Here is a 72,089-nt window from a genome sequence, read left to right as displayed (position 1 = left end):
TCTCTTTATAATTTTGCCTTAAATCTCTAATTCTGTGGAATTTGTGTTAGTGTCAGAAATATAAAACTACACTCATCAAGAATAAATTTTCTCTTCGTTCAAAGCTAGCTTTAATTTTTCTGATATTTCTGCCTGGGTTTAGGCTTGTGATTATAACACCTTAGCACATGAATCGTGTTCTTTATCTTCAAAGAGCATCATAAACATTCAATAATTATTCCTTACCATGCTTCTGCAGGGTAGGTATTTTTGTTCCTATCCCATTTTACAGACCTAAAAACTGAGGGACAGAAGCCATGTAGGTATCCAATGATCCCAACAGGTTGCAAAATAACAACCTTTTGAATCTTAACCACATTTTCTCTTTCTTTTTTGGTTCTTTCTATGGACATGAAGGTATAAGAAAGAGATTGGGGAAAAATTTTAAACTCTATGATGTTTTCAAAGGAAAGAAAAAATATCACACCTTTTTAACAGCCATTCAGCTGCAGGTAAAGAATTTAACAGCTTGCAGAGTGCTAATTAGAGCCCATTATAACTTGATTGACCTGCATTGGCAGTCATACTCCTCATGTCCTTGCAAGATGGAGATTTTGCTTCTTTGCAGAGTTCTGATTCAGTAACTCAGTTGCCTGACTAGGGAAGCAGTGATAATTCAGAGGCAGCAATCAGAACTGGGCTGCTCAAATCAATATTTAAAATGGAATTTTCCCTTTGCGTATAATAAGCAACATTCCAGTGGCCCAAATGTTTTCACAGTTACTTGCATAGGGATAGAAAATTGAGGTTCATTATCTGTCTTAACTTCTTAATTAACAAAGTCAAAGAATATATCGAAGAAACGTTAATATCTGTATTTGGCCTTCGTGCCTTTTGCTATTTACTATTTGCAAAAGAAATCAAGTATGTATATTTACAAGGTAAATGCTTTGTACTCAAGTGGCAAAATTAGCTTTTCTGGATAAGTACATATTTGGGTGAAAAGTGTTTTCTTTCGATGCTTCATTCGATGATTTTCTTGGCGATCTAAGGGGACTTTCTGCTGTCTCTGATAATTACATTTAATGCTGTTCTATACACTTCTTCTCCACAATTTCCTCCACCCACACTTCTATTTCCTTACTGCACAGAAACTTGTTATGTGGAAAATCATTCCTATTTCATACACCCCCTTTCTTCTCACAAATAATTCTCCCAATTCCCTTCACTTTTTTAAAATTGTTCTTAAAAGATTTCCTTTTTTAAAAAACTTGAGATACAATGAACATGTAACATTATATTAGTTTCAGGTGTACCTAATTATATTTGTATATATTGTGAAATGATCACCACAATAATTCTAGTTAACATCTATCATATCCTCCATTTCTAACTTACTAAATCTTCTAGGTCTTCAGGCTAAGTAGTTGAATATTACTTATTTTGGAAATTAACACTGGAAAATACCAATGTCTTTTTGCTTCCTTTCTCTTTCATGACCTTATCCCCAGACCTATCTGCTCTAGTCTACTCTACATTTTGCTTTTATAAACTTTTTCCTTAAAGACAATTTTCTTCTAACACTTGTTGAGCACTTGTGTTGTGCCATCCCCACCACGTGATGACCTTAGGATGGTAGAGCCTCTGATTTTCTCATTCACCTCTATCTCTCCACTCTTCAGGGAAGTGCCTGGTATGTGCTAGAAGCTCAATAAATATTTGCTAAATGACTGAATGAGCAAATTATGCTTCTTGCTATCACCTTTAAGATTCTCATTTTAGCCTATCTACTTGCCACCCTCCACAAATATGATATAGATTCTATCTATAGATATTATGGAATTAATTGTCACTCAGTTGCATCAATTATTATCAGGCTCTTATGAACTCAAAAGCAGAAATTAATTGGGCCTTGAAGACAAAGGAAGGAAGAAACCCAAACAGGTAGTCAAGTACATGCCATCATGAGATCATTTGCATCATTATTCAACCAAAGTAACTTAAACATAGTGCTTCCCCTTTTTCATGTATTTCAAATTGATGGTATGACTCTTTCTCACCATCCATTCAGTGAAACCAGTTAATGTATAATTTATCTTATATTTATCTTTGTCCTGAGGTGAATTCATAGTGGACAGTAAAGATACAACATCAACTTATTTTTGAATAACTAAAAAAAAAAAAAAAGGCAAAAAAATATAAGCGTAGACAATTAAGACAGCATCAGTAGTAAAGTTACTACATAGAACAATTGCCATAATAATGCTCTTTACACTTGAGAGAGATATGTCACAAAATTGAGCTTCCTGGCAGCCCATCTGTAGAGTCACACTCAGATCCTTCTGGCTCAGTTTGTGACCTCTATTTCATACTATGTCACTGTGTTTCTGAGTCTGATCTATTAAATTCCAATTTCTTGTGTTCTTTTTTGGGGGGTTTGGTTTTGGGGCTTAATCCTCACTAGAACATTGTAGTTCAGTCCTAGGACATGGTGCTTTTGGATGGAAAACCCAAAATAGAATTAGATAATGCGTTCCTTCAAGGAGCTGTATACCTTCTCCTCTATCCAAAACAACCTCTTCAGTTATACTCCCCATCAGGGTATCAAATCAGATATCATCAAATCAGGTATCATTCCAGTAAAAATAATCCTCAGCTCTCTTCTATCTTGAGGGCATCTTTGGTGTTTTTTGATTAGCCTTTTATTTTATATTTTATTTTAAGTTTGAGGCATAGAAATGTGTTAGGGTATGAAATTTTGTAACAAATATTAGAGGACTTAGTTACATATCTAAATGAAGGTAACATTTCCCCAGTGATAGTATATGTGTACATGTACATATTTTCAAATTCGTTTTAAGTCTCATAGCATTTTTTAAATGCACAATTTGCATCTTTTAAAGGCAAATTTGGATTTTTAGAAGACAATCAAAAATCATTTTGAACCTTGGGTAATAATTATTTTGACCAAAACATCTCCAAAATGAAAATATTTTCTTTCACAAGTCAACACAAAAAATTGTTTCTTTCATAAGTCTGTTCAAAAAATCATTCCAAAAGAAAGTATGCACAAATTACATGATGTGAAAACTCACTATAAGTATATAGGCTCATAATCACCCTTGCATCCAGTCTATATATTAATTTATTACATAAATTACTCTATCTACATACTAATTTATTGTTATATTTGTTGCTTTGTAGAAGGTTTAATTTATTTATTTACTGTACATCTTGTAAATTTTAATAAAAAGTTTGAAGCTTAGGTATACATAGTTCATATAGTATGTTTATTACGGAACCAAACTTGAGTCCTCTCACTGACACACAGTAAAGCCAATCTACTGACACTGGGTTGTGATGAAGGAAAGTACAGCGTTTATTTCAAGGTACCCAACATGGGGCCAAGCAACGAGAATGGGCAACTCACCCTTAAAAGACCTAAGCTTCCTAATGGCTTTCAGAGAAGGGTTTTTAAAGGCAGTGTGAGGGAGAGGATTATGGGGTGCCTGATCAACTTGTGGACATTCTTCTGATTGGCCGGTGGTGAGGTAACGGAGTGACATTTCAGGAGTGAACGTCATCAACCTTCTGGTTCCAACTGGTCTGGGTTCTATGTGCTTGGTAATCAGCATGCAGTTAACTTTTTCCACTTGGTGGAGTTTTTAGTATCTGCAAAACAACTCAAGGATATGGTTCAGCATATTCTCTATAGCCCTTGAGGAGGGACCAAAGGTCCTTGACTTTGTTTTTTGGCTAAACTATTATGTTGTCTTGCTTGACTGTTTTCCTTTGTTTTGCATTTTCTCAGCTCTCTGATTAAATTTGCTCTTTGGAACCCAGGAAAGACCTCAAAGGCTAAAGCTTTTCTGCAAACAAGAGGCAGGGGACAGGGTGGGGGGGGAGGGGGGGAGGGGGTGATGAGGTGGAGCAGTCTATCTTCAGGAAGGCCTCATATGCTTCTGCTCCTTTACATGTTGAGAGTTAAATTAATGAATGCCAAAGTCTTTTTTAAATTATCAAGCAGTATGCAAAGGCTAGTTACTGATGCCATTAATATTTTGTATCTTCTACACAGATCCTAGTATAGGATGAGCTATAGCCTGCATATTCAATTTGTTGACTGACCAGGGAACAGTGTGATCAAGATTGTTTCAAAGTTTTTGGTATCGAGTAATGATTCCTCTATTGACAATTTACCTGTGTATCACTGTAAAAGGCAAGAAAAAATTCATTGCACTAAAAATGAACTCAGGACTCTCAATCCTCCACTATTCTGTCTAACCCATCATGCTGCATTCCATCGTATTTTAACACAAATATACTACTTCCCTTAAAAGATAAAAAGTCAATTTAAGGAAAACTCACACATACCAGAGTGTAAACTTGCACCAGTGAATGAGTTAAAGTTGTATTTGCATTGGTATGTAAAGCAAAAACATATGCTTTGATGTTAAGAAAGTTGCCCTAATGACTGGCAATTATGCATAACTATCCTTTGACAGTAAATCATCCACACGTTATGCTCATATTCTTTGGGCCAAATTCTTCCTTCATGAATCCCACATTTCATGACAGCCAGGCTGCAGAGAGCCAGAGTTGCAGAGTTAGGACAAGAGGAGGTCCTTCTTTCCAATTACTAAAGAATACAAAGGGGAGGAGAGTGTATTATTTTCCTGCCTTGCCCCAATTTAAAATAATACATTCCAAAAATTCAACATCAAGTACAAAGCAAGGAAATGATAACAGAATGGCATCCTGGGCTGATAGGGAATTATTTTTTTCCAAATTCTTAATATTGTGATATTTCTTTATAAAAAAGACATTGAATAAAAAGATATAGTTATTGAACCCTTTATTTCTGTTTAATTAGGCTCTTGTCCTTGTCTTCCAAAGCATACCAGCCTTGTATTTTCCATCAAACTTCTCCTCCTTTCTCCTTTCTTTTCCCATATGTTCAGCAATAAACTCCTATTTTTAGCTTGTCTATGTTGTATTTAAAGATTGCATCATCTTCCCTTCCTCTTGAATGGTCTGTCAAGCAGATTTCATACAAAATACCCAGAAAGAGAAAGATATATATATATATATATATAAAACTTACTTTAAAGTTCTTTTGATATCTAAGGTCATAGGGATAAAACTAAGGCTGTAAAGTGATAAATTCTACTAACCTCTACTGAAAGAGTTCATTCAGCTTCTAAAAGTGCTCAACTTGTTTCCAGTAAGTAATTTAATTTATATTCTGGTAGTATCTAACTGAATTTTTTAAAAAAAGAGAGAGAGATTGTAGAAAGCAGTAAAAGACACCTGTCTGGATGCATTTTATTTAATTGTTTCTTTCATTCAACATTTAATACAAATGTACTGTATAGTATGAATTAATTACCTCACTAGGGTTTTCCATATTATGTATACCCCTGGTCATTTTTGCTCTACATCTTTTTAGCTATACTTTAAAAAGAAATTGAAAAATTTTTGCCTTCCTTGCATTTGCATTAAATTCTCTTCCACCCAAACCTGAGTCTTCTAGAAATCTGACCATCTCTCTATTCTGCCCTACTCTCATTATAATTTTTGACACAATCTTCCATTTGTTTTCTAATTTTCATTTTCTTTCATTTATCCTATCTTCATGGCTGCTTCACTACCAGTTCCCAATGTTCAAATAATTAATCATTGGTATCAGTGTATTTTAAGTCACATCTAAGGTGGCAACTGAATTATCTCTCTTTTGCACAATTATTTTAATAGGATTTTATAATTCTTATCCACATGGTTAATTATTTCAGGTATCTCAAAGACTGGGTTTGAATTTTTAAATGAGTTCAAATTTGTAGTATTCTTGGCCAAAATTTTACTCTGGTAAGCCTATGTATCAGTTAGGGGGTCAACCAGAGATGCAAAACTAGTAAGAAATAGATTAGATAGGTACAGATAGGTAGGTAGACAGGTAGGTAGATAGATAGATAAATAGATAGATAGATAGCTAGATTTACTACAACAAATAGTCTTACAAAAATGTGGAGACTGGCTAAGCAGGCCTGCAGTCTCTAGGGCAGGCAATCAGGAAGGTAAGATCATGAGAAAGTTAGAACTCCACAAGGTGAAGTTTGGAATGCACGAACAGGCAGTCAAGAACGGAAGATTCCCAGAAGATGAAGTCTCAGGAGTGTGAGCTGAAGCTTGGAGTCCACACTCAGGGACTGACCACACTCAGGCCTCTTCTGAAGGACTTCACTTTATTTGAACATTGTGGTCCAGTGTTGAGGAAGCCATGAGAAATGAGATAAGTGTAGAAAACATATTATGAAATACTGTGTCAAAAATTATAATAATAGAAGGTAAGAATGAAAAAATCATAAAATTGTCAGGCCCACTCTTTTAGTTAATTTAAGGTCAATTGATTAAGGGCTTTTAATTACATCTACAGAGTTCCTTCATAGCAGCACATAGGTTAGTGTATAATTGAATAACTGCATGTGTATGTTGAAAAGTTTCTGCTGCTTCCTTTTTGTCCTCCACCTCTACTGAGAGAATATCCCTCTTAGCCCACCCTAACTGGAAACATATCAGAAAGGGAATTCTGGGACTGAAGTCCAGCTGAACCAAGTGGACACCTCACAAAGCCATCAGTCTCTAGGAAGAATGTCTGACCAGATGCTGCTTTGTAGCTCACTGAGAATATTTGGTGCTTTATCCCTAACAAGCAAGTGCTCATAAAGAATGCTGAAAAAATGACCATTGGTTGATGATAACTAATGTTTATTGAATAAGCACTTATTAACTTACTGTTAATACAATGTCTGGCACGCTTTAATATATTAACCCTCTCTCCCTAACAACGTTATCAGGTAAGATTCTGCTTGTATCCCCATTTTCAGATGAGGATACTGAAGCACAGATGGGCCAAGTAACTTGCCCAAAGTCACATAGCTTGTAAGTGACATGACCAGTTTTTGAACATAGAGAATCTAGCTCCAGAGCCCATAAACTTTACCATAAGTTTGAGCATCAAAAAAGCCCTGAATTTTTAAATTTTATTACAAAAATGTTAAATGTCCAAACTCAAATCAAATTCTTGAGACTGTAATGCTTATTCCACTTATTTCCTATATAATAAGACATCAGTTAGGATAAGAACTCATCTTTACTTTTCTACTAAATCCCTGTACTTTTTTTCTGTTTTCAGACTATGGACTGTTACGTTTTGTCACCTATCTGGGCACAGCGAGCCCGTTTAGTTAAGGAAATGCTTCCTCAAAGACCAGGACAAGCCTGTCACGCCTCCAGTCTCCAAGGACACCTACAGCTCTCACTCCCCTGAATCAGACCTGGTTTCCTGCAGGATGTAGAGCAGCACTTTATATTAAATACAGTTCATCCCAACAGAGCCAGATGCAAACATGGAATGAAGGATGAAGGAGGCATCAATAAACTGAAGGATTTTAGTGAAACCACTTACTGTAAGTGCGACAGACTTGGATGAGGTGGGTGACAGTGTAAAGTACTCTGAAAAATCACTGGCTCCCACCGTTTTATCTCATTCACACTGGAGTTATTCCTGGAAATGAAAGTACTTGGTGAGGCCAAGGATTTCCTTCCATAAGGCTAGTGGCTATTAAGGAATTGAAAAATGGGTGTGTCATTAGGCAGAGACTTAAAGGGGGGGATCAGTTCAATCACTGTATATCATGTTACCAGGATATACAAAGATTATGCTAATCCTTAGCACATCAATTAACAACCAACCTGTCTTTTTCTGTATTTTTTTTTCATGGAAGCAATATTCACAGTTGATTTCTGAGTTCTTAGACAGTAAAAAGCTTGCCATAAAATAAGAGATGTTAGGGGCTTCTTATGGAATAATGGAAAAATGGAAATTAATGTCAAAATGATGTCATGGCTTCAAAACATTGTTGGTACAAGTGCCTGACAGGCATCCTTGACACACACTATAATGACATAGTAAGAAAGCAAAAATAATGTGACAATGACTTTCTATAGGACTTATGAAGAATGACTGGATGGGGGCTGCACTCCATAGGCTGATCTCAGGTAGAAGATGCATTTCCTCTGTAAGACATCAATATTTATGAGATTTATTGATTATCTTGTCATGTTTAAAATATGTGCTTAACAGTATATTTAAGGGTCAATGGGAGTCACAGGGACACATAGGAGAGCAGCATCATCTACCAGCAGAACAGGAGGGAGACTGTGATATTCTTTGTCAGTTCTTACTGGTTTAAGCAAATCGTAGTTCTCTCTCTAAGAAAATAAATCATTAGAATTATAAAATAATTCTCAGAGAGAAAACACCAGGTCAACAAGATTTTACAGGCAAGGTTAAAAAATATTTTAAAAAGCCAACAATAGTATTAATATCATATAAACTCTTCCAATAATCTTCTTCTTTAAGAGCATTATTATTGTATTATTGGGGAATGTTCTGGCTTGTTGCCAATGTATTCATGGTAAGGGCATTTGATGGTTCACAATGTGTGAACCATCAAATCACATACTTTTAGAGCTGGAAGAAACTTTAGCAGTCATCTAGCTCAACTCCTCAGAGAGAAAGGGCTTACTCTAGATTATAGAGCTAATTAGTGGTAAACCTACTGCCGGTACTTCTAACAACAAGGATAGAGTCATTTCCTTCATGCCAGGTCAAATCAATTAAGACTGCGCTTGGCTGCAAGTATTGTATCATGTACCAAGAAAGCAAGAAATAGGCAGTTCTACACTGGTGTGCAGATCATCAATGCCTTTGAGGATCCAGGGTCCTTCTAGCTTTCCCATCATCTGTTTGTGTTTCAGGCAGAAAGAAGGAAAAAGGGAAATGGGTTGAACTAACAGATGTCAATTCTTTGTCAGATCTCAGTCATATGGCCTCCTCTAGTTTCAATCAACAATTTTAACTCTTACAGGTTCAGACAATGGGGACGAAGAGGACTGAAAATGGAGGTTGGAACAACCATCCAATAATGTCTGCCATACTACCTCCTATAAACTGAATTTTGTCTCCCAAAATTTATATGTTGAATTCTTAACCCCTTGGTGACAGTGCCTTTAAGGAAAGGATTAAGGATTAAGGTTAAATGAGATTATAAGGGTGGAGCCCTGATCAGATAGAACTAATGCCCTTATAAGAAGAGGAAGAGACACTTGAGCTCTCTCTCCACCATGTAGGGACACAGTGAGAGGTAGTTATTAGCAAGCCAGGCAGATGACCCTCACCAGAGACCAAAACCTATCAGAACCTTGATCTTGGACTTTCCAGCTTCCAGAAAGATGGGAAAATACATTTCTGTACTTTAAACCACACAGTCTATGGTACTTTGTTATGGCAGCCTAAGTGACCTACTACACCAGCATACACAAATATGGGCATTCACTCATTCATTTAACAAGAGTTCAGGACACCTACAATGTTGGAATCACTGAGATATGTGCAGGGATTGAGATGAACATGTCACAGTTCTGTCCAGTGGGTATGTGGCAGGACAAATAATCAACAACAGCAACTGTGTGGTAATTGTCCTCCTAAGTAATTGCAGATTATTATTGAAATACAAAGGGAGTAAACAAGAATTTCACCTAACAGCTCAGCAGCATGGCCTCAAGGCAGATTTCTAAGATAGGTTGGCCTCTAAACAACAGTCTAGTTACTTAACCTCTCTAAATTTGAACTGTGAAAATGAAGGTAAAAATCAACTGCATATATTTGTTGTATTAATTTAATGAAATAAACCTTGTAAATGAGATGATGAGATACACCAGAGTACCTGAAATTTGCTAAGCATTAAAAAAAATTATAATCACATCAACTATATCAGAGGTTACCTGACTTTTTCTATAAAGGGCCTGATGATAAATATGATAGTTGTAATCAACTCTGCCACAGTAGTATGAAGGCAGCCATGACAACACATAAACAAATTAGCATGCTGCATTCCAACAAAACTTTATTTACATAGACAGGTGATGGGCCAGATTTGATACATATTATCACAGATACCTAAATGCAAGTAATTTAAGGCATTATTTTAAAAGATGACTTTGTGTTTACCTTAGAAATGTGCCTTTGATCGTTAACAAAGTGAAAGACAATCTACTGAATGGGAGAAAAGTGTTTGCAAATCATATATCTTACAAGGGTTTAATATCCAAAATATATAAATAACTCATACAGCTTAATAGCAGAAAACAAACAATCCAATTAAAAAATTAACAGAAGATCTGAATAGACATTTTATCAAAGAAGGTATACAGATGATGAACAGGTACATGAAAAGATTCTCAAGATCACTAATCACCAAGGAATGCAAATCAAAACCACAGTGAGCTATCACCTCACATCTGTTAGGATGTGGAGAAAAGAGAACCCATGTGCACTGTTGGTAGGACTGTAAATTGGTGCAGCCACTATGGGAAAAAGTATGACATTTCCTCAAAAAATTAAAACTAGAACTGCCATGTTTCAGGAATTTCACTTCTGGGTATTTATCTAAAGAAAATAAAAACATGAATTTGAAAAGGTTACACTCCCATGTTTCTTGCATTATTATTTATGATAGCCAAGACATGGAAACAACCTAAATGTCCATCAATGGATGAATGAATAAAGAAAAGGTAGTAAACAATGGAATATTATTGAAACTTTAAAAAAAATAAATCTTACTATTTGTGACAACATGGATGGATCTTGAAGGCATTATGCTAAGTGAAATAAGGCAGATAGAAAAAGATAAATACCACATGATCTAACTTGTATATGGAGCCAAAACAAAAACAAAAAAATGAAAACAAAAATCAAGTTTATGGGTATAGAGGGCAGATTGATGGTTGTCTAAGGTGGGCTGGATAAGGGGTGGATGAAATGGGTGGAGGGGATCAAAAGTTACCAAAAAAAAAAAAAAAAGAAAGAAAGAAGAAAAGGTGCATTTACTTTAAAGTTAAGAAAACTGTACAGTCATATGGGAATTTGGATCACACACATGGGCCATGCCTACGGGCACTCAATCCCTCAAATGTTTCTCTTCTAGATTTATATCTCAGGATAAACAAGGGCTTAAAAGCAAACCACTATGTTAAGTGAGACTGGCTTTCTCCCAGTTACATTTCTGTGTTTTCACTTACAAAATAAAACCTAATCCCTGCCTCAAAAACTCAAGAACTAGAAGGGTGAGGGTGGAAAAGGGGGCCTAAAAAAAGGATAATTTTCATTTAAGTTTGTTTTAACTTAGTGCCAGGCACTAAATTAAGCACTCAGGAAACCAAGAAAAAGATGTAACTCCAGCCCTCAAGAAGCTTCCAACCCTCTGTGGGTTCAGAGCGCTGTCAGGATTGTTCTCTAGTAATACTGCAAATGTTTGATCTGGTTTCCTGAGAAATCATTGAAACTTTCCTCAAGAGTCCCTGGATAAAAGCCACGACTATTTCACTAACCCCTGTGATAACAAAGGATGGAGGAGGCTTTTAGTGGTGGGCCGTAATTTCATCATGATTCAAATGCTGCCTGTTCAGTTTTCAATCTCATAACTCCATAGTCCTTTCCCTTCAATTAGCAAAATCAATCACTGCAGGGCCGGGCCTGACCACTGGAAATTACCAACTTGTACAACCCATCTCTTTTTCCAGAGGGAGCCTTGATTCACTCTTCTCACAAATTTTACGTTTTTCTCCCCCAACCCATTCACCAAAGTTTGTTTTCATGAAAGAACTAAAGAACTGTGGACAAAGTAAAATTGTTGGAAGAGACCTGGAGGTAGAATATTATCTTGAGAGATAAGAAACCTAGGGATTCATCCTGCTTTCTTTTATATAGAAATAAAACACCAGCACTAAGCTTGTCTTTGCAAGCAGCGCAGATGCTCCCTTCTTTTTCCTTTTGATGTATATTTGTGTATGAAAGCTTCATTTTCTTTGTTCCAGTGATTGAGGGAGTTTGATCCTTTCAGTATAAAGCATCTACTTTCATTTCCTTTATTGAAATGGATATTTATGCCAAAGAGAATTGTCCATATTTATTTGTGGGTCCTCCTTTCTTTATTCCCATATCTCCTGGTTATATCTTCTTTTTTTTTTTTTCTTTCCTTTACCAGAAGTCCGCATGGCATTCTTCCATTGTGTTTATCCACTCGAGCTAATTGACAGTCACATAAGTGCAAGTAATGTGAGGTATTATTGAGAGAGATTTGTTTGCCTCTTTAATTAAGCAGTTGTTCACAGGTGCATACAGTTACATCAAAATTAATTGATAGCTTTACATCACACTTCTTGAGCCCACTGCTATTTGATGTTTGCAAACACAACTATTAGATTTGTCTTATCTTGTATATAGGGAGTCTTTCTCATTTTCTTCCAACTGAGGTTAGGACAGGTTGCCCTAAATACTAGAAAAATCTATTGAAGCAGCAAGGATAATTTGACTAAGAAGGGAACAAAGTGAAATATTTATTTCTGGAATATTTTATCACCACTGAGAAGTACAATAGAAGTCCTTTATGTTTCTGTATGCAGTGCCAGTTTCCTGAATGTCAAAAATTATTGCAACCCAAACCAAGTAGCTTCCTGTGAAGGCTCAGTGTTTATCTTTCATTAATACCGAGGAATTATACGCACTTACAGCAGGCAACTGGCATTTCCTGGGATTAAATTTTATTAGTAGTCATTTTTCACTCTTTTCTACATTTTATCTGAGTACCAACAAGGCACCGTCCCCTTCCCATTTCATGGTAGGGCCCCCCCAAGGAGAAATATAAACAGATATACTGCTATTATGTCTTCCACTTGCTCAAAGGAACAGGGGCTGGAATTGGGAGGTATCTCATTTTCACTGTCCCTTTTATAGGCAGCTTGGTAGAAGAATTAAAATGCAGCCTCTGAGTGAAAATTCCCAAATCTGAGCCCTAAATTATTTATTACCTGTGCGTTGTGAGCAAGTTACTTAACTTCTCTGTTCCTCCATTTATTTATGAGTTAATGGTGATAACTAAGTAAGTACTCATAGAAAGGTGACAGTAAAGTGTGTTCATGCAGTTAAGTCTTATAAGTTTGTTTTCTGTGTCTGTGAATCTATTTCTGTTTTGTAAGTAAGTTCATTTGTATCTGTTTTTGTTTTTTTTTAGATTCCACATACAAGAGATATGTGAGATTTGTCTTTCTCTGTCTGGCTTACTTCACTTAGTATGATAATCTCTAGGTCCATCCATGTTGCTGTAAATGCACAGCACCCATTTTTAACAATATTGTTGATTTGTAGTCATGTGTCTCATCGTACTATTTCCACTCCCCAACTGCTTTCCCACCTGTGGATTTCTTCAGTGGTGAAACAGGTAAAATAAAAAATTCACTCAGTATTTTGAGTGGGTGAGTCTCCATCCTGAAAGGTTTAATAGTCCCGGAGTCCCCATTTACTACCGAATTACTTGTCCTCCCTCTATTTGACAGAAATTTTAACACTTAAATAACAAAATCCAGAGAAGACCAAATTAAAATATGTATTTAACTCTTAGGAGAAATTCCACTAGCACACTTGAACTAGTGACAGACTGGATTATATTGCATTACCAGATTAACAGATCCTCACTTAGACAAGAGCAGAGTGTTGAGGGAATAGAATGTCAAATATGAATGATTAGATTAGGGATGAAGGGGACTTCGTTATTAATCCTTTAGGATGGTGAAGTGTTTAACTCTGACCACTTTGGCTAGGTGAATGCGTACTAGCAGATTTTATCCAGAGGGTAGTTACTTAGTGTGTGTGCATCCATAAACACATATAGACAAAGATCTGCATAAAATCACATTGGAGACGGAAACACTAAAGACGCTAAATCTGTCACCAGTTCTAAGGAATAAATTTAGGGTCTGGAGTGGAAGATGAAATCTAAAAGGTCAGGGGCTAGACAAACTCAGGAGTGGAGTTAGAGGCAAGGAATGGGTCAAGGACAAGGGCAGAACAAAACAAGAGGACATAGACCTTTGGCTGAGAACAAGCCTGGATGATGCACAGAGCTTTCTCTCGGTGGTGCTGTCTGCAGAATGTGTGGATGGGTCTGATCGAGTAAAAGGCACAGTATATTCATACATACACAACAGTAATATAAATATTTGCTTTTGTGAATTTTGCATTCAGCACAAGTTGAATTTTCCTTCTTAATTTTGACTCTAGATTTGTGAATTAATGGGACAGAATGAGAGACTTAAAGGCGTCGAAGATAGTAACATATATGTTACTGCATTTGTAAGCACAGAGTAAATAGGAAATGGAGCTTTCAATATGCCAAATTTGATGCTAATCAAGGGACAAGATAGTGGCCTATAGGGACCAGGGCATGACACCACTTGGATTAGTACCAGTTGGAACCAGAGACTAGTTAGTTGTGTACAGACCTTCTGTCCTTATCATTTAAGATCTACCCAAATATAGGATTGCCATCTCCTCCACACACAGGCACTAATCTTCCCAACTCCCACCCCATATTTTGATATGCTTTTTTTTTTTTTTTTTTCGGTACGCGGGCCTCTCACTGTTGTGGTCTCTCCCGTTGCGGAGCACAGGCTCCGGACGCGCAGGCTCAGCGACCATGGCTCACGGTCCTAGCCGCTACGCGGCATGTGGGATCTTCCCGGACCGGGGCACGAACCCGTGTCCCCTGCATCGGCAGGTGCATTGTCAACCACTGCACCACCAAGGAAGCCCTGATACGCTCTTCTTTACCTGTACTTATTACCTATAGCAATCCTTCCATTGTTAACTCTGCAAATCACCTGTATACTAAATATCTTTTTTTTTTTTTACATCTTCATTGGAGTATAATTGCTTTACAATGGTGTGTTAGTTTCTGCTTTACAACAAAGTGAATCAGTTATACATATACATATGTTCCCATATCTCTTCCCTCTTGCGTCTCCCTCCCTCCCACCCTCCCTATCCCACCCCTCTAGGTGGTCACAAAGCACCGAGCTGATCTCCCTGTGCTATGCGGCTGCTTCTCACTAGTTATCTATTTTATGTTTGGTAGTTTAGATATGTCCATGTCACTCTCTCACTTTGTCACAGCTTACCCTTCCCCCTCCCCATATCCTCAAGTCCATTCTCTAGTAGGTCTGTGTCTTTATTCCCGTCTTACCCCTAGGTTCTTCATGACATTTTTTTTTTCTTAGATTCCATATATATGTGTTAGCATACGGTATTTGACTTTCTCTTTCTGACTTACTTCACTCTGTATGACAGACTCTAGGTTTATCCACCTCATTACAAACAGCTCGATTTCATTTCTTTTTATGGCTGAGTAATATTCCATTGTATATATGTGCCACATCTTCTTTATCCATTCATCCGATGATGGACACTTAGGTTGCTTCCATGTCCTGGCTATTGTAAGTAGAGCTGCAATGAACATTTTGGTACATGACTCTTTTTGAATTATGGTTTTCTCAGGGTATATGCCCAGTCGTGGGACTGCTGGGTCATATGGTAGCTCTATTTGTAGCTTTTTAAGGAACCTCCATACTGTTCTCCATAGTGGCTGTACCAATTAAAATTCCCACCAGCAGTGCAAGAGGGTTCCCTTTTCTCCACACCCTCTCCAGCATTTGTTGTTTGTAGATTTTTTGAGGATGGCCATTCTGACTGGTGTGAAATGATATCTCATTGTAGTTTTGATTTGCATTTCTCTAATGATTAATGATGTTGAGCATTCTTTCATGTGTTTGTTGGAAAACTGTATATCTTCTTTGGAGAAATGTCTATTTAGGACTTCTGCCCATTTTTGGATTGGGTTGTTTGTTTTTTGGTTATTGAGCTACATGAGCTGCTTGTAAATTTTGGAGATGAATCCTTTGTCAGTTGCTTCATTTGCAAATATTTTCACCCATTCTGAGGGTTGTCTTTTGATCTTGTTTATGGTTTCCTTTGCTGTACAAAAGCTTGGAAGTTTCATTCGGTCCCATTTGTTTATTTTTGTTTTTATTTACATTTCTCTAAGAGGTGGGTCAAAAAGGATCTTCCTGTGATTTATGTCATAGAGTGTTCTGCCTGTGCTTTCCTCTAAGAGTTTGATAGTTTCTGGCCTTACATTTAGGTCTTTAATTCCATTTTGAGCTTATTTTTTGTATGGTGTTACGGAGTGTTCTAATCTCATACTTTTACATGTACCTGTCCAGTTTTCCCAGAACCACTTACTGAAGAGGCTGTCCTTTCTCCACTGTACATACCTGCCTCCTTTATCAAAGATAAGGTGACCACATGTGTGTGGGTTTATCTCTGGGCTTTCTATCCTGTTCCATTGATCTATCTTTCTGTTTTTGGGCCAGTACCACACTTTCTTGATTATTGTAGCTTTGTAGTATACTCTGAAGTCAGGGAGCCTGATTCCACCAGCTCTGTTTCTCGTTCTCAAGATTGCTTTGGCTATTCGGGGTCTTTTTTGTTTCCATACAAATTGTGAAATTTTTTGTTCTAGTTCTGTAAGAAATGCCAGTGATAATTTGATAGGGATTGCTTTGAATCTGTAGATTGCTTTGGGTAGTAGAGTCATTTTCACAATGTTGATTCTTCCAATCCAAGAACATGGTATATCTCTCCATCTATTTGTATCATCTTTAATTTCTTTCATCAGTGTCTTATAATTTTCTGCATACAGATCTTTTGTCTCCTTAGGTGGGTTTATTCCTAGATATTTTATTCTTTTTGTTGCAATGGTAAATGGAAGTTTTTCTTAATTTCATTTTCAGATTTTTCATCATTAGCATATAGGAATGCCAGAGATTTCTGTGCATTAATTTTGTATCCTGCTACTTTACCAAATTCATTGATTAACTCTTGTAGTTTTCTGGTAGCATCTTTAGGATTCTCTATGTATAGTATCATGTCATCTGAAAACAGTGACAGCTTTACTTCTTCTTTTCCAATTTGGATTCCTTTTATTTCCTTTTCTTCTCTGATTGCTGTGGCTAAAACTTCCAAAACTATGTTGGAATAAGAGTGGTGAGAGTGGGCAACCTTGTCTTTTTCCTGATCTTAGTGGAAATGGTTTCAGTTTTTCAACATTGAGAACGATGTTGGCTGTGGGTTTGTCATATATGGCCTTTATCATGTTGAGGAAAGTTCCCTCTATGCCTACTTTCTGCAGGGTTTTTATAATAAATGGGTGTTGAATTTTGTCAAAAGCTTTCTCTGCATCTATTGAGATGATCATATGGTTTTTCTCCTTCAATTTGCTAATATGGTGTATCATGTTGATTGATTTGCATATATTGAAGAATCCTTGCATTCCTGGAATAAACCCCACTCGATCATGACGTATGATCCTTTTAATGTGCTGTTGGATTCTGTTTGCTAGTATTTTGTTGAGGATTTTTGCATCTATGTTCATCAGTGATATTGGTCTGTAGTTTCCTTTCTTTGTGACATCCTTGTATGGTTTTGGTATCAGGGTGATGGTGGCCTCGTAGAATGAGTTTGGGAGTGTTCCTCCCTCTGCTATATTTTGGAAGAGTTTGAGAAAGATAGGTGTTAGCTCTTCTCTAAATGTTTGATAGAATTTGCCTGTGAAGCCATCTGGTCCTGGGCTTTTGTTTGTTGGAATATTTTTTTTTGTGTGTGTGTGGTATGTGGGCCTCTCACTGTTTTGGCCTCTCCCGTTGCAAAGTACAGGCTCCAGACGCGCAGACTCAACATCCATGGCTCATGGGCCTAGCCACTCCACGGCATGTGGGATCCTCCTGGACTGGGGCACAAACCCGTATCCCCTGCACCGGCAGGTGGACTCTCAACCACTGTGCCACCAGGGAAGCTCTGGAAGATTTTTAATCACAGTTTCAATTTCAGTGCTTGTGATTGGTCTGTTCATATTTTCTATTTCTTCCTGATTCAGTCTTCGCAGGTTTTGCATTTCTAAGAATTTGTCCATTTCTCCCAGGTTGTCCATTTTATTGGCATAAAGTTGCTTGTAGTAATCTCTCACAGTCTTTTGTATTTCTGCAGTATCAATTGTTACTTCTCCTTTTTCATTTCTAATTCTATTGATTTGAGTTTTCTCCCTTTTTTTCTTGATGAATCTGGCTAATGGTTTATCAACTGTGTTTATCTTCTCAAAGAACCAGCTTTAGTTTTATTGATCTTTGTTATCGTTTCCTTCATTTCTTTTTCATTTATTTCTGATCTGATTTTTATGATTTCTTTCCTTCTGCTAACTTTGGGGTTTTTTTTGTTCTTCTTTCTCTAATTGCTTTAGGTGCAAGGTTAGGTTGTTTATTAGAGATGTTTCCTGTTTCTTACGGTAGGATTGTATTGCTATGCTTTCCTCTTAGAACTGTTTTTGCTGCATCCCATAGGTTTTGGGTCATCGTGTCTCCAGTTTCATTTGTTTCTAGGTATTTTTTGATTTCCTCTTTGATTTCTTCATTGATCACTTCGTTATTAAGTAGTGTATTGTTTAGCCTCCATATGTTTGTATTTTTTACAGATCTTTTCCTGTTATTGATATCTAGTCTCATAGCATTGTGCTTGGAAAAGATACTTGATACAATTTCAATTTTCTTAAATTTAGCAAGGCTTGATTTGTGACCCAAGATATGATCTATCCTGGAGAATGTTCCATGAGCACTTGAGAAGAATGTGTATTCTGTTGTTTTTGGATGGAATGTCCTATAAATATCAATTTAAGTCCATCTTGTTTAGTGTATCATTTAAAGCTTGTGTTTCCTTATTTATTTTCATATTGGATGATCTGTCCATTGGTGAAAGTGGGGTGTTAAATTCCCTTACTATGAATGTGTTACTGTCGATTTCCCCTTTTATGGCTGTTACTATTTGCCTTATGTATTGAGGTGCTTCTATATTGGGTGCATAAATATTTACAATTGTTATATCTTCTTCTTGGATCGATCCCTTGATCATTATGTAGTGTCCTTCTTTGTCTCTTGTAATAGTCTTTATTTTAAAGTCTATTTTGTCTGATATGAGAATTGCTACTCCAGCTTTCTTCTGATTTCCATTTGCATGGAATATCTTTTTCCATCCCCTCACTTTCAGTCTGTATGTGTCCTTAGGTCTGAAGTGGGTCTCTTGTAGACAGCATATATATAGGTCTTGTTTTTGTATCCATTCAGCCAGTCTGTGTCTGTTGGTGGGAGCATTAAACCATTTACATTTAAGGTAATTATTGATATGTATGTTCTTATTCCCATTTTCTTAATTGTTTTGGGTTTGTTATTGTAGGTCTTTTCCTTCTCTTGTGTTTCTACCCAAGAGAAGTTCCTTTAGCATTTGTTGTAAAGCTGGTTTAGTGGTGCTGAACTCTCTCAGCATTTGCTTTTCTGTAAAGGTTTTAATTTCTCCATGAAATCTGAATGAGATTTTTGCTGGTAGAGTAATCTTGGTTGTAGGTTTTTCTCCTTTATCACTTTAAATATGTCCTGCCAGTCACTTCTGGCTTGCAGAGTTTCTGCTGAGACATCAGCTGTTAACCTTATGGGGATTCTCTTGTGTGTTATTTGTTGTTTTTCCCTTGCTGCTTTTAATATGTTTTCTTTGTATTTAATTTTTGACAGTTTGATTAATATGTGTCTTGGCATGTTTCTCCTTGAATTTATCCTGTATGGGACTCTCTGTGCTTCTTGGACTTGATTAACTATTTCCTTTCCCATATTAGGGAAGTTTTCAACTATAATCTCTTCAAATATTTTCTCAGTCCCTTTCTTTTTCTCTTCTTCTTCTGGGAGCCTTATAATTCGAATGTTGGTGCGTTTAATGTTGTCCCAGATGTCTCTGAGACTGTCCTCAGTTCTTTTCATTCTTTTTTCTTTATTCTGCTCTGCAGTAGTTATTTCCACTATTTTATCTTCCAGGTCACTTATCCGTTCTTCTGCCTCAGTTATTCTGCTGTTGATCCCTTCTAGAGTATTTTTAATTTCATTTATTGTGTTGTTCATCATTGCTTGTTTCATCTGTAGTTCTTCTAGGTCCTTGTTAAATGTTTCTTGCATTTCCTCTATTCTATTTCCAAGATTTTGATCATCTTTACTATCATTATTCTGAATTCTTTTTCAGGTATACTGCCTATTTCCTCTTCATTTGTTAGGTCTGGTGGGTTTTTATCTTGCTCCTTCATCTGCTGTGTGTTTTTCTGTCTTCTCATTTTGCTTATCTTACTGTGTTTGGGGTCTCCTTCTTGCAGTCTGCAGGTTCGTAGTTCTCGTTGTTTTTGGTGTCTTTCCCCAGTGGCTAAAGTTGGTTCAGTGGGTTGTGTAAGCTTCCTGGTGGAGGGGACTAGTGCCTGTGTTCCGGTAAATGAGGCTGGATCTTGTCTTTCTGGTGGGCAGGTCCACGTCTGGTGGTATGTTTTGGGGGTGTCTGTGGCCTTATTATGATTTTATGCAGCCTCTCTGCTAACGGGTGTGGTTGTGTTCCTATCTTGCTAATTGTTTGGCATGGGGTGTCCAGCACTGTAGCTTGCTGGTCGTTGAGTGAAGCTGGGTGATAGTGTTGAGATAGAGATCTCTGGGAGATTTTTGCCGTTTGATATTACGTGGAGCTCGGAGGTCTCTTGTGAACTAGTGTCCTGAAGTTGGCTCTCCCACCTCAGAGGCACAGCACTGACTCCTGGCTGCAGCACCAAGAGCTTTTCATCCATACGGCTCAGAATAAAAGGGAGAAAAAGTAGAAAGAAAGAAAGAGGATAAAATAGAGTAAGGTAAAATAAAATAATTAAAATTAAAAATAATTCTTAAGAAAAAAAACCAAAACAAAGAAACAAAAAACGGACAGACAGAACCTTAGGACAAATGGTGAAAGCAAAGCTATACAGACAAAATCTCACACAGAAGCATACACATACTCACAAAAAGAGGAAAAGGGGAAAAAATAATAAATCTTGCTCTCAAAGTCCACCTCTTCAATTTGGGAGGATTTGTTGTCTATTCATGTATTCCACAGATGCAGAGTACATCAGGTTGATTGTGGAGATTTAATCCGCTGCTCCTGAGGCTGCTGGGAGAGATTTCCCTTTGTCTTCTTTGTTCGCACAGCTCCCGGGGCTCAGCTTTGGATTTGGCCCCGCCTCTGCGTGTAGGTTGCTTGAGGGCGTCTGTTTTTTCGCTCAGACAGGACGGGGTTAAAGGAGCAGCTGATTCAGGAGCTCTGGCTCACTCAGGCCGGGGGTGGGGGGAGCAGTACGGAGTGCGGGGCGAGCCTGAGGTGGCAGAGGCCAGCATGACGTTGCACCAGCCTGAGGTGCGCCGTGTGTTCTCCCAGAGAAGTTGTCCCTGGATCACGGGACCCTGGCAGTGGAGGGCTGCACAGGCTCCCAGGAGGGAAGGTGTGGATAGTGACCTGTGCTCGCACACAGGCTTCTTGGTGGCGACAGCCGCAGCCTTACTGTCTCATGCCCGTCTCTGTGGTCCGCGCTGTTAGCTGTGGCTCGCACCCGTCTCTGGAGCTCCTTTAAGCAGCGGTCTTTATACCCTCTCCTTGCACACCAGGAAACAAAGAGGGAAGAAAGTCTCTTGCCTCTTCGGCAGCTCCAGACTTTTCCCCGACTCCCTCCTGGCTAGCCGTGGTGCACTAACCCCTGCTAGCTGTGTTCACGCCACCAACCCCAGTCCTCTCCCTGCGCTCCGACCGAAGCCCGAGCCTCAGCTCCCAGCCCTGCCCGCCCCAGCGGGTGAGCAGACAACCCTCTCGGGCTGGTGAGTGCCAGCCGGCACCGCTCCTTTGTGCGGGAATCTCCCCGCTTTGCCCTTCTCACCCCTGTGGCTGTGCTCTCCTCTGTGGCCCCGAAGCTTCTCCCCTCCGCCCCCCACAGTCTCTGTCCACGAAGGGGCTTTCTAGTGTGTGGAAACCTTTCCTCCTTCACAGCTCCCTCCCACTGGTGCTGGTCCCGTCCCTGTCCCTATTCTTTCGTCTCTGTTTATTCTGTTTTCTTTTGCCCTACCCAGGTACGTGGGGATTTTCTTGTCTTTTGGGAGGTCTGAGGTATTCTGCCAGCGTTCAGTAGATGTTCTGTAGGGGTTTTTCCACGTGTAGATGTATTTCTGATGTATCTGTGGGGAGGAAGGTGAACTCCGCATCTTACTCTTCCACCATCTTCCCCCTCTCCTAAATATCTTTTTTTAAAACACCTTTTCATCTTCTTGCACATGAAACTTGCCCATGTCATGGACCACTGTATGCATTTACAGACCTCTCATTTTCCTTGTATGGATTTCCCATGCACTCAGCAGTGAGCAGTGGTCTTCAAGCACTGAGACAATTAACTCATCCTGTTGCCTTCCACTCAGCCTGCTTGGCCTCATCTTGAACAATTTCAGTTTCCTGCATAACAAAGCTAAGGCTATAGCCTCAGTGTTTCTTGACCTCCTAAAGATCTTCAGTTCCACTCCTTGTCAATAATCCAATCCTGTGATCATGTTTAGGAATTTGACCACAGAGGAATGTCTTCGTTTCTGAAATCTTTTTTTTTTTTCAAATATGTTAACGTTTTATTTATTAACCATTCTTTTAAAGTGAAGTATAGTTAATTTAAAATGTTAGTTTCAGGTATACAGCAAAGAGATTCAGTTATACATACATGTATGTATATATATTTTCAGATTCATCTCGTTATAGGTTATTACATGATACTGAATATAGTTCCTTGTGTTATACAGTGGGTCTTTGTATTTTTTTAATTTTATTTATTTAATTTTTATACAGCAGGTTCTTATTAGTTATCTATTTTATACATATTAGTGTTTATATATCAATCCCAATCTCCCAATTCATCCCATCTCCCCACCCCGCAACCCCTCTTCCCCCTCTGTGGTGTCCATGTTTGTTCTCTGCATCTGTGTCTCTATCTCTGCCTTGCAAACCAGTTCATCTGTACCATTTTCCTAGATCTCACATATGTGCGTTAACATACAATATTTGTTTTTCTCTTTCTGACTTACTTCACTCTGTATGACAGTCTCTAGGTCCATCCATGTCTCTACAAATGACCCAATTTCACTCCTTTTTATGGCTGAGTAATATTCCACTGTATATATGTGACACATCTTCTTTATCCATTTGTCTGTCGATGGGCATGTAGGTTGCTTCCATGACCTGGCTACTGTAAACAGTGCTTCAATGATCATTGGGATGCATGTGAACATGTCTGTTTTTTGTTGTTGGTTGGTTTTTTTTGTTTTAATTTTATTTTTTATATATATATATATTTTTTTTTTTTTTTTTCCAGTACGTGGGCCTCTCACTGTTGTGGCCTCTCCCATTGCGGAGCACAGGCTCCAGACGTGCAGGCTCAGTGGCCGTGGCTCATGGGCACAGCCACTCCACGGCATGTGGGATCTTCCCGGACTGGGGCACAAACCCATGTCCCCTGCATCGGCAGGCAGACTCTCAACCACTGCACCACCAGGGAAGCCCTATAATAGATATATTTTAAAATTTTATTTATTTATTTATTTCTCTCTACAATGTCAGATTTTAATGGTTTTTTCTTTTTAACATTTTTATTGGAGTATAACTGCTTTATGATGGTGTGTTAGTTTCTGCTTTATAACAAAGTGAATCACTTATACATATACATGTATCCCCATATCTCCTCCCTCTTGCGTCTCCCTTCCACCTCTTTAGGTGGTTGGAAGCATGGAGTTGATCTTCTGTTCTATGCGGCTGCTTCCTACTAGCTATCTATTTTACATTTGGTAGTGTATATATGTCCATACCACTCTCTCACTTCATCCCAGCTTACCCTTCCCCCTCCGCAAGTCCTCAAGTCCATTCTCTACCTCTGTGTCTTTATTCCTGTCCTGCCCCTAGGTTCTTCAGACCATTTTTTTTTTTTTAGATTCCATGCATATGTGTTAGCATAGGGTATTTATTTTTCTCTTTCTGACTTACTTTACTCTGTATGACAGTCTCTAGGTCCATCCAACTCACTACAAATAACTCAATTTCATTTCTTTTTATGGCTGAGTAATATTCCATTGTATATATGTACCACATCTTCTTTATCCATTCATCTGTTGATGGACACTTAGGTTGCTTCCATGTCCTGGCTATTGTAAATAGGGCTGCAATGAACATTGTGGTACATGATTCTTTTTGAATTATGGTCTTCTCAGGGTATATGCCCAGTAGTGGGATTGCTGGGTCATATGGTAATTCTATTTTTAGTTTTTTAAGGAACCTCCATACTGTTCTCCATAGTGGATGTATCAATTTACATTCCCACCAAGAGTGCAAGAGGGTTCCCTTTTCTCCACACCCTCTCCAGCATTTGTTGTTTGTAGACTTTCTGATGATGCCCATTCTAATCAGCGTGAGGTGATAACTCATTGTAGTTTTGATTTACTTTTCTCTAATAATTAGTGATGTTGAGCAGCTTTTCATGTGCTTCTTGGCCATCTGTATGTCTTCTTTGGAGAAATGTCTATTTAGGTCTTCTTCCCATTTTTTGATTGGGTTGTTTCTTTTTTTTAATATTGAGCTGAATGAGGTGTTTATGTATTTTGGAGATTAAGCTTTTGTCAGTTGCTTTATTTCCAAATATTTTCTCCCATTCTGAGGGTTGTCTTTTTGTCTTGTTTATAGTTTCTTTGCTGTGCAAAAGCTTTTAAGTTTCATTAGGTCCCATTTGCTATTTTTGTTTTTATTTCCATTACTCTAGGAGGTGCATCAAAAAAGATCTTGCTGTGATTTATGTCAGAGTGTTCTGCCTATGTTTTCCTCTAAGAGTTTTAGAGTGTCCAGTCTTATATTTAGATCTTTAACCTATTTTGAGTGTATTTTTGTGTATGGTGTTAGGAAGTTTTCTAATTTCATTCTTTTACATGTACCTGTCCAGTTTTCCCAGCACTATTTACTGAAGGGACTGTCTCTTCTCCATTTTATATCCTTGCCTCCTTTGTCATAGATTAGTTGACCAAAGGTGTGTGGGTTTATCTATGGGTTTTCTATCCTGTTCCATTGGTCTATATTTCTGTTTTTGTGCGAGTAACATATTATCTCGATTACTGTAGCTTTGTAGTATAGTCTGAGGTCAGGGAGTCTGATTCCTCCAGCTCCACTTTTTTCCCCTCAAGACTTCTTTGGCTACTTGGGGTCTTTTTTGTCTCCCTATGAATTTTAAGATTTTTTGTTCCTGTTCTGTAAAAAGAATGTCATTGGTAATTTGATAGGGATTGCATTGAATCTGTAGATTGCTTTGGGTAGTATAGTCATTTTCACAATACTGATTCTTCCAATCCAAGGAGGTGGTATATCTCTCCATCTGTTTGTGTCATCTTTGATTTCTTTCATCTGTGTCTCGTAGTTTTCTGAGTACAGGTCTTTACCTCCTTAGGTAAGTTTATTCCTAGGTATTTTATTCTTTTTGTTGCAATGGTGAATGGGATTGTTTCCCTAATTTCTCTTTCTGATCTTTCCTTGTTAGTGTATAGGAATGTAAGAGATTTCTGTGCATTAATTTTATATCCTGAAACTTTACCAAATTCATTGATTAGCTCTAGTAGTTTTCTGGTGGCCTCTTTAGGATTATCTATGTATAGTATCATGTCATTTGCAAACAGTAACACTTTTACTTCTTCTTTTCCAAATTGTATTTTTCAAATTTCTTTTTCTTCTCTGATTGCAGTGGCTAGGATTTCCAAAACTATGTTGAATAATAGTGATGAGCATGGACATCCTTGTCTTGTTCCTGATCTTAAAGGAGACGCTTTCAGTTTTTTACCATTGAGAATGATGTTTGTTGTGGGTTTGTCGTATATGGTCTTTATTATGTTGAGGTATGTTCCCTCTCTGCCCACTTTCTGGAGAGTTTTTATCAGAAATTGATGTTGAATTTTGTCAGAAGCTTTTTCTGCATCTATTGATATGATCATATTGTTTTTCTTCTTCAATTTGTTAATATGGTGTACCACATTTATTGATTTGTGTATATTGAAGAATGCTTGCATCCCTGGGATAAATCCCACTTGATCATGGTGTATGATCTTTTTAATGTGTTGTTGAATTCTGTTTGTTAGTATTCTGTTGAGGATTTTGCATCTATATTCATCAGTGATATTGGCCTGTAGTTTTCTTTCTTGTTGACATTTTTGTCTGGTTTTGGTAGTAGGGTGATGGTGGCTTCATAGAATGAATTTGGGAGTGTTCCTTCCTCTGCAATTTTTTGGAAGAGTTTGAGAAGGATGGGTGTTAGCTCTTCTCTGAGTGTTTGATAGAATTCACCTGTGAAGCCATCTGGTCCTGGACTTTTGTTTGCTGAAAGATTTTTAATCACAGTTTCAATTTCATTACTTGTGATTTGTCTGTTCATATTTTCTGTTTCTTCCTGGTTCAGTATTGGAAGGTTATACCTTTCTATGAATTTGCCCATTTCTTCCATGTTGTCTATTTTGTTGGCATAGAGTTGCTTGTAGTAGTCTCTCATGACACTTTGTATTTCCATGGTATCCGTTGTAACTTCTCCTTTTCCATTTCTAATTTTAATGATTTGTGTCCTCTCCTTCTTTTTCTGGGTGAGTCTGGCTAAAGGTTTATCAATTTTGTTTTTCTTCTCAAAGAACCAGCTTTTAGTTTTATTGATCTTTGCTATTGTTTTCTTTGTTTCTATTTCATTTATTTCTGCTCTGATCTTTATGATTTCTTTCCTTCTACTAACTTTGGGTTTTGTTTGTTCTTCTTTCTCTAGTTCCTTTAGGTGCAAGTTTAGATTGTTTATTTGATATTTTTTTTTGTTTGTTTCTTAAGGTAGGATTGTATTGCAATAAACTTCCCTCTTAGAACTACTTCTGCTGCATCCCGTAAGATTTGAATCATCATGTTTTCAGTGTCATTTTTCTCCAGGTATTTTTTGATTTCCTTTTTGATTTCTTCAGTGATCTCTTGGTTATTTAGTAATGTATATTTTAGCCTCCATGTGTTTGTGTTTTTTTATGTTTTTTTCCCTGTAATTTATTTCTAATATCATAGTGTTTTGGTTGGAAAAGATGCTTGATATAATTTCAATTTTCTTAAATTTACTAAGGCTTGATTTGTGACCCAAGGTGTGATCTATCCTGGAGAATGTGCTATGTGTACTTGAGAAGAAAGTGTAATCTGCTGTTTTCAGATGGAATGTCCTCTAAATATCAATTAAATCTATCTGGTCTATTGAGTCATTTAAAGCTTGTGTTTCCTTATTAATTTTCTTTCTGGATGATCTGCCCATTGGTGTAAATGAGGTGTTAAAGTTCCCCACTATTATTTTGTTACTGTCGATTTCCTCTTTTAGTTCTGTTAACATTTGCCTTATGTATTGAGGTGCTCCTATGATGCCAGGCGCATGAATATATAACAGTTTTTAATTGTTATATATTCTTGGATTGATCCCTTGATCATTGTATAGTGCTCTTTCTTGTCTCTTGTAATATTCTTTATTTTAAAGTCTATTTAATCTGATATGAGTATTGTTACTCCAGCTTTCTTTTGATTTCCATTTGCATGGAATATCTTTCTCCATCCCCTCACTTTTGGTCTCTATGTGTCCCTAGGTCTGAAGTGGGTCTCTTATAGACAGCATATATATGGGTCTTGTTTTTGTATCCATTCAGTGAACCTATGTCTTTTGGTTGCTGCATGTAATCCATTCATATTTAAGGTAATTATCACTATATATGTTCTTATTAATATTTTCTTAATTGTTTTGGGTTTGTTTTTGTAGGTCTTTTTCTTCTCCTGTGTTTCCCACTTAGAAAGGTTCCTTTAACATTTGTTGTAGAGCTGGTTTGGTGGTGCTGAATTCTCTTAGCTTTTGCTTGTCTGTAAAGCTATTGATTTCTCCATCAAATCTGAATGAGATCCTTGCTGGGTAGAGTAATCTTGGTTGTAGGTTCTTCCCTTTCATCACTTTATTTACTTTTAAAATATAAATTTATTTATTTAATTTATTTATTTTGGCTGTGTTGGGTCTTCGTTGCTGTGTGTGGGCTTCCTCTAGTTGTAGTGTGTGAGGGCTACTCTTCGTTGCAGTGTGCGGGCTTCTCATTGTGGTGGCTTCTCATGTTGCAGAGCTCAGGCTTTAGACCTGCTGTGTTCAGTAGTTGTGGCATGTGGGCTCAGTAATTGTGGCTCATGGGGTCTAGGCACCCAGGGTTCAGTAGTGTGGCACATGGGCTTCATTACTCCATGGCATGTAGGATCTTCCTGGACGACGGATCAAACCCACATCCCCTGCATTGACCTGCAGATTCTTAACCACTGAGCCACTAGGGAAGTCCCCCTTTAATCACTTTAAATATATTGGCTACTCCTGTCTGGCTTGTAGAGTTTCTGCTGAGAAATCAGCTGTTAACCTTATCGGAGTTCCCTTGTATGTTATTTGTCATTTCCCTTGTTGCTTTGTCTTTAATTTTTGTCAGTTTGATTACTATGTGTCTCAGTGTGCTTCTCCTTGGGTTTATCCTGTCTGGGACTGTCTGTGCTTCCTGGACTTGGGTGGCTATTTCCTTTCCCATAGGGAAGTTTTCGACTATAATCTCTTCAAATATTTTCTCGGGTCCCTTCTCTCTCTCTTCTCCTTCTGGGACCTCTATAATGCAAATGTTGGTGCATTTAATGTTGTCCCAGAGGTCTCTTAGGCAGTCTTCATTTCTTTTCATTCTTTTTTCTTTATTCTGTTCTGCGGCAGTGAATTCCACCATTCTGTCTTCCAGGTCACTTATCCATTCTTCTGCCTCAGTTATTCTACTATTGATTCCTTCTAGTGTATTTTTCATTTCAGTTATTGTACTGTTTATCTCTGTTTACTTGTTCTTTAATTCTTCTAGGTGTTTCTTCTTTAATTCTTCTAACTTTTTGTTAAATATTTTTTGTATCTTCTTGATCTTAACCTCCATTTTTTTTCTGAGGTCCTGGATCATCTTCACTATAATTGTTCTGAATTCTTTTTCTGGAAGGTTGCCTATCTCCACTTCATTTAGTTGTTTTTCTGGGGTTTTATCTTGTTCCTTCATCTGGTACATAGTCCTCTGTCTTTTCATTTTGTCTGTCTTTCTGCAAATGTGCTTTTTGTCCCACAGGCTGTAGGACTGTAGTTCTTCTTGCTTCTGCTGTCTGCCTTCTGGTGGATGAAGCTATCTAAGACATTTGTGTAAGCTTCCTGACAGGAGTCAGTGGTGGTTTGTTGAGCTGGGTGTTGATTTGGTGGGAAGAGCTCAGTAAAACTTTAATCTGCCTGTCTGCTGATGGGTGGGGCTGAGTTCCCTCCCTTTTGGTTGTTTGATCTGAGGTGACCCAGCACTGAAGCCTGCAGGCTCTTTAGTGGGGCTAATGGCAGAAGGGATCAAGCCAAGAAGTACTTCCCAAAACTCTGCTGCCAGTGTCCTTGTCCCCATGGTGAGCCACAGCCACCCCTGCCTCTGCAGGAGACCCTCCAACACTAGCATGTAGGTTTGCTTCAGTCTCCTGTGGGGTCACTACTCCTTCCCCCTGTGTCCTGATGGGCACATTACTTTGTGTGTGCCCTCCAAGAGTTGAGTCTTTATTTCCCCTAGTCCTGTTGAAGTCCTGTAATCAAATCCCACTAGTTTTTAAAGTCTGATTCTCTGGGAATTCCTCCTCCCATTTCCAGACCCCCAGGTTAGGAAGCCTGACATGGGGCTCAGTACTTTCACTCCATGGGTGGACTTCTGTGGTATAATTGTTCTCCAGTTCATGAGTCACCCACCCAGCAGTTATGGGATTTGGTTTTATTGTGATTGCACCCCCCTTTCTCACTGTGGTTTCTCCTTTGTCTTTGGATGTGGGATATCTTTTTTGGTGATTTCCAGTGTCTTCCTATTGATGATTTTTCAGCAGTTAGCTGTGATTTCAGTGCTCTCACAAGAGGGAGTGAGCACATGTCCTTCTACTCCCCATTTCTGAAATCTTGACCTCTTTTGTTTATTTCACATACAGTTATGAAAATATTTTGCTTAAAATTTACATAACCTAAATATTATCAGATTACTAAAACATATGAAACAAAATAGGACAAAAATGGAGATTAGGAAAGGGAATCAAAAAGGAAATGAGATGAAAATAAAATAAAGCCGGTAGCAAGATTAGTATACAAGAATATATACCAAAAATTCTGGTTGCTAGAGGTGAGCTGATTCCCAAAATAAAGAAGGAAATTTGATCATAGTCCCTGTAAGGGAAACACAGCATTATTCAATCTCCTTTGTGTGTGATAAAAGTGGAAATGTCCTCAATATCCCTAGGGTTAGCCCTGCTAATGATTGTTGTTTCTTATTACATTTTTTATTATGTCCCCTAATGATGTCAGTGCCTTTCTCCTGAGAAAATGCAGTAAAAGCAATCATTATGATCCCAAAACAATGTTTTATAAATATGTAACTGGACTGACCCCAGAATAAAATTTAGTATACCTAGAATAAACTGTGGATCATATATCTTTCATGAATATTATTTCTTGAAATGAATCATTGAGAAGATTTGGACACTAGAGAGTTCAAGATTAATATTGTTTGAAAAAAAAAGAGGAAATATGAGAACTCTGTGTTACAATTTTAAAGTGGCGTTATATGCTTGACACTTGACTAACAGGGGAGAGGACTGAAATATATTTTTGAAAACTAGCTGTACCACCTTTGCTTGGAGGTTGGCCAAAGAAGTGAATGTGAGAAGAGTTGAGATTTTCTCAAAAACGTTTTCTGTCTCTGCTTCAACAAATAGACATATAGCCCAGACGATTTTCAAGGTGGTAGTTACTAATTCTCCCTCCACTAACACCCTCCCATCATGTCCATAAAACATCTCACACAAAGTATCTATAAAACATATCTCATTTTAAACAATGTAATTCCTGGTGAACCTTCGAGATACATTAATTGGCAAAATGTATCCATAGATAACTGAATGATTTGACCTGTTACATAGAAGTGTTGGCTATAAGTCAATTACTGCTGGAGGACATCTGCCAAAACTTATGATTTGAGTTTTGAATAGTTGATCTTATGCCACTATTTCTGACAATAATTAAAAGGCAGGATCAATTATATGCTGAGATCATTTCTAGTACATGACAATCAAATCATCATCAATGTAGAAGAGAATACTTTCCCCCCTATTCTCAATACCAGGATGGCATGTAGAAATCTTATCCCAAACCAGATTCAAGTCACTGAAATACAAAGAATAAGATCTAAAGCCCGTTGTTTTACCTCATTTGAAATGATTTTTCTTGTCTCTCAAGAGACCATGCCTACAGACTTTGTCACTTGAAGGATATTAAGATGGCAATTCTGTGTGAGCAATAAACCATTAACAGTTCCTTTACCATGAGCTGCTATGGCTTCACTTGTTCACTAACTCCAAGCTGCAAACATTTTGAGGTCACCCCAGTCCCCTACATTCCAAGCTACAAAGTTTCTCAGTGCTACCACCATAGTATAATATCAGTGCTTTGCAAAGCATCTGGCACACAGTTGGTGTTCAATCTTGCTTTGCTGATTTAAAAAAAAAAAAGGGCTCTGTGATAAATCATGGATTACTGAGTCTGAAGTTTCTTCTTACAGAGACTATTATCTTGAGAAACTCAGCTTTTTATTTTATCAAAGAGAATACGGGAACAAAGTTTAGAATGAACAATGTAAACTTTTTTTTAATTTCAGAAGAATAGTAAATGATAGTCCTTTAACATATAGGACAGATTATGCATTAGGTCCATCTCCATGGGATCCTAGCCACAGGGTGAAAAGGGCAGATAAATTGTCCAGGATGATACCTATCAGTGAATATGAATCTTTAATAATTCTAAAGCTAAGATTTTTACCAAGAAACTTTAACTTAAAATTTTAAGTTAGATGCCATATATAAAGAATGTGCTCAGTTAACAAACAACCTGAGTCTAAAACATAAAGGAATAACATTTATATTATTAAGCCAAGAAAAATAGAGATTTTGTTTCTGAGAATTCAGTACATATTTACCTTCCTCAACCATATTCACTGGAGTTTTTAGAAACCTGAGAATCTGCATCATTCTTTATCTAAATGAATAAGACTAAAATAAAGCTTTTCATACAACTTATTTTTTTTAATGCAATGGCTCTTTTTATGAATTATGAATTTGTTTTCACTTCTCTAACCAAGCTTCTAACTGAGGAACTGTATTTCCCTGGGGTAATGCAAGGACTTTCTAAGAGTGAAAATGCAGATAGTTCTAAGGGAATCAATTTCTAGGTCCTCAACTTCCATGCATACTTTTTGCTACAATTGATTTGCCTGAAAAATGCCTATGAAGTGGAAGTGTCCATGGAGAGATGAATGGATAAAGAAGATGTGGTATACACGTACAACAGAATATTATTCAACCATAAAAAAGAATGAAATAATGCCATTTGCAGCAACAAGGATGGACCTAGAGATTATCATACTAGGTGAATTAAGTCAGACAGAGAAAGACAAATATCATATGATATAACTTATATGTGGAATCTAAAAAACAATAAAAATGAACTTATTTACAAAACAGAAACTGACTCACAGACATAGAGAACAAACTTATGGTTACAAAAGGGGAAGTGGTGGGAGGGATAAATTGGGACTATGGGATTAACAGTTGCACACTACCAAATATAAAGAAAAAAATGCCTATGAAGGAGGGCAAGTTCTTCTTTTCTATCTCCCCTTTCACAGTTCCCCTCAGCTTGCTTTGTGAAGGTAAGCATATCTTTCACTGGCCTTGAACCTCACTAAAAATTTTAATAATTTTATCTTTGAACTTGTGTTTTGAAAGTGAAGTCTGATGGAATGGTGAAATATGAAAATGAGTCGAGGAGATACACACACAATATGTGTGTCTACCATTCCTGTGATCTTTTTTTTTTTTATCGTTTTTGTTGTGCCATGAGCTCTGGTGGACCCAGGATGCCTGGGAATTTAGCAAGACTCAAAACAACTACAGGGTAAGTGTGTTACAGGACAGCTGAGTAAATGGGGGCCATTGATGACTCTAGGAGGACACGGTTTCCATTTGAATCAGGACTTGTTTCATAAGAAGAAAGAAGGTGATAAAGGGACATTCTAACAAAAGCAAATGACTAAGGAACCCTATTATATCTGTTCTTATTTGTGTTACTTCTCTATAGTGACCAACCATTTAAGCTTAAAATGATGACATTGAAGAAAAGGGAAAGATAGGACACCCCAGAGTTCACTTTTCATTTCCATCTTTCCTTCCTCCCCAGTACACTAAAGGTAGAACATGTGTGCATATCAAAACAAAGCAACAAAACAAAAACAGTTGAGTTAGTTTTGTATAGTTTTTCCACTATTCTTGTAAGAACAAAATATATATGTACTTATGAGCTACAAAGTACAAATTGTATAATTTATGTGATTCAGCTTACAAGTGAAATATTTTTGTGTTTGCATATAAAACTGTCTTTACAGGCTTCCCTGGTGGCGCAGTGGTTGAGAGTCCGCCTGCCGATGCAGGGGACACGGGTTCGTGCCCCAGTCCGGGAAGATCCCACATGCCGCGGAGCGACTGGGCCCGTGAGCCACCGCCGCTGAGCCTGTGCGTCCGGAGCCTGTGCTCCGCGGCAGGAGAGGTCACAGCAGTGAGAGGCCCGCGTACCGCAAACAAACAAAAGAAACAAAATACTGTCTTTACATAATATAAAGATGAATGGTAAAATTCATGCTAATATTTGACATTTTTAATTTGTCTTTACTTAGAATGACATTAAATAGCAAATAAAAAAACTTCATGATAAGTCAAAAGAAAGACTGGAATAATTTTTTTAAAAGCTATATATTTTAATAAATTTAACATCAATTTTTTTCCTGCTTTCTGAATAAAGGGCTCACATTTTTATTTTGCACTAGGCCCAACAAATTATTTAGCTGGTCCTAAACATAAGGACAACAAAACCTCGCTTTCATCTACTTCTTTATGTAGATAAATAAGCAAAGTTCATCATGCTTTTACTCATAAATATGAAAGATTAGAATGAAATTAATTCTAACATTATCACATACTAAATATAATAGTCATCCACGGATATGAGAAATAGCACCACTGGCTCTTTAAGAGTTGCATTTTCAATAAAAATGTGCCTTGTTGTATTTAATAATTACCTATAAAATACATAATTTATAGTATTTTAGGATTACTCCAAAGGTAACAATAATTCAATCCAGAATTAAGAAGTAATATTAATTCTAATTTATAGACAATTTTTTTTTTTTTTTTTTTTTTGCGGTACGCTGGCCTCTCACTATTGTGTCCTCTCCCGTTGCGGAGCACAGGCTCCGGGCGCGCAGGCTCAGCGGCGGTGGCTCACGGGCCCAGCCGCTCTGCGGCATGTGGGATCTTCCTGGACCGGGGCACGAACCTGTGTCCCCTGCATCGGCAGGCGGACTCTCAACCACTGCACCACCAGGGAAGCCCTAATTTATAGACAATTTTGTTGTAGAGAAGCACAATAAGGAGATCAACAAATGACTTTCAGTGTTAAAATACTTAAAATACTCCACATTACGGGAAAGTTAACATTACAGAAAAGTTAGCTGAAAACTACAAACATTTCCAATTCCCCAGTTTCTGTGGGTCGGGTACCAGGTATGGCTTAGCTCGGTGGTGCTGGCTCCGTGTCTTCCCAAAGCTGCAATCAATGTGTCAACAATTTCATCACCTGCTAAGGGTTCTGCTTGGGGAAGATGCACATCTAAGGTCACTTGTGGGAGTTGGCAGGACTGGGTTCCTCTAGGGCTGTTGCACATAGCGCTTCAGTCACTGGTTGTTTTTTGAAAGGAGGTCTTCCTCGCTTCCTCGTTGCTTGGGGCTCTCTGAGGAGCATCTGCTTTCATGAGAATAAACAAGTGAGAGGCAAGAGAGAAACTACAGTTTTTTTAAGAAAGTTATTTTATTGAAGTATAGTTGATTTATAATATTGTGTTAATTTCAACTGTACAGCAAAGTGATTCAGTTTTATATATATATATATATATATATATATATATATATATATATATATATATATATATATATTCTTTCCCATTATGGAAACCATAGTCTTTTTGTGACCTAATCTCAGAAGTGACAGCCCATCACCTTTGCTGCATTCTGTTCATCAGAAGTGAGTTGCTAGCTCCTCCCACACTCAAGGGAAGAGGATTACACAAGCATCTGACTGTCAGGAGGCGGGGATGATTGGGGGTATCTTAGAGGCTGCCCTCCACAACTGGAAAGGGGAAGGAATTTTTAAATACTCAAATAAATATAACATCAAGTTCAAACCTTTCTATTTCCATTTCATTTTTCTTTATTTCTAACCCTGCCAAGTAAGAGTTATTCTAATGGTGTGAGAGACAACAACAAAACAAACCGACAAAAACTATTGAACTCTTCCTGAAATGGAGAAATTCTCACTTATAAAGCAGTTCTGTAAACAAATGTAGCTCTGAAGAAATTTTATGATATGATATATTATAAAATTTATAACTGTTCTTAAAAATACATGAAATATAATATTTCTTTATGAAAAAGATATAACCCTCTTTTGCATATATAAGTATATATACATAAGTTTCTAGTATGTATACTATATGCATATGCATATATGTGTATTTTGTATATTATACCTATTATATATTAGTGGGTTCAACTGTGGCCCCCAATTCAGAATCTGTGCATGTGACCTTACTAGGGAAAAGGGTCTTTGCAGTTGTAATTAGTTAAGAATCCTGAGATGGGGTTATCCAAGATTTATGGTGGGCCCTAAATCCAATGACAGGTGTCCTTAAAAAGAAAGGCAGAGGAAAATTTGAGACACAGAGACACAGAAAAAAGGTCATGTGAAAACAGAGGCAGAGATTGGAGTGATATGTCTACAAGCCAAAGATCACCAGAGATTGCTGTCAGCCACCAGAAGCTAGGAAAGAGGCTCCCTCAGAGTCTCCGGAAGGAACCAACACTGATGACATTTTGGTATTGGAGTTTTGGCTTCCAGAACTATGGTGAGAGAATGAATACACTTCTGTTGCTGTAATCCACCCAGATTATGGTAATTTGTTACAGCAGGTTAAGGAAACTAGTATATGTATGTATGTATACATACATACATACATATATATATACACACACATATATATGAAAGAGAAAGTGGTATAGATAGATATATGGAGATTAAATTGTTTCTGCCATCTGTGTATAGATGCCCCATCATAAAACTAAGACACAGAATGTCCCATGCTCATTATTTCACTATGAAGGTCATTTCATGACCTGTAGCTCAATTCCAGATCTATTCTTTCCAATTCCATCGCCTTTTCTTCCTTCCTCCCTTTTCCACTTCTCTCCCTCTTCTCCTGTCACTGTCTTGCTCCCCAGCTGACACACGTCCCCACCCCATCAGCTCTACACAGTCCTGGGTGGCCTCTTGATTCTGAATTTCTGCCGTGAAACATGTAGGGGCTCACAGCTCTAGGGCCTCTGCGTTTCCAGTAGGGTTTCTGTTCACTATGGGATTTGCTTTCCCCCTTTTTTGACTGACTTTTACTGTATCTGCCATCAAGTGGTAGGATCCGATACTACACTGTGACATGGAGAAGTCACATTGGCTATATGGATGACACACATACGTAGACTCCGTGTTAGATGTTGCCAGTGACCAATAAGTGATCAGTAGAATGGAAGCTGAGATTGACATATATACACTAATATATACAAAATAGATAACTAATAAGAACCTGCTGTATAAAAAATAAGTTAAATTAAAATAAAAAAGAAAAGAATGCAAGCTGAAATGCTGAAAGAATGATGACAAATTACCACATTTGGGCTGTTTCTTAAAAAGAATATTGCAGAGTGTTTGTGTTAATATCTCTATTTTTTAAAAGGTAATTAGCATAAAGATTTCTATGATTTCATTTCAATTTCATGGGTCTAGTATACTTTAGCTAGTGATTAATCTAAATCAAAATTTTAATTTTTTAAAAGCTGCAGTTCCAGTAGAAAACACTGAAAGGTATTTACCTTTGTGAATAGAAGTGCAAGCATAAGTACAATTCATATTTTTTATTATTCTTTTTTTTAGATACTAGCTAGCTTTTTATCCTTAGATAACATATAAAATGATAAACACATTTTTAGAAAGAATTCAAAGAAGAGTTAGTACAAAACCATACTGTACTTTTATCTAAAAAAGAAATATCTATTTTGTGAGATTAAAGGGACAATTTTATTAACTCAAAGTTTTAAAAAATTTCTTGAAGGCTTGTCAATTGATTTCAACTGATTTCTCAAAGCATTATATCTATGCATATGATTTTTAAGGGAAATAAATCATCTAATCCTTCCCTCATTGTATACATACACTTATATTTTGCTAGTAAAAGGTCTGTTTGATTACACTTCAAGAAGTATAGCAGGGCATTCAGTCATTTAATATATATTATGATACCATAACCTACCACTTAACCTTATTTCTAATTACGATTTAAACTAGGCACACCTACTTCACTTCATCCCTTTCTTATAGACCTCCAGTCTTCTGCAGGAAAGGTGAGGGCTTAGAGAGGTGCTGAGACTCAGCACATGTGAAAATAATACTGGATTAAGAATCACAAGGCTTTACTTCAAAATACCACTTACCAGCTCTAAAACATTTTTAGAGCTTTAGTCTTGTCATCTGTAGAATGGGAATGACACTTGCCTGATTACTGCACTCCTACTCACTGTCAGGTGAATCTCCCCTTGCGTCAAGCTTCGTGCTAGCAGTGCATTGGTGAACAGGACAGATGTGGTTTCTTCATCCACCCAATCACACTAACTGGGAATCCAATAAATTAAACTTGTGGTTACTGTGTTGTGGTGAGAAAGAAATGAGATAACAGTATGAATGCACTTTACAACCTGTGAAGCACTGCACTAAGGGGGAATGCTCAGTACTGGGGAATTGATCAAGGAAAAGAAAATCCTAGCTGAGTACAAGGAAGGGAACCAGTTACAACTGGTGGTGGGAGGGACGGGGGATTCCTTAAATGTTCTGAATTAAATTTATTGAATTGTTTTCTGTCAACAACTTATTGAATTGTTCCCTCTGATAAGGATTATGTTATCAATGTCTGTACCCAAGATTGTTGGGATTATCTCTGACTTCTTTAAATAAGAAGGTCTTCTGTAACAGGATAAAGGAAAAATGAAGGAGAAGAAAGATTGGAAAATGATCTGCTTTATCATCACAACTGAATTCAAAAGAGAGTCAGAAGGAATGTGAGTCACATCACTGTTTTCTCAGGATTTATTCAATTTTATTTTTTTATTGAAGTATAGTTGATTTACAATGTTGTGTCAATCTCTGCTGTAGAGCAAAGTGACTCAGTTATCCTCATATAGACTTTTAAAAAAATATTCTTTTCCATTATGGTTTATCACAGGATATTGAATATAGTTCCCTGTGTTAAACCTCGTTGTTTATCCATCCTATATGTAATAGTTTACATCTGCTAATCCTAAACTCCCAATCCTTCCCTCCCCCACCCCTTCCCCCTTGGCAACCACAAGTCTGTTGGAAAACAGTGTGGAGGTTCCTTAGAAAACTATTTATTTATTTTTTCTTGGCCCTTTGTCAGCCGCCTCTCAGAGTCTGGTACTTCTGCATTTAATTTCTCGGCAATATCTCCTGAGGAGTGAGGAACCCTTTAAAACTTCTCCCCAAAGGTCGGTCGCTCTTTTCCTTTACCCTATCTTTTTTCTTCTCTTGCTGTGAAATAAAATTCCCAGAGCTATCTGAATGTACTGGGCAAAGAAATCATCAGTAAAATAGAAAGAATAATGATGAATTATATTAACAAGATCTTCCCATTTTTGTAATACTTTCCCATTTTTATCATAATAATGAATTATCTTGTCTGGCCAATAATACTATGTTTGACCAACATCTGAAAATCTTTAATATTTAATAGATCTTTTGGGAAGAATTCTTTCTGGAAGTTTAGATTACAGCTGCCTTTTTGTTGGCCAATGGGTTTCTTAAATTTTTAAAATTTTTTACTTTTTAAATAAATATAATTTTTAAAGATTACTTTCCATTTACTGTTGTTACAAAATATTGGCTATATTCCCGGTGTTGTACAATACATGCTCGAGCTTATCTTACACCAACAGTTTGTATCTCCCAGCCAGTGGGTTTTTCTGAGGCTTAATTTTTTTTCTGTAAAATGAGAGGCTTGATGACTTTCAAAAGGCTGTTGTGAAGAATAAATGGTAAAAAGTACATAAAGGCATCTTGTGAATAATAAAGTGCTGTGTAACTATCACTCTGCAGACACGCTCTCCTCTGCCTGTTAGAACCCTTGCCCACTCTTATCCTTTCTTCACCTAGACAACACCAGTGGGCTGCTCTGAAGCCTGTGGTCAAGTGCTTTGTAAAGGATCTGTAGTTAGAGCTATAATTTATGCCTTACTTTGCTGAAAGGATTGAAGTAATCAGAAGGGAACTTCCTTACACTTCACCACATTGACCACCTATGGTATGGGCATCTGCAACTCCACACCCTGCTTCTTGCTGATCACCACAGACCCAACCACCTCTGCTTCTATCTAGAGCCAGCCCTGCATGCTGTGCCTACATCCCACCTCTCTTCCGTCTGAATAACTCTCTAGGAATCCTCCCTCTGCATCATTAGTGTTTCATTCTCTACTTGATCATTACCATCAGCAAGTAAATATTCTGCTGTCATTTCTCTCATTTTAAAAATATATTATCTCTTGATCTTTCCTGCCCTCAGCATCCACCCTATTTCATTGCTCCTCTTGAGGACAAAGCCTTTGGAAAAAGTTGTCTGTTTTTATTTGCTCCAATTTCTCTCCTTGCATTCTCTCTTAAACTCACTCCGATCTGACTTTCATCTAGCGATGCTGCTTGCTTAGAAGCCATGTTGCTAACTCGCTGGTCAGTTCTCAGCTTTCATCTCCCTGAACTGTTAGTGGCATTTGACATAATTGATCACTCCCTCTTCCTTGATACTCTTCCCTCCATTGGCTTTCTCTACACACAACTGGTTTTCCTTCCATCTGCTGGCCTCTTGCCTTCCTCTCCTTTGCAGGACTTTCAAGGATGAAGCAAAGGTATTCGGACCCATCTCTTCTCCATCTACACACACTCTTTTGGTATGTCCAGTTTCATGGCTTTAGATACCACCCAGATACCAAAGACTTCCACATTTCTGTTTCCATTTCATCACTCTCTCCAGACTGATAAATCCAACTGTCTCCTCGACATTTCCACTAGTCCATATAATAGATAGTTCAGACTCCACAGATCCAACTCGGAACCTTGTTTGCCTCCTTCCCCAAATCTATTCCTTCAGCAGGTGATGGTAATTCCATTCTTCTAGGTATTTAGGCCCAAAACCTTGGAGTTATCCTTACCTCCATTTTCTCACTCACACTTTACTTTCAGTGAATCAGGAAATCCTATCGAGTTTGTCTTTAAAATATTTCTAGAGTTTAGTCACTTTTCACACCTCCACTGCCACCTGATTTGAGGCACCATCATTTCTTGCCTGATAAGCTGTAGTAGTCTCCTATCTGGTCTCATTTCTTTTATTCTTGATCTCCTAATGAATTCGTGAATTCCTGATACAGAAGACAGAGTGATCCTGTAAAACATAAGTCGGATCACATCAGTCCCATGCTCACAACCCTATTTCTTACAAAGGCCATGTTCCTTACAATGGCCGATGAGACCTGGCATCCCAGCTCCTCTTTGAACCTTCTCTGTTCCAATCACACTGGCTTCCTTGCAGTTCTTGGTTATGCCAGGCAGCATCCCAATTTAGGAGCATTTTACTGGTTGTTCCCTCCATCTGGTTTACTTTTCCTCCAGATAATATTAACTTTTTCTCACCTCCTTCAGTCTTTGCTCACATATCCCCTTGTTAATGACGCCTACTCTGACAACCACTTTTACGACTGTCTGCCCCACCCTCTTTACCTCCAGTTGCTTTTTTTCCCTTTTTTAAAAGCATTTTCACCTTATGATATGCAATATAAATTATGTATTCATTATGTTTATTGTTTATGGACTATTTCCACCTATTAGAATATAAACATCATGTGAGGCAGAATCTTTGTTTTGTTCACTGCTGTATATTAAAGATCCCAGAACAGTGTTTGACATATAGTAAGCACACAATAAATATTTTTGAATGAAAGGAAGGAAGGATTTGTTGTAACAATGCATCCTGTGTATTAAATGGACTTTAACAGTTGTCCTCGGTCACTCAGTTATAAATTCCTTTAAGGATAGGAGTTTTTCAGCTCTGTATCCCCATGGGTAAATGATGGACTAAAACAAGAAAGGAGGGAAGATGGATGTTGATTGCTAATTACATAACTGCTCTTAACTTCATTCACAATTTGGATGCTTCTAAAAGATTTAGGAGATTATATGAATAGAACCCTGAAGGAATGAAATTCACACATAGTCAAATAACACTATAAGACACATTTGTTAAGGCAAAAGTAACACAGCATTGAAAATACTTGGACATTTTTCATGTTTATATGACACTAGATTTATGTTTAAAATTTTTTCATCAATAGTAATAAGAAAATTCAGTAGCGATAGATGAAATTTTACACAAGATACTCATTAGTTTTTACAGATATCATCTCATAATGACCTTGGAAAATTTGGTTTCCATTGTTACTAGACAAAATTTTATAATGCAAAAGTATTACACTATATGTCAAGTTAGCTTTCGATTAAGGTTAATATTACTGAAATAACTACATCTGCTTTCCTCTCACTGTGATGTTTATCACCTAATAAAAATGCTAAAGTTACCAAGGAAAGATGTTTAATTTGTTCTCACTGCTCAGTTGTATGTTGCATCCTATTTTGTAGTAAATGGCATAATGTCCCAAGTGAGCTGCCATACTGTCAGATACATTATTTATACATAACATTACTGGTTAATCAATGAACAACAAATGTAGTAGCCCTTTCTTTTCTTCTTTGTTTTTAAAGTGATAGCAAGAGGAATTATGTAGTAAAACATTCAATTTTCTGATATTAAATAATCTTTGATGACTAAAAAAGTGAACTCTACAAATATGAACATAATAATTAAACCACATGCCCTAGTGCATTCCAATGAAGAAGAACAATTAACTAGTCAAATCTAAATATGGATTGCTTCTTTTTCTAGAAAAACATGAAGAAATCTCCTTTCAGTATAGCTTGCAAACTATTAAATAAATAAGACTTTTCCCTAAAGAAATGTATAAAATTCATCTTAGAAAAAATAAATTAAAAGGGCATTAATGGTCCATTTAGAATCATAAATTCTGTGTCAAACTGAGTGATATGACAACAAACAAAAGACTAATTATACATAGATAAAACGCCTCCTTTAAAATCTTATTGATAGTTTGGCAATGAATCAAAATGTGTTTAACTTCAATTCCTATATGGACAAAACTTTAGCTCTTTCTGTAGTTCCTTTCACACTTATATTTTGTGAGAAATAAGGCAGCACAATTGGTATAAATTGCCTGGTGTTTAGACATTCTTCTCTTCTACCAGAAATAGTATTATGAAGCTAAAAGTTTTTAGTGGGGAAGGTTATTATAGATTGTTTAGCCCTTTTAAATAAAAATTTTACGTAATTAAATTTTATTTATTTAATTAAATTAAATTAAATTTTATTCATCCTTCTAGGATGAATAAGAAATGAAGGGTAAAAACTTAATTTCATCATATAAAAATAACTGTACAATGTCATGTTCTCATGAGTAGAGAAAATGACATTGTATTGTTTGAGCTATATAGAAATAAACATATAAACAGATATCTGGCTCGATCCTCACAGGACAGGTAACCTCTTAATCTAATAAGGGTCTAGAAGTGTCCAGTTTCCAAGAGGAAACTATATGCTGCACTAACATACCTGGAAAAAGAAAAGACAAAGAAATACTTATCACTGATAACCAGCATTTATTGAGCCCCACTATGTGCAGGACATTGAAGTCATGTATGTATATACTCTTACAAGTAGATTTCCAATCAACTGATTTAATTAGCTATAATTCCCAAATGCATAAACATTTTTTTCCTATGAGATGATAATAGCATTTAGAAGTCCATATTTAAAAGAAAAAAGAAGAGGAAGAAAAAAAAGAAATATGGTTTGTTTTTACTTCAGCTCATTCTGTTGTGTTTTTATTAACAGAAATTTTAGATCGATACCAAATATTCTGCTCAGTTCCAGTGATTGAATATGAATACATTATGTGCATACAAAAATAGTGATAATCTAAGTTGATACAATAGTTCGTTTTGCATTAGTGTCCTAGATGGGACAACGTTAAGAAGCAATTTAAATGAAATTCATTTAAATGTCAGCTCTCATGCTTGCAATTTTTCTATAATTGGTTATTTAATTAAAATAATTCTCATAGTCATTAATTTAGACTAAAACTTGCTGTGCACTGACATGTTTTAATTACATGGTATTAACAAAATTGATATGCTTTAAAAAAGCATGGTTAAATTTTAAACAAGAATAAATTAGAAATCTCATAGATCATCCTACTTAGTGTATTTATGAGAAAGTCGGTCATTTTAAATGTTTATTGCAAACAAAGTCCCACCATTATTTTGCACATGGTGCAGTTTATACCCCATATCTTTTAGAAAGATTTGGTGCACATAAAGGGCTCCCATTCGTGAATATCTTTACCAATGTGTAAAGTAAACTAGATAGTAATAGAAAACCACAAGATGACCCAGGGATAGAGAAAGAGTTAATGCTTATGTGATACAGAAGCTCAGGGGACTTTACATAAAGAATATAATTTCATACATAAGAAGATAACGTCAAGCTTATACTAAAAGGTTAAAAAAATTAAATGATTTTGTTGTATCATTCTGTGAATCCTCCTTGCAGAGACAAAAGAAATAGGTATATTAATTCAGTCTTATTTTTTTCCAAAATTAGTTTTCACATTACATTTGTGAGGTTACATTTGTGATCAGTCTCATTCTCATTTCAATCTTTGTCAGAGGACTAGATAAATATTTTACCCTTTTCAAACCACAATTACAATCTTTGTCAGGAGCATGAGAAATCAGAATTTTAGTGTTTTCTATGAATTAGAGGACTTCTATATTGCTTTGACCTTTTTAATATTCTGTAATTTAATTGGAAGGAAAGTCTACTTTTACCCAGGATTGCCAGACTTCCTATTTAATAAACTTACTGACACAAAACATCATTTTAAATAGCTGCTTCTTCTTTGTTCCCTGAGTGGAAGATTCTGGACTGATTAAGCATTGTTTTTGCCAACTAATATTTTTCCATTTTATTTTGGTTAGCAGAGATTTAAAAATTCTTGTGTGGCCAGCTGGGTTCCCTTACTTAGTTTGGGTTTTGCATGTATGACCATGGCAGAATCATGTTTCCAATCCAATTTCTTTCACCTTGCTCAACATTTGTCTAAGACCAGCATTCATCTAAGCCCACAGTATGATACCCAGTGGATAATATAAAAGGGGAGACATCTGCTTATACCTTACCTCTGCCTATGTTTTTATGTTTTTAAATGCTGGGCCCAACCAGCGTACATCTCTTATTTTAGATCATCTTCACAATCTGGTTGAACATGGCATTGGTTGTCCTGCAGACAAAGGAAGAAAAGAAAATAGTAATTACTCACCAATTTTGGCTTTTGTAACTTAAGTTCTATTTAGATTATCTAAGTAGGTGAAAGCTAGTTTACAGAACTCATTCTGATTCCCCTCTTCATTATCACCTTCTTGTTTCCTGTATGTTTCTTTCTCATTCTAAAAATCATAAGACTCTGTATTATGAATGGGTAGATAAGAAGAGAAAAGAAAAGGATGGCCCTGGTCTTCATTACAGACAGTTTTACAGTGAGAGAAGTTGGAGTAAATATATTTTTTTCTTCAAACTAGAACACTTCCTTTAAATCATGAGGCCATGGTTTGGCTGGTTGCAGGTGACGAACAGGAACAAAAATATTGACATAGAGTATTAGGATCATTCAGAAGATCATGCCATCATTATAGGCTCTGAGTTTCAGGATCATGCTAGGCAGCATTATAATATGAATGAGAAATAATAAAGAGTGGATGAAAACTCAACAGTGTATCTGCATGGATATTTTAGGGGAAAAAAATGAATAGACTTTTTTCTCAAGTCCAGGAATTCACACACAAAACACACATACAATTTAGCCAGATGTTCAAAAGTATTTGTTGAAAGGATAATAAAATATGTAACATCCTTATCCATTTTTTAGTGGTGAAAAAGTGCCCTAAATTAAAAGAAAATTAATGCTTAATCTTCGTTCCATATTACCCTATGCAATAGGTGTACTCTTATTGATAAAGTGACACTTTAGTAAATTGAATCTTACTGTAACATAATCATAGTCGTCTGTACACTTGGTACAATGTGAATAATTTCTCTCAATTTATGTTTTGTAATAAAAGATTTTAATATATTTGATTTACATAAAGTGCATCAGATGATTTAATTTAGTGATAATTTATATTAAATAGGGTTGAGTTTTAATATGGATTAGCAATGGATGGTCATCTTACCCATATACCCAAGGGCCTGCAATTTTTATCTTCCCATTCAGTGTTCTTTTACCTACTTTCCCTCTTCCTTTCAATAAATGGTGCAACAAAGACAGAGAAGGACGGTGATAATGATCAGGATAATGTAATTAACTCTAGTAGCTTTACCTAACAAATTCTTCATATCCTCACCATATTGAAGGAGTGCCAAACTCAGAACCAGTACATCAACAAGATTCAGTGATGTGTGTTAAATAGTTTAAATTCAATATCCCACATAAGTAATTTTTAAAAAATAATTGTAGATAACCATGAAACATAGAGAGCTTCTGGAGATGGACTCAAGTGAGAAAAATCTAATGGAAAAATGGGCCAAAAATTAGAACAGATAATTCTCAGAAAATACTTGCAAGTTATAATAAATAAACATATAAAATATACTCAATGTCACTAGCAATCTAAGAAATTAAAATCAAAATATTGAAATGATAGTTTCTAATCCATCAGACTAGCAAAAACTAAAAATATAAATAATACCCAGTTTGGGTGAGGATATGGGGAAATAGGCTATCTCATACACTTTACTGGTACTATAGATCAAAGTTTTTAACTGAGGATGTACTTTGATTTTGCAATTTGACTTTTATAGATCTATTCAACAGAAGAATATTCACCTCTGTGCACAAACATACATGTACAGGTCTGGCCATTGCAGCATTTTTGGCAAATTTATAGCCTTGCAAATAGAAGAAATTATCTTTGGGAGCCTATTGCATTTATATAGCATTGTGAGAAAAGGAACATACTGAGAAGATTAAATAATTAAATCTGGATTTTTAGTTTAGAAGTATTAAGAAATGTGATATATAGGATTTTTTTTTTTAGATTGCTTTAAAAAATTCCTTGCTTACTAAAGTTTCATTTGCTAACTTCCAGGTGGCAAAAACTATGGTGTTTAAAATGGTTTCTGGGACATCTGGAATTTTTGCTGTAAGTTCTACAAATGTAGTTTTACTTGTGTGAGTAAGGACCTTCTGGATTCCTCAGATGTGACTAGTAAAAACAGTTGTCAATCTCATCAAGCAAACTTCTCCATACCAGTCAAACGATAACATTTCCTTCTCTTCCCCTGAGAGGATTGAAAGAAATTAGTCAGAAACGAATCTATTTATTCATTCAAGAAGGATATATTACACACATACACTATGTCTGGTTGCTCAGGTACATCCTACAGATGAAGACATAGTCCTATCCTTAAGACATTCACAGTTTAGACACAAATAACCATATGTATAACTGGCATGACCAGTACCATCCCTTAGGTATAAAAAGGATCCCATCTTTTTTTTTCAAGTTAAAATCTACCCAGATACCTATTTAGCAAAATATTCAAAATGTTTAGTGTGCCTTGGGGCCTCCAACCCTATCCATAAAGAGTACAAGAACAAGAAAGGGCTCCTCAGGCCAAAGGTACCAGTTCTGTTTCTAATTGCCTCCTAAAGAAGGAACTGGAGAACCTTGTCAATTCCCTGGTGTGGCCCCTATTTTTGACTGGCATTCTGTCTTTCTCTAAGACATGGTATTGCTGTCAAACATGGATGGCTCAGCCCAGCTTGGAGTCATCTCCATCAGTTGCTGTGGTGATACCATGGTGGCGATGCAGCAGAGGTGGAGAGAGACATTGATACTGATTAGGATGAGATAATATAATTAACTCTAGTGGCTTTACCTAACAAGTTCTTGGTATCCTCACCTTTTTGAAGGAGTACCAAACTCAGGACATTACGCTACAAGATTCAGGGATGCATGTTAAATAGTTTAAATTCAGCATCCCGCATAAGTATTTTTTTAAAAATAATTGTGGATAACGATAAAACATAGAGAGCTTCTGGAGATGGTTTTAAACTATCTAATCCCTGTGCCCAGGTTGTACACAGATGTTCATTGAGGGAAGAAGCTCTGACCCCCCCCACCCCCCAGCCCACGTATTATGATGGGCTGAAGGGTTTTCTTACTATGGCTCTCAATAGCTATCCTCAACTCCTGAAATTACTGCTCCTTTAGATTCTTTTGCATGGCCACCTCTCCCAGGCACCAGTCTGTCCTCTTTCTCTTTGACTCAGATCCTCACTGATTTCCTGTCATACAGTGATTGACTTTTTTTCCCCCCTGGGGAACTACATGACCAGAGTACATATGTAACAGTGGAAAAAAAGTGGAAATATGCAGCTCAGCCATCATCTCTGGACTGGATAATCCATGCTAGGTCCTGGATGGAGAAACTGCCTCTGGATAGAGGTTGCTGATGAAGATTAGGGAGGGTAGAAAACTGCAATCTCAAAGCTTTGGGAAGGGTTCTATTTTTGTAACAATTGGAGACTTAAATTCACATTTGGTGCTCATGATTCCTTTGCTGGGGAAACTACTTGTGTGAATTTTTCAGTATTCAAAATTAAATAAAAAACATCTGAAGAGATTGTATCTGTGGATTTTTCTTAGTTCAGTCAAAGACTGATTTTTTAGTTCAAGGATACTCTTAAACTGAGAACACAGACATACTTAACTTCTACCAATTAGGGTTCAGGGTTTATTGCTATCTCCTACCACCCTTAGGCCAAGTGGGGAGGACAGAGAGGGCTTTGTGTGTTTCACAGGGTGACAATTAGGCACCGGATCTCCTTGTCTGGACTGGGAAGTAAAGAAGGATCCTCCAGGCACACCAGCAAAGACCAGAGTATCTATTCTACTATGTCAGGCTATCTGAGGGAGAGGCTCAGAAGGGGTTTTAGATGGCTATCTGGGTGTCACTGCAACATCACTGCAACAAAATTGAAACTATGAATAAGTTTTAGTATTTCTTTTATAACTTTGAGCCCATAAATTTTAGCTAATCTGTCAAACAATCTGGTAACCAAAGGGAGAAGTCCTCATTTAAGGTTATCAGATTTGGCAAATAAAACACAGAAGACACAGTTGAATTTAAATTTCATATAAACAGCGATATTTTATTGGTATAAGTATGTCTAAAATATGGCATGGATATGCTTATATAATAAAAAAAAATTCATCATTTATCCAAATTTCAAATTTAACTGGGTGTCCCATATTTTTATCTAGTAAACCCAGCCTCATTATATAATAAATTCTCCCCCAGATTAATTTTCATGGTATTTTAGATTCAATAGATAAATCCATTCAAGATTCATTTTCAATCATTTTCTCCCTATTTTACTTTTGGAGTTTGGTGAGATAAGCACTCAATTTTCTTGGCCATCTTTTTGCAGGAGTAGTCAAGGACTCAATAACGGCCAGACACATGAAGATGTCTTCTAGGAAAACCTCCCTTTCAGAGTAAAAAGGCACTACTTCTCAAGGAAAAGACTTTTTGATATTTCTACACTTTTCCTGTCTATGACCCCAAAGTAATGGCTGTAAGCACAGCAGCCCTCTTGTGATCAAGAGGTAAGCATAAGTACAGATGTCTACAAATTGATGGAGAAACACTGGGTCCCAGATCATCACTGAGTCACTCTACATACCCTGGACCAGCAATCTCCAGACAACTTGTTATTAGACAGAAAATAACTCTTATCATTAACAGATGTTATATTGAATTTCGGTTATTTGTAGGTGATTGAGATCCTTACTGATACCTCTTGGAACAACTACCAATACAGAGCTTTTAAGCTTTAAGTAACCAAAAAAATCAAGTTTTGGAAAGAAAGATTGGCATCACAGGTAAACTAATTTACTTTTCTAAAGATTTTTTGGAGTTGAGAGAGGACAAAAAGGAAATCTGATGTCTTGCATCAGATTCTTAGAAGCCAATGGTTGAGCCTCTGGCTAGAGGGATATATATGCACAGAGATTTTTATGAGAAACTTGGTGAGACCACAAGTAAGAAAAGAGGGTCAGAAACAATGGAATTGTTTGAGAAAATTGTGAAATTTTGGTTACCAACAGAACTGCTCTGGGCCAAGTGACAGATTGTGGACAGAGTTTGAAGAGGCTGTTCTCAACACCTTAACAAAGAACACACCCCATCTCTGGCTCTCAAGGTTGCTGGTTTGGAGACCATCCAGAGGCAACATCGTTGGCATGACCACTGGCCTTCTCACAAGGGTCACATCAGCAAGGGCAGAAGCAGAGGCCTTGCAGGACCCTAGATTAAGACACACTAGAGCCAGAACAAAAGAATAGACACCATGTAGTAAGCGAGGCTGCCAGTCTGGTTTGTGAGCACTGTAGACATGTCCCTTTAGGAACTCCCAGTAATAACTGGGGGGCATTTTAAATTTCATTGAAGTTCAGTTATTCCATAGGTTGAGGAACTTGATTCATTGCATTTGGTATTATAAGCTCATGAGTATTTTGGCATAGCCTTTTTGTGGGGCAATATTTCTGTTGACCCCAGGAGTTTAGATTTATTTATGCTCCTCTAAGACTAAGATGTATGTGTGGTGCATTATAATTGCATAATAATTAAATTGCATTATAATTATATAATGGAGTGTCTACTCCTATTTATTTCAGGTGTTGGTATTACTTATCAGAGTTTTTATAAATGTCTCCTAATAGATCTTTATGCTTACCCCCTTAGCCTTCTCAAATCCATGCTGTACTCTGCTACCAGATCATGTCTGCTCCATATTAAAAACCTTTCATTTATTCTCTTTTGCCTATAAGGTCCAAGTTAAGTACCTTCCATAATATATCCTGTGCCACCTTTACAACCTGATCCTCCAATATTCCCAAGTGTTCCCGTGTACCCCAGCCATGTAGCCACTTCTTGAACACTTTATATCCTTTCTTTCACTGGCACATTCTTTTCTTACTGCATGGAACACCATTTTCTTTTTACCTACTTCACTTACTCCTAAAGGTTCTTCCCAAAGTGATTTTCTTTATTAAGTCTTTCCTGGGACCCATTAGGGAGAATTCGTTATGCCCAATGTCGTGCTCCCATAATAATTTGCACACATCCTCATGTTGAACTCATAACTTAGGATTATAATTATTTGATTGCATGTCTCTTCCATTATATCATGAGTTTCTTGAAGGCAACTAATCTGATTTTAACCTCTTCTTAAAGCAAGCTTCTAAATAGTAGGTGTTTAATAATTTTTAATTATGTAAACCAATGACTTATACTCTTTAAAATGAACTCCACTTCAAGTCCTGTTATTTCTACAGGGCAAGTATTTCTCAGTTTGGTGGGTTTCTCTCCATTCAAACTACTGCCATAGATTAGAATTTCATCAAGTAGCTTTAGGATTATTTCTATGGCCAGTGCTTTTGTCTTCTTTCCATCAGGAGTGTTTTAAAAAGGGAAACTATCTGGGCAGATTTGTGGTTTCAGAAAAGTAAGCCTGGTGGCTATATAGAAATTGGACTGGGGCTGGTGAAGGAGGGAGAAAACAAGCCAGACTGATTTCCACGCAGCTGTCGGAGTTATTTTTCTAAAACCCACAATTCTGCTCACATAATTTCCCTTTTTAAAAAACTTCCAACCAAAAATGATGATCTAAGCATTTGCTTCAACATATTGTTTCTCCTGTAGTTTTCTGTTTTGGTTACTAAATTCACACAGGGAGGGAAAAATTAGTGTCACAATTGGAAACCAAAGCAGGGGTTTAGTTAATTACCTCAAGTTTGGTGTTCTCACTGAGTAGGTGTGATCCAGATAGACCGCAGGGATCCAGATAAACCACAGGGCTCCCTTGACTGTTGCCCCTCCACTGCTTGAGGCACCAGAGGAAGAAAACAGACTCTGGGCATCAGGCGCACTCAGTAAGATATTTACACCCAAGTTATTATTATTTGAGCTCTTCATTAGGACCAGTGACCCTTCAGCAGCCAGTCTTTTTTTTCTTAAAGATTATTTATTTGAGAGATAAAAGATTTGCTCCATAAAAGCCAGTTTTGGGGATTACCGTGAAAAGTAATGCAAAAATTTAAGTTTCTGTGAAAGAATGTAGTGTTTAACCATTTTAAGAGCATAACTGTCATACAATAAACTGCATATATTTATAAAATGTACAGTTTGATAAGTTTTTATCTAGGAGTACAACTGTGAAACCAACACCACGATCAAGATAATGAACATATCCACCCCGGCCCACCTATGTTTCCTCTTGCCTCTTGATAACCCCTCCCTCCTGCCTGTCTGTCCTTCCCTGGCTCCCATACTCTATGCCAGCCCCAGGCAAACACCCGTCCAGCAGCCAGTCTTGTTTGAAAAGGCCCAGCCCCCTGAGCTGAACTGATCCAAATTAATGTGGCTGGCAGAAGACCTAGCCTTACCATCCTGCCTTGCCCTGGGAAAAACCTGTGAACAACTGATTCAGTTGAGGGGCCTAACCTACCAAGCTAATTCCCTCTAACACATTGGAACTGGAAGCTCTCCCAGACCACTTCTCTGGCAGCCATCTATCTCAATTTAGGTAAACTATCTAACCTTCTCATTTATGCATGTCCAGCATCCCTGGAGAGAAAATTCTCCTTATTTGCTAGAGATCTGATAGCAACTAACACTCAGAAAATGCTACAAGTGGACCTACACTACACAGGGAACAAAGGAATGCACTGTTGCTAATCATCTGATAATAATCATTAGAGTTAGCACTATTTGAAGGCTTACTATGTACCAAGCACTGGCTAAGTGTTCTATATATTTAATCATTTGGTACTATTATTATCTTTATATCACAAATGAGGAAAGAGAGGTACATTATCCAGGTAGTAAGTAAAGAGCTGGAATTTAAACCAAATGGGATGTACAATTTCCCTGCTGAAAACTGCATGCGTATCATACGTTGAAGACTCACTGGGTATATAATGGGAGTCAGCAACAAGAAGAGGGGGTTTGATTTTCACAATTAGATCTAGTGTCACCCACTGACATAGTAATGCAGTAGGTAGATGAGAAGTTGAAATATACACTTGAAATATCAGTCTCAGTAGCAATTGAATGATTATGGCATTAACAGTTTTATCGATTGGATCCAGACTGCCACACCAAGGACAAACCGAGAAGCAGAAAGAAAGAATTTGTAGAATCAAAAACATAAAAATAAACTCCTCAGTGGAATGAGGAAATAGTGGAATGGGTGTAGCTCAAATCAGAATTACTGATTCTAAAATCCAATGATATCGGTGTGTAGAGTAAAAAGGAATGAACTGCAAATTAAGAGAGGAAAGATAAGACATAGATACTAGATAAATGAGATGGAAGAAAGAAAGGTTTGAGCACAGAATTATTTCCTGGACTAAAAGAACTGGTGAGATTTTAGATACAAAAGACTCAATAATGCCAGGTAATAATATGTTTTAAAAGCATATTTTAAAAAATATTCAAGGAAGTACTCTAGCTCAGTGAAAATTTATGATGGTAAAATTTTCAAGACAGAAGAAAATAAATTATTAGTCAATGAAAAGATATTTCTGTGGGTCTACAGCAAAGATTTATAGATTCATAATATTCTTCATTAATAAAATGTTGGGAATGTAAAATATTTTTAAGACCATTTTTTTCATGACCTATCAATATTTCTTTGATCCAGAAAACTCACTTGTAGGAATTTTTGGTGCTGAAATACCTTTTCAATTCTTCAATATATAGATTTTTATTAAAAAATTAATTGTCGGGCTTCCCTGGTGGCACAGTGGTTGAGAGTCCACCTGCCGATGCAGGGGACACGGGTTTGTGCTCCGGTCCGGGAAGATCCCACTTGCCGCGGAGCGGCTGGACCCGTGAGGCATGGCCGCTGAGCCTGCATGTCCGGAGCCTGAGCTCCGCAATGGGAGAGGCCACAACAGTGAGAGGCCCGCGTACCGCAAAAAAAAAAAAAAAGAAAAAAAAGAAAATGCTTTTGTGTGGATGTCTGTGAGGCATGAGGGCAACACAGAAGCTTCTTTGCCCCTAGGACACCACAAAGCTTGCTGTGGGCAGCAAGGGCTACTGGAAGCATAGCACCTCTTGTGTTTGCAACGTTGGCACAAACACCAGCCTCAGTCAATCAAGTATCCAGTATGTTCCTTTATATTTATTTCTTAAGATATTTTAATTTAAAAGTGATGTCCGTTCATTGTGAAAATAATGGAAAATACCAAAAAAAATTTAATGGAGCAACTAACAGTCCCTGATAATTCCACAACACAGATACAGCTATAGACTTACATAATTAGCTTGATATTCTATATGATTTTTGGTTACCTTTCTACTTACCATCATAGAACTGCTTTTTCACGGTTTACTGCCAGACTTGTCTTCTCTAGAAAACTTTTCCTGAGTTCATCTCTACCTCCACCCCAGGTAGAATCACAGTAACTATCTTTGTCCCTCAATTGTTCAAAGTACATTCTTCTATCATCCAATCCATATGATACTTGTTCCTTTCCTGTTTCTCCCCAGACTGTCAGCCAACCACACAGTACAATTGCCTCAACTCCTATTTCTACCTACTACACCTTTCACTTGTTTTGGTCGGTTTGCAAGTTACTGTGATTTGATGGCTCCTGAGATTTTCTGAAGCATAGTATCTCCCTGTTCTCTAGAGAATATTCATGTTTTTTTTCTTACTGTTTGATTGACATGGTGGAAATGTGGTATTTGGAAGTGCAAGGGTTTTAATTTTATTTCATTTTATTTTCACTGGTGAAAATGAAACAATTTCAGCCTAACATCGGGCATTAATCTTTTTCTTAAAAGCTGTGGATTGTCATTAACTGACAAAATATTATGCTGCCAAGATCTTGCAAGTACTGTATTTGTTGTCTGATGCCAAACATCCTCTTTAAATGCTAATGAACAAAGTATGGCATGCATTCTGTTCTTGATAGATTATGCCTATACCTTCTGTGGTCAACAGAAGGGGAATTCCCGGCCCATATGATTTCCATTCTGACACACTCATCTCCTTAGCACTCACAAGCCAGTTAGCATTTAGATATATTATTCAATCTTATTCTTACAACGGACAGAGAAGCCACAGCTTAGCGGCCATCTACTAAACCTGAAGAAAAAACACTTTGAAGCAACTTCCCTTTGCAGTTTTTCCCCCACTGAGCAAATACAGTGAATATTTGATTTCACACCTAAACTTCCATTGGCTGAACTTAAGTAGCCAAATTACAGAAAACTTTGAACTCTGTAGGGGAACAGAATTTGCCACCCCAAAGTGTCTCTTTGGTATGTGGATTATTTTGAGCTGAAAAAAATAAAGGCCCAAAAGACTCAGGGAGAAACTTTGACCTGCTTAACTGCTTAAAGAATGTAGATGGAGGACCTGTTCCAGGAAGGGAACTGTCACCATACATAACTAGAGTATGAATTAGGTGTGTGGACAGGGAACAACCTAGCAAAGTCAGCTTGTTGAAATTCCTCTCTGTGTCCCACTGCCTCTTGATGGTCCAGCAAATGTTTGTTTACCAAATAGCTGCTTTTCCATCTCCACGTGAATTACCTTCCTCCCCTTTGAAGTCCCAAACCACATCCTGTTTTGTCTTTAGTGGAAGATGGTATTTAAGGTGAGGGTTTCAGCCATTTTGGTGAGTTACTCAGTTTTCCTTGGGCTCTTCCATATATACATGTTATTAAAGTTTTGATTTTCTCCTGTTAATCTGTCTCATGGTAATTTAGTTCTTAGACCAGCCAGAAGAACCTAGAAGGGTAGAGAAAAATTTCTCCCTCCTCTCCCCTGACAATATACTCCCAACTAGTGTGGCCTTTCCTCCATAGGCATTTTGGAGCCATCAAAGTATTTCAAGATGATGTGGTGAGATGATCTGATGAAAAATTTGGGGGAAGGTAGGAGAATGAAAAGAGTGTGATACAAAAGCAATTCATAGGCATTTGTCATAAACTAGACTTGTACTAAGATAATATATGCTGGTGCATTAATTAGGAAAGGGTCTAGGGAAGATATTCTGAGCCAGATAAGCCTATGGGTTTCAGAGCCAGACTACTGAGTTTGAATCAGGGATTCACCCCATATTTATAATTAATTAATTATAAATATATATATAATTAATTTATAAATCTCTTTAAGTGTCTGTTTTGTTAGATTTATCACCTGTAAGATGGTTGGAATACTAAGACATAAGATTAAATATTGTTATAAAGTTTACATGAGACAATGGACTAAAACTTCTAACAAAGTACCTGGCATGTGGTATGTGTTCAAAATCTCTAGTGGTTTTCACTTGCTGCATCACAAATTTAGCAGCTCACAACACATATTTTTTAATCTCACAGGTTTTCTATGACAGAAGTCTGGACACAGCTGAGCAAGACTTCTGTTCAATGTCTTAAAAGGCTGCAATCAGGATGTCATCCTGGCTGCCTTGCTTTCTGGAGCTTAGAGTTCTCATCTGAGCTCACTTGGTGGTTGGCAGAATTCAATTCCTCACAGTTGTAAGGCTGACTTCTTCACTTTCTTGGTGACTGTCCATGGGAGAGCCACTCAGCTCCTAGAGACCACCCACAGTTCCTTTCCAAGTGGTCCCCTCACAGACCCTCTCACATCATGGCAGCTTGCTTCTTCAAGGCCAGTGAGAGAATCTCTTTGTCTGGTTAGACAGAGTCTTACATTATGTGACATAATCAAGGGAGGGATTCTCCCATTGCCTTTGAGATAGTTGATTGACTTGAAGAAAGTTACAGTTTTCTGTAGCACCATGTACAGGAGGAGGGGGTTATACGAGATTGTGGGGCATTGGGGGTCATCTTAGAGTTCTACCACAATATATGTGTTAGTTCTTGTATTAGTCAAATACTCTTTGTTATAAGACACAGAAACCCAACTTAAACTAGAGTAATCAAAGTAACATTTCAAAAGGGAGGATTCATTGGAAGTATTCTGGAGTTGCTCACAACATTGAAAAAAAGGGCTGCAGGAATCAGGGTTGTGAAAATGACTTTAAGAACTTGAACAAGGGTTGTAATATCTTTGGAGACATGATGTCTCAGCATATAAGCAGACTCTTTATTTTTTTTATGTGTTAGCTTTGCCTTTTTCTTGGCATTAGATTCACTCTCTCATGCTTCTCTATGAAACCTGGGGATTACCTGCCTTAATGTTCACCACCTTGCACCTTCTCTGAAGGATACAGACTCTTCCTCACTATCCCCTGAAGAAACATGTTTGAAAAGGACTCCAACTGATTTGTGGTAGATCATGTGAGTACTCAGAGACCAATAACTCTGGCCATGTCAATGAAGTATCATGATTGACTTAGTGAAGATCACAGGCCCACCCTCATGGTTGGGGGCAAATATATCAATTTCCAGAAAATGAGTTGGGCTGGAAACAGAACTGGGAAGATGGAAGGCTGGAAGAGTGATATTTTTCCCAATAAAATATTATGAATATTTTCAAACATGAAGTAGAAAGAATTACACAGTAAACACTCATATACCCATCTCTTAAATTCTATAATTATTAACGTGTTGCTTTGTTAGTTTTACCACACATCTATACATCAGTTTTTGTCTTGGATCCATTACAGATATGTTATAGACAGTATACATCACTCTAAACACTCTAGCATGGCTATCATTAATTAGAGTTTGGTAGACTGAGTTCGAAGATGAAGGTCAAGGCATAAACAGTTTATTGAATAAACTTAAAAGGATAAGCTTTACCAGATAATTATTTCTCATTAACTTGGTTATGATTTTCCTAATATAAATGACAAAAGTGACTACCTTAGGCATTTTATTAAAATGGAGAATTTGAAAACAGCAAATATGTTCAAATAATATTAGAAATAAAGAGAAAAATAATAGAGTAAGCTCTCTCTATTCACTGAGATGATAGTTCAATACACTTATTTGTCTAAGTTGGAACCCTTACAGTCATATTTCTCTCCGTAAATCCTGTTATCCAACTGGTGTCCAGTCAGCCAGCTCCTTTCAGTTCTAGATATACCATCTCCCTTCCTCCCCCCCCCCATTCTCCTGTCCCCGCTTACAATTCTACTGTTTTGTAACATTCTCTCTCACCTTACTCTAAGCAACAAGCTCACAATTTATCTCTCTGACTTAGGTAACTCCTTTCAACAAATTAATCTTTATAATGCCACCAGATTTTCTTTCTAAACACAGGTCTGGGTTTGTCACTCCTTAAAACTTGATATTTCTCCTTTGCCTGCAGGAGAAAGTTGAACATCTTAATATGGTAGACAAAATCTAGTAAAGACCAAGTATTTTGTAAATGACCTCATCAGTACCCTATATAACTGTAGAGAGTATTTGTATCATTCACATTGTGACTACTGTCAATGGGTTGCCTCAAATATCTATTGATCTTGATTTTATTTTTGGTAAAAAAATGCACTGAGTTGGTCCTGAGATGCTCTGGGTCAGGCTGATGTTACTACACACCGTGGAGTGTTATTATGGAATGATAAACTCATATGAGCAAGAAATTATGGAACTTGCTAAGAGCCACATTGGGACTGAAAATGTTTGATAATGGCCCTTTACTATTTAATCCAAAACTGATGAAAATGTCAGTTGACTAACAAATGACAATAGGAAATGTATTCTTACTGGAATTCTATGCCCTCTCTCTACAAATATATGGTAAATAAGCCTTTATAAAATACAACACATAAGAAGGGGTAATTTTTTGCTTTAGTTCTATTTAATTCTATATTTATACCCTACAATGCCCTAATTAGAAAGAGTGTGTATTAAATTGTCACCATTAGCTAAGACTACATTTTATTTAAGTTCAAGTAAATGCATTAAGTTTTTACAAAGTAATAAGATTGCTCTGCAAATTTAAAACACAAATTCTGCATAGGATGGGGACATGAATTAGCATAAGCTTAATGCTACATTGTTTTTAGTTTTTATGAGCCAAATGTTTTCAGTTTTTGATGTTTTCAGTTTTTATGAGCTTTGCATTAGTAGACTCATTTTTTAAAACAAAGTTAACCGAATCCACTAGTCATCAAGATTATAATATATCATGTACAATTCTTAGAGCATTCTAGTAGAAATTTTGGTCATTTGTAATAGCATTTAGATATTGGAAGTAAATTATTTAGATGTAATGGGAAAATGTTTATATGCTTCCAAAGAATTTATTATAAGAGCTTTTCCATGACGCTAATTATCTATATTTCCTAATACACTTTACAGTGAAATCCAATTTTCATAATTTCAACAGAAAAAAACAGTACTTTATTAGTGAAATTGAAATGCATTGTATGTTCACAAATGAAAGGGAAAAAACATAAAATGCATGCATAATTTAAAAAATCAATTGATATGGATTTCTCTGACAATCAAAGGTGTAGTATGAATACTTTATTGTCTAAACTTGAAGGCACTGCAACTGCTGTTTCCAAGGATGCACATGTTTTCATGGAAACCACATGGATTTTAAATCAGAAAAACCATGGTCTTGCAACTATAGAATTCATAAACTAGGGCAAGTTATTTACCCCTCTGAACCTGTTTTTATGAAAAATTAAGTCAATCATACTTACTGGATAGGGCTATTAAAAAGATTAAAAGTTCCAATGTATCTAAACCACCTCACATGCATAAGCTTATAGAAGGTCCACCAAAAACATTAGTTCCCTTCCCTTAGTTTACCTGTAAAGAAATCAAAGGCAAAAATTCTTTTGAAAGGACTAATGGACATATCTCAAGGCAAAATATGTTTAGAATTTGGAGCATATGGAAGTCAAACATAAACTCTAGAATGTAGTTTGACACTAATGGTATGGCAAAGTAGAGAAGCTAGATAGAGACATGGATTCTAGACCTATTCTCTACCAGTTAGATCTGTAACTTTGAGACAATGGTACACTTCACAGACTCTCAGCTTTTCCAACTATTACATGGAAAAATGAAGGTGTCGAGGATGAGGTTCTTCAGCACTAAAAATTAAAATTTTCAATTTTTTTTTTCTGTTTGTCAAAACAAAGTTCTGGAAGATATGAGCAGCTAGGAAAGTTTGAATTTTTTTTCTTAGAGAATGATAGCAACTTATTCTCTTTTTTGTGCTTTCTTGTTTTTTTCAGTAGGGTTCTTACTCCAGTATGAATTAAGTGATAAGTAATATTCATTTTCACCTCACAAATTTCCTTCTCTTTTGCTCTTTGAGCTCTTTAACTGAGTTCCTAATTTTCCAAATTCACTAAAGCATTGCTTTTCAAAATACCTCTACAAAGATCATGGCAAAGTTGACATTTTCAAGGTAAAGATACAAATTCTATATATTTCTTCAATTAATTCCTCTCCTTAGTGTTGTTACCTACAACCAGCTTGTTAACTGTAGGCCAAGTATAAACTTTTAAGAAATAAACTCCTTTACAGCCCTCTACATGTATATTGAATTATGCAGAGTATTGGATGGTAATAAGTACATTTATAAGCATTATTTCTATAGTCAAAAAAAGGTTAATTTGAAAGTCATTCCTCCATTCAAGAAGAACAATTTTCTCCAGTCTTCTGACTATTTATAGAAAGACCTTTACATGTGCAAACTAATTAATAAATGGGATCAATTTCAAGGTATTTTTTCTGGTTCATCACCACTTAATCATTCAATTTAAAAAACATTTTAAAGGCCAAGTCTAAAATAGATTTGCACCCACGCCCCCAGTGTGAATTTTTCATTCTTTACAACATGCAGTAGGTACTGTATAATGACCTTTTCTCTGTTTGGAACAGGGATTAGAATAATACATTTGACCCTTTACAGTCACCTGGGAGAGACGTTAGTCTCCATGTTCAATAAACTGAAATATGTCTCAAGTGTCCCAAGGTTAAGGCCATGACTTTAAACTATTTAACACAGAGTATCATACTGATTCACTTAGACTCTCGGGCTTTTAAAAAAAATATTGGGCTGAATTTTATCTACCTTATCAGAACTATTTCTTTTCTTCATACAATTAAAGCAAATATTTTACATTGCAAATAAGGCAAGTTAACCTAAGATGCATTGTGCATTATAATAAAATTTATAGCTGCATAAATAGCAGTGTAAACTTACAGAAAGACTAGTAATTATAGTGCCATTGATGGTCTTTGTTGCTTTAATTCTGAGGCAGCCAGAATGATTAAACTGAATCTTAATCGACTTCTCCATTAAAAATGCTGGCAGAGGAGCTCCTTTAACCTTTCCCATTGATTGAACACAACAATCACCATTCGATTATAATGCAAAAGGACATTTGTTATAATGTAGAAAAGATGCATGAGCCATTTCCTTTTACTCAAGACAATCAATGAGGTGACTCCTACTTCTGCAAAGGTGAGAATGCTCTACCTGGGAGTCTGATAAAGTCAAAACCAAACAGAAACCTCCCCACTGTACAGAGGAGCAGGAATGCACTGATGAAACTCATCTGGAACAGATTCATTAAGAAGAAATGTATCTTCTATTACTATTTACAATAGCCACATCTATCCTTGATATATTATTTTTCTTCATAGGATTTCAAAGTACTTAAATTATCATGATCAAAGGTTTAATGGTGAATTAATGAGGGTGGTTACTGGACCTTTTATATGTGTTCTTAGTGCATGCTTAACAATACAAATCAAGGCAATACTGGTAATTGGAGTAACAGAATTTTAGACTAAAGAGGAGCCTTCAAGATTAACTAATTTACTTAAGGTCAGACAGCTAATTGTAACAAACCCTGCACTAGGATTCAGGTCAGTCAATTGCCCATTCAACACTTGTTGCATTTGTCACTTCTGAAGTATGGTTCTTTTTCAGTTATGCTTTTTACCTGATTCCATACTTGTACAGAAGGCTCAGGTAATATACTTACATCATATAACCTTCAACATATAACAAAATATGGAAGTATAGCTGTGTTGCTCCATATGCGTAATAGTGGTAGAGTAAAGATGGCCATGGGTTCTTTGATATTCATTCCATTGAGAGGTGAAGTATAATTCCCCACCCCTTGAATCTAGGCTAACTTAGTGATTTGACCAATAAAATGTGGTGGAAATGACATTGTGGGACTTCATGAAAAGTATTGCAATTTTTGTCTGTGTTTCTTTGAACACTTGCTCTGGGGGAAGCTAACTTCCCTGTGAAAAATATGACCACTGAGAGTTCACCACATTATCAGGAAGCAGATACCACCATATGGAGAGGTTGTGAGGAGAGAAGCCCAAACACCTCCACTGTTCCAGCTGTCCCAGGCCAGGGCCCGGATGTGAGTAAAGAAGACATCTTGGATAACCTAGGGCCAGCAGACATGATGTGGAGAAGAACTAATGAAACCAGCTGACATCCAGAAACAAGGCCTTAGACATATGGCCCTGGACAAATCATGACAAATGACCAAGACAACCTTAATGTTAACCTCAGCTTGACTAAACATTAGAAAGGTTTCTTCTGGGGAGCCATCCTTTTGAAATGTAAACATCAAGAATGAGAGAGCCCCTATCTTCTCATCGTTGTGGGAAGGTAATTGTCTAACTTAGCAAGCACAGATAGCCAATCACATTGACCAGCCTTCCTTTTAATATTCTCCAGTACTTTCAGAAGCTCACCTCAGCATTTAAAAACCCTCCCACCTTTTGTTTCAGTGGAGTTGAGTTCAATTTCTCTCCCTTATTGCAATAGTCTTGAATAAAGTCTCCCTTGCCTGCTTAACTCTGGTGCAGTTTTTCCTAGACACGGCCAACTTATTCATTTGTTTCTCCCCATCTGAGGCCCTAATCATCAAGGAGCAGGCATGAGGCACTCCTACAGTTCCCTGCTCTAACTCCAGACTTCCAAAATCATGGGCACAAGCAAATGGGTGCTGTCTTATGCCATTAGTTTTGATATTGTTTGTTATGCAACAATAGATAAATGGAAACTTTCTTTGTCTCTTTCTCTCTCCATAGGTAGACAGATAAATAGGTAGATAGATAGATATGTATATACATACACATTTGTAAGATACAGTTATACATTATATAGATATAGACTGTTAGATAATGTATAACTATCTATTGAAGTTCATGAGCCTCAATTTCTAACTGCATTCAGTGCAGGCTAGAAGTGTAAAGTTCATGGTACCAATTTACTTTAGAGCATGCACTAGGGGTTCAGTGCATCTTGTTACTTAGGGAAACATGCACAACTCTTTAAGTACTTTGAATATGTGTCTAATCACTAAAACTAAAGGATTATTAAATGCATAATAATTTGTGTATACTTAAGCAACTGCTTATAGGTAGCCAGCCCCGTATCCCCTAATTGCTTCTTTTAAAAGACAGCTTGAATGTACAACTGACAGCAATTAGGATTTGCTAAAGTAAATAACGTATAGTCAATTGAAATAATCAAAGAACATGGAGACATAAGGTGAACAAAACAAAGCAATCTTTCCTCTGAAAAAGACGTGGATTTGAAATGGCAGTCTTTCAAATTAAGGGCCATCAAATTTCAAATTTAGGTTCAAGAGAGTAAATCAATTTTTCTAAAGCAGGAATGAAACTTTCAAGAAAAGCATAATTTATTTGATTGAAATCATCCTATTGTATTTCCAAATTAACATGTACATTTTTGTGAAAAAAAAATCATTTTCTATTGAAGGAAAACCTAGAATATCTCTTAATATAACACCAGCCTTATTTGACTAGAGTGACCAGTTACTTCTGAGAAACTTGCTGTACCATAGAGTCAGTTTTCGTATTCATGCTTGTCAACCCAGCCTTTCCAGAGGGTCTGTCCAGAAGTATCTTTAATGTCTAGATCGATTATCTTATACAGGGAAGAAAAAATGTCATGATCCATAATTTTGAGTGCAAGATTAAAATATTTCTTCTTAGCACATTTTTGCTGAACCTGCTTGCTTTTTATTGAAAATTATAACACTGAATGTATAAATCTCTAAAGTGTGGCTTTTATTGGTTTACTTATTTTTCATATACTACATATTTACATTATACCTTATTAATCATTTTCTAGGTCATAAAATTAAAACTGCCATTTCATTATGTTTTCTGAAAATATGTTGACTATAGAATATATATGACTCACATATCTATTGTGGGGGAGCAAATATTACAAAAAGAAGACCCCATATCCTACACTCATGGTGGGCCACAGCTCCAAAGTGGCTGGGAATGTTAAGATGAGTATTTACAGAAGGAATAGCTTAGCTGGAAAACACTAGACAGATTATGTACTTCATCAGACTAAGGGTAGATGTGGTACTGCTCAATCAGGCTCTGGGCACAGGAATTTCATGGCAACTCTTGATGTTGAGTGGCATGGGAACTGATAAATTATTTTCTGTGGGCTGAAAGATTTGCCCCCAAGCTTAGGAAAAAGAGCAAGCTCTGTCTAGTGTAATAGATTCTGACTGTATCACTCATGGAGTAGAAAACTTTGATGGGTGATTGCCTCAAAAATTAAACCCTTCCAAAGTCAACCTTCTTGCATCACTTTCCATTGATAGTGGCTGTGAAGGTATAGATGGGCCATTTAGTGACAGGGCTGTGCTTTTGTCTTCCCACTGTTACTTATTTAGTTTTATAATATATCCTAGAACTTATGCATTCTGGTTATGCTTACCTACCATGTGCCTTTCTTTATACTGATAGAAAGACAGGTGTAATAGCGGATGGGATTTAGATTAGGCTTAAAAAAATCCTTTTTGATTATCAAGTAAAAAAATTCTTTTAAAAATATATTGGAATCTCCTTTTCTATTTTCTTGGTTAACTCTTTCCTGGGGGAGTTCAAGGGACTCAGATAAACAGGTATTTCATTCCTTTCTACAGGCTCATGAGAATAAATCCCAGCCAGAAAAGAAAAAAAGTGTTCCTTGGACTCTAAATGGGTAAACTTGGCACAAGGAAGCTGGTCTTCAACTTTCAGAATCTGACTTCCAGAAGTTGCTGATACTTTTTTTAGAAAGTACTTATATTTCAAATGTATACTGTATTTATATTATGTTTTATTTTGGTAAATATTGTTATTTTTCCTGAATTCAAACTTCCTTATGTGCTGGTCTAATTTTTTGATATATAAGGTATATTTGGAAGCTGTTAAGTCCTAAATCTAACAGATATTAACTAAGTAACTTTATGCATTTATACATTCATTTTTTAGAGTAACATAATGTCAGAAGTTGTTAAGTCTGAGATAATATTGAATTATCAGTTGAAGGAATGCCACATACAAAAGAAAAATATGACATGGAAAGGAAAAAACAAAAACTTATTCTGGAGATCAGGAAAGTTTCTTAGGGAACATGATTTAGGGAATGAACAGGAAATTTATGAAAATGAAAGGTAGAAGTTTGCTAAGTGAGTTGCCAGATTGGGGGTCAGTGTGGTCCACTGGGCGATGCTGAAAAAGAGAAAACTCAGGAAAGTCTTATCTTTTAAAATGAATCAAGAAGATTTAGATATTTTTCTCGTCTACAGAAGAGTTTACACACATAGGAAGTACATGTTTCTGGAAGATGTTAAAGAACTTGTTCATAAGTCCATCTGAACAGTCTCAGGAACACAAAGAAGTAGCAGTTTTTATACCCCCCACTCCCAATTGCTCATGGCATTTGGGGTCAGCACCAGAAATGTATGAAAGTCAAAGCTGACCTCTTAGGTTATTTAACTGAGGAAGCTCTGCCCACTCTGGCATGGCCAGGAACTGGGGTATGAAATAGGACATGGAGGAACATTAGCTGGGTCCCTTCTTGCCAACTCAGCATTTGGGTGGGGCTGGGGGATGGCGCTGTCCAGCCTCTCTCCTGGCTTAATCAGGTGTCTGATTCTAACCTGCTGCTTGCAGCTGTGGGAAGAGGCAAGTCACAGGAAGGAGTCGCATCTTTGTTCATGACTTCAATCAGCCACCCCTTCCTGGCATGATGACATAGAGAGCTGGAATCAAAGGCTTGCCCTTGGCTGGGTTTGATTGCCTCCAGCACTCTGGGCCAAGTCCTTTCAGAAGCCAGCCCTCAATAGGGTCAGTCTTGAACAGCTTGACCTGAGCTCTCAGTATTAATTGAAAAAGAGTTCTAATGTCAAAAATGCTGGACTATGTTAAAGAAGGGATTTCATAAAGCTCTGATATGCTAATTTGAGGGGAAATTTTTAAAGAGGGAAGTATAATAGTAGCTAGACTATAACCAAAAAAGGGAGAAGGACAAAAGTATAGTAATGGAAGAAGTGTTATCCCTACAGATACCACAGACACTGAAAGGATGATAAGGAAATACTATAAATAACTCAGTGCACATAAACTCAATGACTGGTTTCTCCTCTCATTCTTCTAGACCTAAGGCCAATCCTGGAAAATTTCCTTATTGTCTTTCTCTATTAGGTGACTTCTTTTTCTTCCTGCTGATTTATACTTAATATGTCATACTTAAAGCGTTCTGGCTTTCTTCAGGATTTAATTAATTTGTAAGTTAAAGAATCCTACAATTATATGGTGTTTATCATTGTTTTGGCCTAATATAGATCTCTAGAGGCTCAAGAAGAAAAAGATCCAATATTATCTTCCCTTCATTCCTGAAGAAATTTATTTTTCTGGATATAGAATTCTGAGCCATTGTTCTTTTTTTTTTTTTTTGGTAGTTAAAAAATGTTGTGTCACTACCTTCTGGTCTCCAAGGGTCCTGATAAGATATCCACTGTGTTCTAATTATTTTCCCCTATAAATAGTGCCTATGCTCTCTTGGTGCTTTCCAGATGATTTTCTTTTAGTTTTCAAAGGATTGACTATGATGTTTCTTGGTGTGAATATCTTTTAGGTAATGTAATCATTTTGCTGAAAAAATTGGTATGTTTTTTTCTAAGGAAAAAGGAAAGACTGGATATTAGGAAACAACTGATTATTGCTGCAACATAATCTACTTTATAACCATGTTTGCACCATCTTTTTTCTAATCCTCCCACCCCCCTTCCCTCTGGCAACCACTTGTTTATTCTCTGTGTCTATCATTATGTTTCTGTTTGTTCATTTATTCTGTTTTTTAGATTCCACATATAAGTGAAACTATACAGTATTTGTCTTTCTCTGCCTGACTTATTTCACTTAACATAATATCCTCTAGGTCCATCCTTGCTGTTACAAATGGCAAGATTTCATTCTTTTTTTTAAATGGATTATAGAATGGAATATTATATATTCCATTAAAGAATATGGAATATTCTTTATCCATTCATATATTGGTAGGCACTTAGGTTGCTTCCATATCTTCTCTGTTGTAAATAATGCCATAGTGAACATCAAGGTGCACCTATCTTTTCAAGTTATTGCTTTTGTTTTCTTTGGCTATATACCTAGTAGTGGAAATGCTGGATGGTATGGTAGTTCTAGTATTAAAATCTTGAGGAACGTCCATACTGTTTTCTATAGTGGCTGCACCAACTTACATTCCCACCAATAGTGCATTAGTGTTCCCTTTTCTCCACATCCTTGTTAAAGCTTGTTATTTATTGTATTTTTGATAATAGCCATTCTGCGTTTGTACCATCTTTTAGAAATTTTATATTTACATAGTTTCAAGTTTCCATTTCTGTTGTAGATGAAATGCCAAGAGGTTATTCAACCAGGAATGCTTTCAGAAACTCCTTGAAAGTTCTTTAATATTTTGGTAGATTGAAAAATGGCACCAGTTCTTCAATCTCCCCTGTAGTAACACCCTTTTCCATGTAACTTTAAAATGTAATCTTCTAGTGTCCTCATACTCAGACTCTGGGCAACATCATGCCAGCTGTTTTGGGCAATTGTATGTGCAGATATAAAAGTGTGCCAGTTTTGAACCTAAGCTGAAAAGCCTTGTGTGTTTCTGCTTCTCCTCTTGGGTTCTGCTGTCATCACGAGAAATGCCTGCTGAAAGATGGAAAAAACATAAAGCAGGGTTAAGTGACTCAAACTCCTGAGTTGAGACCAGCCTGGATAAGCCAATGGCCAGTGGAGTCCCAAAGAGGTAAGCAAACCCAGCTAAGATCAGGTAAGCCTAATAAACTCTCAGTTGATCCCAGACACCCAAACAGCAGCACTTATTTTTGTATATCACTAAGGTTTGGAGGTTGTTTTTTATTAGGCATTATTATGATAATTGATAACGGTTACATATATGGTTAGTGTTTCTTTGTTCATTTGAACTGCTATAACAAAATACCACAAACTGGGTGGCTTATGAACAACAGAAATTCATTTCTCACAGTTCTGGTGGCTGAAAGTCTAAGATCAGGGAGCCAGCATGGTGGGCTTCTGGTGAAGGCCTTCTTCTGGGGTGCAGACTCACAACTTTACTTCATTGTGGAAGGGACAAGCTAGCTCTCTGCCCTCATGACCTAATCACCTCCCAAAGGCCCCCACCTCCTAATACCAACTCCTTGGGGGTTAGGATTTCAACATATGAATTTAGAGGGGACACAAACATTCAGGCCATAGTAGTATTATTCCCTTATTTCCAGTAATGAAACAAATTTGTCCTTTTCAAATATTTACTTGGTTATTTCAATTGGTGGAATTTGATGTCTGTGCTCGTTTTTATCTCATCCAAAAGTAATAATGTGTATTTTTATGGAATTCTCACCCTATGCCTGTAAAGATATGCCTCTGGATGCATACTATTTTCCACATACAATAAAAAAAAAATATTGTTTTTTTTAGTTAAGCTTGATAACAAGCCTTTCTTGTTTTCAGTTAAGCTTGATAACAAGCCTTTCTTGTGGTACCTGAAATGATAGTTTTCCCTTTTTTGCATTCACAAAAACAAAGGTCACCTGACAAATCCCATGTCATTAAGATGAGAAAAATATATAAAACATCTTCTCTATTGACAATTTTTAAATGCATAATATAACTTAAGCGTAAATAGAAATGAGAGATTAAAAAATCCAATATAGTGCCATGAATTCTCCAAAGTTCAAATTATGTATATTTGCATAGAAACAAAACACATTTCTAAAGGATATTATGGGAAAAAATTTGGGGGGCCATTTAAGAAATGTGTGATATGTAAAATCCTAGGTGGCTTTCTTCTTTCGAGTTTTGAAACTTCTAATACTCTCTCTTCCTTTTTGCTCTTGGGTTCAATAGATTAAAAGGCACTTGGTCATTAAATACCTTTGAAGATAGTTATCTGCAGATTTGACTTTGGGGTACAAATATACAGGAAGAATTTGTAACCTGAGAAGGCGGTAGTATTAAAGAGTAATATTTGAACAAGAATTGCTTGAGGAGGAATTTCCTACTTCAGACAGGCATAAATAGCAGATGGTAGGACCTACTGGGAAATAAGTACAAGTATTGGGATGGGGAATACTGTATTGTGGCAAATAGAAGATCTGATGCAGCAGAAATCTCTCTCTGGGAACTGAAGTTAAATTGCCCATTAATGTTTTATAAACACTTTTTTTTATGGAAAAGCTAAAAATTAATCAGAAAAGAGGTGTTTTAGCTAGCAAGCTTTGTGCAGAAATTTCTCAGATCTGCTGGAAACAATTGATTATCTCTCCAGAATCTGTAAAATGTGCCAGGTTACAAAAAAACTTTTTCAGTGCTTTTTTTTTTTTTTTTTTTAGTTTAAGTTGTTTGGATACAACATTGAATAAAATGTTTGAATACTATATTAAAAAAAAGACAAAAAAATAGCATTGAAGTTTACTTTGTCTAAAGTATACAGTTTAAAAATTTACTATCACAAGTCAAAATTTCATTATTAATATATGAAAAGTAAACTTACTAAAAATCGATATTTTTAATGCTTATGTAAAATTAATTTTAAAATAAGATTAAAATATGCTCATCAATTTTTTTCCACTGAGAACCAAAAAATCTAAGTACAATTTTATGGTCACACAAAAACCATTTACACACAGGTCCAACATATGAATATTATACTTAATTTTTAAACAGAATTGGAGGGAGTTTTCTAAAATTTTATTTTGAAAGTTCACTGGGCATTTATTAAGCACCTTACTTTAGGAAATAAAAGCTAGCTGGTACCATTGTACTGAAATATATGTATGTGATTGGCTAGCATTAGTTTTTGAGGGCTTAAGAAGAACATTTGGTTTAAACACATAAAAATAAATTAAATATTTAAAATAAATTTGGGAAATATGTCAGATATCTAATATATGACTGAAGCTGTAATCTAACAAATAGTTCTCCTATGATCACACATCTGTTATGTATAAAATGGATTTTCTATGAAACCAAGGAGAACTTAACATGTCATGTTTACTGAAACACAAGATATGAAGAAAAAATGAGTGATAAGAACAGGCTTTACAAATAAAAATCTATATACAAAATTAATATACATATTTAAATACTTTTTTATGTTGAATTGTAACAATCCAAATTTGTATGTTGAATCCTAATCCCCAGTACCTCAGAAAGTGACTGTATTTGGATAGATAAAGTCTTTAAAGAGTAACTTAGGTTAAATAAAATCAATTAGGGTGGATCCTAATCCGATATGACTGGTGACGCTACAGGAAGAAGAGATTAGGACAAAGTGGGAAAAGCATGTGAAGCATAGGGAAAACATGGCCTTCTACAAGCCAAAGAAAGAGCCTTCAGAAGCAACCAACCCTGCTGATACCTTTATCTTGAATTTCTAGTTTCCATAATTGTGGGAAAATACATTTCTGTTGTTTAAGTCACCTAGATTATGGTAATTATTACGGTAACCCTACAAGACTAATACAAATACCTAGAAGAAATGGAATTAGTTTAATATAAGAAAGCCAGTTTTGTTACTGTCCTAATAATGCCACTGTGATGTCATAATGATAGCATGACGATATGTTATATTATACTGTCATGATGTCTTAGAAAAAGCTGTCTTTCCTTCTATATAATTTTCCAATCAGTGTTATGCTTGGTACACAACCATTTCTGCTATGAATTTTCTCTGTATTCTATATGTAAATTATCCCTTTTACATCCTCTTTTTTCCACTCAGCCCCACTCTCTGACCCTTATGTAACAGGAAGTATGTCTTACTGTCAAAAATGTATTGCACAGGAAGTCTAAACTAAGGCAAGTGCATGAATTTGACAGACTTAAAACTCTTTCCATGTTTCCTAAAACTTCCTTGGAGGGAATCTCTCCTTTCTTAATAAGCCAATTGTTTTCATTAACCACTAATTACTTTTTCTAAGCATAGGAGTATATGTGACAAAGATGATGAATAACATGGAAAATATTTTACTGATAACTGGGAAATATTGTACCAGCTAAAAATACCAAGCATCCAGGAGATTATTACTCTAAGTTTGTAGAAAAAAATTAAAGCCTTAATCTTGAAGTATTATTATACCATGAAGACTGAAGATAAATTTGAATCACACTGTTTTAAAAGAAAGTCACCAAATTCTGCTTATAATACCTCTAGAAAAACATAGTCCAAATTTCAGTGTTGTAAAGAATTCCCATATATCAGATTATATTTGTCAAGCATAAAGGTCTCCCTATATTAATTTATTTAGCCAGCTCATATTGGACTGTTGGCCACCATCTTCTCTGACAGGTACAAAGTAGATTTTGTACCATCTATCTAAACCTTATTAGACAGCATGAAATAAAATGTACACAAACCACTTTCCAAAAAAAGACAAACTTCAGGTGGAATAGTAAACTGGAAAGCTGCTGTTTGGCTGAATTTTCAATCTTTCAGAAAAGTTTTTCTTAAGTGTTGTAAGAGTCATAAAATTTCTTGTGACAGGCATTTAAGAAGTTTAGGATGCTGATGACTCTACTCTGGAAGCATTCAGATAAACACAAAAGACATACAAATTTCATTTGCAAATATTTTCTCCCATTCTGAGGGTTGTCTTTTCATCTTGTTTATGGTTTCTTTTGCTGTGTAAAAACTTTAAGTTTCATTAAGTCCCATATGTTTATTTTTGTTTTTATTTCCATTTCTCTAGGAGGTGGGTCAAAAAGGATCTTGCTGTGATTTATGTCATAAAGTGTACTGCCTATGTTTTCCTCTAAGTGTTTTATAGTGTCTGGTCTTAGATTTAGGTCTTTAATCTATGTTGAGTTTATTTTTGTGTATGGTATTAGGAAGTGCTCTAATTTCATTCTTTTACATGTTGCTGTCCAGTTTTCCTAGCACCACTTATTGAAGAGGCTGTCTTTTCTCCATTGTATATTGTTGCCTCCTTTTTCAAAGATAAGGTGACCAAAAGTGTGTGCGTTTATCTTTGGGCTTTCTATCCTGTTTCATTGATCTATATTTCTGTTTCTGTGCCAGTACCATACTGTCTTGATTACTGTAGCTTTGTAGTTTAGTCTGAAGTTAGGGAGTCTGATCTCACTAACTCCGTTTTTCTTTCTCAAGATGTTTTTGGCTATTTGGGGTCTTTTGTGTTTCCATACAAATTGTGCAATTTTTTGTTCTAGTTCTGTGAAAAATGCCATTGGCAGTTTGATAGGGATTGCATTGAATCTGTAGATTGTTTTGGTTAGTATAGTCATTTTCACAATGTTGATTCTTCCAGTCCAAGAGCATGGTATATCTCTCCATCTGTTTGTATCAT

This window comes from Pseudorca crassidens, chromosome 18 (assembly GCF_039906515.1).
Source record: "Pseudorca crassidens isolate mPseCra1 chromosome 18, mPseCra1.hap1, whole genome shotgun sequence".
NCBI lineage: Eukaryota > Metazoa > Chordata > Mammalia > Artiodactyla > Delphinidae > Pseudorca > Pseudorca crassidens.
The sequence above is the reverse complement of the archived record's forward strand: the minus strand, read 5'-3'. Positions refer to the sequence as shown.